The 52,680-nt window shown below is 39.7% G+C and overlaps 3 protein-coding genes across 4 annotated transcripts; 2 read left to right on the forward strand and 1 right to left on the reverse strand.

Annotated features, from left to right (window-relative positions):
* Positions 1 to 1,884: 1,884 nt before the first annotated feature.
* Positions 1,885 to 15,903, forward strand: ccl25b (chemokine (C-C motif) ligand 25b). Of its 2 annotated transcripts, none has more exons than XM_034179731.1 (5): positions 1,885 to 1,991; positions 2,306 to 2,404; positions 14,915 to 15,032; positions 15,245 to 15,349; positions 15,437 to 15,903. In XM_034179731.1, exons 2-5 carry the CDS (start codon positions 2,341 to 2,343, stop codon positions 15,456 to 15,458), a joined length of 309 nt encoding a protein of 102 aa, XP_034035622.1. In that variant the 5' UTR covers positions 1,885 to 1,991; positions 2,306 to 2,340; the 3' UTR covers positions 15,459 to 15,903. The 2 variants fall into 2 exon arrangements, with proteins under 2 accessions (XP_034035622.1, XP_034035621.1); XM_034179730.1 differs by having other exon boundaries at positions 1,886 to 1,991; positions 2,306 to 2,410.
* Positions 15,904 to 22,865: 6,962 nt separating this feature from the next.
* LOC117518571 (serine/threonine-protein kinase NIM1) lies at positions 22,866 to 31,988 on the reverse strand. Its single transcript, XM_034179732.1, has 4 exons — positions 31,926 to 31,988; positions 26,284 to 26,586; positions 24,318 to 24,586; positions 22,866 to 24,020 (listed from the first exon to the last, which is right to left on the reverse strand). The coding sequence occupies exons 1-4, from the start codon at positions 31,945 to 31,947 to the stop codon at positions 23,268 to 23,270; spliced, it is 1,347 nt and encodes a 448-aa protein (XP_034035623.1). The 5' UTR covers positions 31,948 to 31,988; the 3' UTR covers positions 22,866 to 23,267.
* Positions 31,989 to 35,691: 3,703 nt separating this feature from the next.
* pole4 (polymerase (DNA-directed), epsilon 4, accessory subunit) lies at positions 35,692 to 40,469 on the forward strand. Its single transcript, XM_034179733.1, has 4 exons — positions 35,692 to 36,054; positions 38,378 to 38,462; positions 38,648 to 38,689; positions 40,037 to 40,469. The coding sequence occupies exons 1-4, from the start codon at positions 35,809 to 35,811 to the stop codon at positions 40,048 to 40,050; spliced, it is 387 nt and encodes a 128-aa protein (XP_034035624.1). The 5' UTR covers positions 35,692 to 35,808; the 3' UTR covers positions 40,051 to 40,469.
* The last annotated feature ends 12,211 nt before the right edge of the window (positions 40,470 to 52,680 follow it).

The following is a 52,680-nucleotide window of genomic DNA, read 5'->3' on the forward strand; positions in this document are numbered from 1 at the left end:
TACGAGTACCCGCACTTGTACATGTGGACTGGGCCTTGGGTTCATATGATTTATTCTGATGGTTACTTTAACCTCCTGAGACCCGAGCTTTAATTTAGTCTGTGCTGTGGACTCAGGGTCTCTCAGGTCAGTGTTGACTAATCTAAAAAGCAGGAAACCAAAATAATAATAGTAAGATAAGAAACACTGAAGATGAAAAAATAACCAAAACCTGTGACTAAAGCATAATGCAATAAATGTGAAAAACAAAACCAAACTAAGACTGAACACAAAATGGGTTATAACAGAAAGTAAAACTGATGACTACCAGAACACAACCAGATAATAAGACACAGAGGATAAACAGCAAACAAAACCAGAGTATTACATAACATGAATCAATCAAAACAAATGGGCAAAAGGTGAGACAGGTGCGGACAAGGGATCACTACAAAAACACGACCCGGGCCGGGGAAAATCCTGACATACGGCAGAGATTTTTTTTGGTCCATGAAAAGGTGTGTGTGTGTGTGTGTGTGTGTGTGTGTGTGTGTGTGTGTGTGTGTGTGTGTGTGTGTGTGTGTGTGTGTGTGTGTGTGTGTGTGTGTGTGTGTGTGTGTGTGTGTGTGTGTGTGCTACCCACGAACTCCCCCACTCCGAGATCTGCCACCTGGCTGTGTAGATGTACAATAAAAATATTAAGCTCAAACATCCTATTCACAAATTGTGTTCATAATTACTCTCTCAGATGGTTGTCTTTGCTGAATGAAAGGATGTTCCAGGTCCTCACCTGCATGGACTACCTCAGGATTGGACCTGCGCACCTCCGTGCAGTGGATGACCGCTCAGCACCATCCTGGTGCTGGTGTGGTTTCTTCTTATTTTGAGATGAGGCTCCAGATGGCTTCCCCCCATCCCCTTCATAGTGCACACTACCTTCTGATGGAACACAGTGGTAGAGTTATTCCCACTGAGGGCAGAAATAAGAATCATTTTTTGTCTTGGAGCTGTGCCTGAAATACCAGTACCATTGCCAACCTACAAAGGGATTAACTGTGAGCTGGAGGATGCAGAACCACACCCAGGGTACACTCACTCACTCACTCACTCACTCATCTTCAACTGCGTACTCCAATTAAGGGTCGCAGGGGGCTGAAGCCTTTCCCAGCAATCATAGAATGTGAGTTGGGAATCAAACCCATGACCTTCTTGCTGTGAGGCAACAGTGCTAACCACTAAGCCACCATGCTGCCACCCAGGGTACACATACAATATAAATTAGTAGCACTGTTGTTTTAATTTTTGATTTTTATAAATTATTCCTTAGATTTTTGCGCAGTACTCTATGCAGTGCCACAGCGGGGAAATCACAATATTTTTAATAGTGATATTTTGTAAATTAGAAGTATAAAATTGAAATGTTCAACCAACATTGCCAGTAAACTATTCACTAATCTTTATGAGTTCCTTGGAAAGACCCTCGGTGTGGTTGCAGCTGTACTAATAGATTAGCAATAAATTACAAGCCATTGAAAAGACAGACACATGAGTCAAGTACTTCAGAAAAGTGTAAACCATCTGCACAGTGCAGAGTGACCAAATACACATCCAGGGTAACTGCACTTTAAGCTACTCTGACCTCTGACCTTTCAAAGGAAGAAGGCAGTCAACATCCCGGTATCAGTAAATGGCTGCGTTGCTTTTTTTCCTGTTGTCTTGTGCACCAGAAGTAGTTTATCTTCTTTGTGTTGTTATATGAAAAGGGGAGTTCAGTGACTGTCAGTCATCGCCAGAGTGTCAGCCAAGATATATACAAGCAGCCTCCAGGGATTCAGTGCTCAAATTACATTAATATCTAGTTCCTTCAACATTACTGAAAAAAGGGGGGAGTGGTGAAGTTTAGTGTTTTGTGAAGGGGAGGGCAAATATCAGGTTTACTCTATAAAAGAACCGTCACCGCCCGTCAAACTGGAAAACCACGGGGCGTCTGGCAACACGCTGATTGTGAGGAGGTATGTTTGTCTGCGTGCTTATAACTGTCCACTCGCATTTGTCCTGCAGCTTTTAGTAAACTTAATTTTGCAAACACAGTCTTATATGTGCCAAAGTGGGAAACAGTTATTGCAACTGTAGGAAACAGCTGCACACAGCTGGAAATGACGAGGCGCATTATTCATTTTTAATCAGGGGGTCACTCAGGTTACCTTTCATTTTCATAAAAACCCCACAGGGGGGGGAATATGTTTAAACAGAGGTTTATGAGGCAGAGGGGGAGACGGGCGGGTGCCTCCAGTTGTAAGTTTTGTCCTGATCTGTTTCTGCACAGAGGGGCCACGCATCGACACAACAGCAGCCGCAGCCATGAAACTCCACGTTCTTGTCTTCCTTCTGCTCTTCACATGCATGTGCCTGAGTCTGGCACAAGGTACGGGTGAGTGCCACATGAGCTTTGTTTGAACAATAATAAGTGATTGCAAATTGTTGTACTTCAGTATCACAGTGCCTCACAATGACCAACAACTTCTAATTTTTTAATGGTCCAAGATATTCCTCAAACATATTTTGATCAAATTGGATGACATTGCCAGTAATGTCTAAACACCAAAAGAACAGAAAAATGCATGTGAGTAATGTTTCGTGGAAGTGTTGCTGCATCTCTATTTTTCATTTCATAATGTACTAGTGTAGCAGATAACTCAAACAATCCTGCAAATGGTGATATAAGCACCAAAATCTGCACAAATACTCCTTAGACATTACTCTTTTGAAAAAAACTGATTGGCCACTTGAAATTTTCAATAGGCAGCCAGTTAGTTCAACTGAAAAATTACAAAGGGATCAAAAATAAAAGATCCTCCAGTCATATTGAAAGTCATACCACGTTATTTGTCTGATCATAAATATTCTTTCTTTCTTGTTTATTTGATGAGGACAATGCACATTAATGAACACTTTGTACATTTTCATGCCTTAGTGTAAATATGCCAGATTTAGCTAAAAGCTACTTTCCATCTGTAGTTCTCAGACACACAACAACAAACAATTACAATCAATAAATTAAAGCAAAACATGAGATTATGTACAGGGTTGGGTAGGATTACTTTGAAATGTAATCCAAAAGTAATCGGATTACAAGTAATCCAAATGTATGTACATACATACATGTAATCCACATGTATTCTTTCAAAGTAATCCTACCCAACCTTGATTATGTACAATACATCTCACCTGTGTTGACAGATTTGATTGTTTTTGAGCCATTTCTAAGATCATTTTTTAAAAGCACTCAGGGTGGGACTGTCTCATATCCTTGTTGGAATGCTGTTCCAGTTTGTACAACCCTTCACAGAGATGGTGTTTTGTCCTGTGGCAGTTCGTCTGAGGGGCACCTCACAGTCCCCTCTAGAAGCAGACCGAGTCCTGAGGTTAGGATCTCTATGTCTAATAAATTCATCCAGAGGAGGTGGGGCTAGGCCATGGAGAGTTTTGTAGATGAGACAAGCACACTTAAACATTATAAAGTTGTTAAAACTTAAAAGATGGTATTTCTCCAGAATTTCACAGTAATGAGTGGAATATGGCTTTTTTAGCAAACACTTTGATGGCTTTTTTTTTTTTTTTAAAGTTGCTCTAAAGGTTTTAGTACTGTCATACCAGCAAATGACCATATTGTGCAGCAATATTCAATATGAGACAGGATCATACAATGAAGGTACGATCTAGCAGCATCAGTCGAAATACAAAGCCTGATTTGTTTAAAGTTTTGAAGGTTAAATTTTACAGTGTTGACAACTTTTTTCACATGTTTTTTGAAGGAAAAGGCGAGGACGAGGCGGAGGATTAGCAACAATCTTCCACTCCAGCTTATTAATTAATCAAAAACCCAGACAGAGCTTTAATTCATTTGAAAGCTTGACTCTTAGTCTTGTCCATCCAAATTGGAAGTCCCAAAAAACAGTTTATTTGTTATTATCTATCGTCCACCTGGTCGTTACTGTGAGTTTCTCTGTGAATTTTCAGACCTTTTGTCTGACTTAGTGCTTAGCTCAGATAAGATAATTATAGTGGGCGATGTTAACATCCACACAGATGCTGAGAATGACAGCCTCAACACTGCATTTAATCTATTGTTAGACTCGACTGGCTTTGCTCAAAATGTAAATGAGTCCACCCACCACTTTAATCATACTTTAGATCATGTTCTGACTTATGGTATGGAAATTGAAGACTTAACAGTATTCCATGAAAACCCCCTTCTGTCTGATCATTTCTTAATAACATTTACATTTACTCTGATGGACTACCCAACAGTGGGGAATAAGTTTCATTACAGTAGAAGTCTTTCAGAAAGCGCTGTAACTAGGTTTAAGGATATGATTCCTTCTTTATGTTCTCCAATGCCATATACCAACACAGGGCAGAGTAGCTACCTAAACTCTGTGAGTGAGATAGATTATCTCGTCAATAGTTTTATATCCTCATTAAGGACAACTTTGGATGCTGTAGATCCTCTGAAAAAGAGAGCCTTAAATCAGAAGTGCCTGACTCCGTGGTATAACTCACAAACTCGCAGCTTAAAGCAGATAACCTGTAAGTTGGAGAGGAAATGGCGTCTCACTAATTTAGAAGATCTTCACTTAGCCTGGAAAAAGAGTCTGTTGCTCTATAAAAAGCCCTCCGTAAAGCTAGGACGTCTTACTACTCATCACTAATTGAAGAAAATAAGAACAACCCCAGGTTTCTTTTCAGCACTGTAGCCAGGCTGACAAAGAGTCAGAGCTCTATTGAGCCGAGTAGTCCTTTAACTTTAACTAGTAATGACTTCATGACTTTCTTTGCTAATAAAATTTTAACTATTAGAGAAAAAATTACTCATAACCATCCCAAAGACATATCGTTCTCTTTGGCTGCTTTCAGTGATGCCGGTATTTGGTTAGACTCTTTCTCTCCGATTGTTCTGTCTGAGTTATTTTCATTAGTTACTTCCTCCAAACCATCAACATGTCTATTAGACCCCTTTCCTACCAGGCTGCTCAAGGAAGCCCTACCATTAATTAATGCTTCGATCTTAAATATGATCAATCTATCTTTATTAGTTGGCTATGTACCACAGGCTTTTAAGGTGGCAGTAATTAAACCATTACTTAAAAAGCCATCACTTGACCCAGCTATCTTAGCTTAGGCCAATCTCCAACTTTCCTTTTCGCTCAAAAATTCTTGAAAGGGTAGTTGTCAAACAGCTAACTGATCATCTGCAGAGGAATGGTCTATTTGAAGAGTTTCAGTCAGGGTTTAGAATTCATCATAGTACAGAAATAGCATTAGTGAAGGTTACAAATTATCTTCTTATGGCCTCAGACAGTGGACTCATCTCTGTACTTGTTCTGTTAGACCTCAGTGCTGCTTTTGATACTGTTGACCATAAAATTTTATTACAGAGATTAGAGCATGCCATAAGTATTAAAGGCACTGCGCTGCGGTGGTTTAAATCATATTTATCTAATAGATTACAATTTGTTCATGTAAATGGGGAATCTTCTTCACAGACTAAGGTTAATTATGGAGTTCCACAAGGTTCTGTGCTAGGACCAATTTTATTCACTTTATACATGCTTCCCTTAGGCAGTATTATTAGACAGCATTGCTTAAATTTTCATTGTTACACAGATGATACCCAACTTTATCTATCCATAAAGCCAGAGGACACACACCAATTAGCTAAACTGCAGGATTATCTTACAGACATACAGACATGGATGACCTCTAATTTCCTGCTTTTAAACTCAGATAAAACTGAAGTTATTGTACTTGGCCCCACAAATCTTAGAAACATGGTGTCTAACCAGATCCTTATTCTGGATGGCATTATCCTGACCTCCATTAATACTGTGAGAAATCTTGAAGTCATTTTTGATCAGGATATGTCATTCAATGCACATATTAAACAAATATGTAGGACTGCTTTTTTGCATTTGCGCAATATCTCTAAAATTAGAAAGGTCTTGTCTCAGAGTGATGCTGAAAAACTAATTCATGCATTTATTTCCTCTAGGCTGGACTATTGTAATTCATTATTATCAGGTTGTCCTAAAAGTTCCCTGAAAAGCCTTCAGTTAATTCAAAATGCTGCAACTAGAGTACTGACAGGGACTAGAAGGAGAGAGCATATCTCACCCATATTGGCCTCTCTTCATTGGCTTCCTGTTAATTCTAGAATAGAATTTAAAATTCTTCTTCTTACTTATAAGGTTTTGAATAATCAGGTCCCATCTTATCATAGGGACCTCATAGTACCATATCACCCCAATAGAGCGCTTCGCTCTCAGACTGCAGGCTTACTTGTAGTTCCTAGGGTTTGTAATAGTAGAATGGGAGGCAGAGCCTTCAGCTTTCAGGCTCCTCTCCTCTGGAACCAGCTCCCAATTCGGATCAGGGAGACAGAGAGCTTATAGTTAGGGCTGGATCAGGTGACCCTGAACCATCCCTTAGTTATGCTGCTATAGACTTAGACTGCTGGGGGGTTCCCATGATGCACTGAGTGTTTCTTTCTCTTTTTGCTCTGTATGCACCACTCTGCATTTAATCATTAGTGATTGATCTCTGCTCCCCTCCACAGCATGTCTTTTTCCTGGTTCCCTCCCTCAGCCCCAACCAGTCCCAGCAGAAGACTGCCCCTCCCTGAGCCTGGTTCTGCTCGAGGTTTCTTCCTGTTAAAAGGGAGTTTTTCCTTCTCACTGTCGCCAAGTGCTTGCTCACAGGGGGTCGTTTTGACCGTTGGGGTTTTTCCGTAATTATTGTATGGCTTTGCCTTTCAATATAAAGCGCCTTGGGGCAACTGTTTGTTGTGATTTGGCGCTATATAAATAAAATTGATTTGATTTGATTTGATTTGAAAGATTAGAGTCCAAGATGATTCCAAGGTACTTGAAATGGGATACTGTTTCAAGTACCTCTCTACCCATCGTTACTTTGAGACTGTTCTGTACCGGTCTTTTTGAAAATGTCATACAAACTGTTTTAGTTGTGTTAAGCATCAGGCAATTGTCATCAAGCCAGTCTTGTACCTTGTTTAAAATATTGGTAAGTTTGTAAGATATTATATTAGTTGTAGAACCATAGGTGTAAATGACTGCATTGTCTGCATACATTTGAGTATTGAGATCACAGCATACCTCTGGAAGGTCATTTATGTATAATGAAAATAATAAGGGCCCGAGGACTGATCCCTGTGTGACACCTACAGGACAGCTACGAAAGGAGGATTTGACTCCGTCAACTGTAACACATTGAGTTCTATTTAAAAGATACGACTCAAACCACTGAACTGCACCAGGTGAGAAATTAAAGTATGTGAGTTTATTAAGTAAAAGTTTGTGATTGACGGTGTCAAATGCCTTCCTGAAGTCAAGAAACACTGCACCTACATAGGAATACTTATCTAATAATCACTTAACCTTTTCAGTTAACATGCAGTTGGCTGTTTCAGTTGAGTGGTGTGACCGAAACCCAAACTGCATTTGATGTAGTGGTGTGAAGCCTTTATCAAGGTGTTTGATCAGTTGATTTCCAATCCATTTTTCAGCTACCTTGGAGATAACTGGAAGAATACTGATTGGCCTGTAATTGGCTACTTGAGTTTTACAGCCCGATTTAAAAATGGGAGTCACTGAAGCAACTTTCCAGGCTGTTGGGACTGTTTTATGATGAAGTGACAAATTAACCAAATGAGTGATAGGTTGTACTAAGGCATTAGCATGTGTTTTTATAAAGTTGGTATCCATAGCATATACATCTTTAGCTTTGGAACATTTAAATCCTTTAATAATTTTTAATACTTCATCTTCAGTTATTTTGTCCAGTTGAAAAATGGGTTGGTCACAGTTTAGAACACAAGGTGCAATAGAGGTGGGGGAAAACTGATTTGTTATATTGAGCACACTATTTAAAAAGTAGTCATTCAAAGTATTCACTATTTTTTTAGGATCTTTCTCCAGAGCATTATCAATATCTAACTCAAGAGTACTATTGTCATATTTGCTATTTTTAAAGTAATTTATTTAGTCTGCCAAACTTTCTTCCCATTACCCTTTGAATCCTCAATAACTGAGATTAAAAAAAATTGGCTTTGGCTTTCTTTAAGGTTTGAGTAACTTTGTTACACAAATGAGTGAATTTTAACCTGTAAGCAATCAAGTTTTCTAGTTAGACAAAAATATGCAATTGTGATCTGAAATGCCAGTAAGAAAGTTATATGTCTTTGCATTTCTATCAGGCTGATTTGTAAGCAAAAGGTCTATTCTTGTTTGTGATTTAGGAGTCAGTCTGGTTGGTTTGTCTATCAACTGTTCAAGGCTAAAGTTTTCTGTTGTTCAAGTTTTTTCCTTTCTTGTTTGTCATCCCAGTTGATGTTAAAATCCAAAAAGGTATAGTATGAACTATCTATAACTGAATGTTATGGAGTTAAGGGGTAAAAAAAAAGAAGAGATTTGCTTTCAAACTGAAAGCAAATCTCCGCAACCTGATAGAAATTAATTAAAAATAAAAAAGCCAAGCTGATGGGTTACATAAGTAATGGAACACTTTGGTATAATACCTGTAAATAATCAGTTTTATCACCAGTTTTCTTCAGACAAGTCAGGGGATGGATACACAAACATTTCCAAGTCACTGAATATGTCTTGGACTTTATTTACATCAATTATGAAGAAATACGAACAGTTTGCCACTCTATGGTAAAACTGTGCAGAGTAGACAGTTCTCAAAAACTGAGTGACTGTGCAAGAAGGAGAAGAGTGAGGAAAGCCACCAAGACACCCAGACAGATTTTCTTTCACCAAAACATCAAATCTAGGCTTACATCTCCGACGTACCTTCTGGCCAATTTTAGCTGAACTCTCAGGTCTTCTCTTTAAGAAAACCCTCCTTGGCGCTTCTTCATCTGCATCAGAAACTCAAAGCACTTTGATATTTTGCCTCACATTCACCCATTCACACTCACACACTGATGTCAGGGTGCTACCATGCAATGAGCTCACTACACGCCGGGAGCAACTAGGGGATTAAGAACCTTGCCCAAGGGCCCTTAGTGATTTTCTGGTGAGGGTTTTGCACCAAGGATCCTCTAGTTTGAAGCCCAACGCTTAACCACTAGACCACCACCTCCTCAGTATATGTGCATTTAAAGACCAAATTAGACAATTGCATGTGTTTATTTTTATTTTTTCTAAAGACAACAATAAAACAAATTATAGACAGTAGAAACTATACAGCGGGTAAAATAAGCACTGAACACATCACCATTTTCTCAGTAAATAAAAAAGTCCTAGTGGCATGAAAGTTTCACCAGATGTCTGTAACAACCCAAATAATCCACACATGCAGAGAAACAAATATGTACAGAAATGAAAGTATGTGTAATCAAATAGAATGATAGGGAAAAGTATTGAACACGCTTACTGAAATTTATATTAATATTTCGTACAAAAGTTGTTGGTAATGACAGCTTCAAGACGCCTCCTGCATGGAGAAACTAGTTGCATGGATTGCTCAGGTGAGACAGACATTCTTCAAATCTTGAAGGTTCCTCTTTTATGAACTCTGATCTTTAGTTCTTTCCATAGATTATCTATTGGATTCAAGTCAGGTGATTGGCTGGGCCATTCTAGCAGCTTTATTACGCAAGGCCAAAATATGGTCATCGGGTATTGCGAAGGCATTGCATCCGCCCATCTGTCTGTGCTCAGCATAAGTCCAGTCCTATTACTGTCAGGGTCTTCAAATTCACAAGGAACATTCTTTGGAAACAGACCTTAGCCAAGTTCAAAGATGACTAACGTTGATCTATTTTATAAGGTCAAAGGCTCACATTCTGTTTCCTATTTTTTTGCTCATAAGGCCAAGGCTATTTTAGCATTGTGTTATAGTTTTTATTGAGAATTTCCTTGGCTCTGTGTTTGGGATCATTGTCTTGCTGAAATGTCCAGCCTCATTTCATCTTCAACATCCTGGTAGATGGCAGATTTTTATCACAAATGTATCGGTACATTGTTCCATTCATTATTCCTTCAATTATATGAAGTTGCCAGTGCTGTATTCTGAAAAGCAGCCCAACACCATGATGTTCCCACTTCCAAACTTCACTGTTGGTATGGTGTTTTTGGGGTGATGAGCCATTTATTGCCACACAACTGTGTTTACTCTTTTTAAAATCATAATGACAACAGAAACTACCCAAATGACCCTGATCAAAAGCTTACATACCCCTGTTCTTAATACTGCATTTTTCCCCCTTATTCAGCTTTATGAAAATTTAAGTAAGGTATATCTTATATACAGCAGTGTTCAGAATAATAGCAGTGCTATGTGACTAAAAAGATTAATCCAGGTTTTGAGTATATTTCTTATTGTTACATGGGAAACAAGGTGCCAGTAGATTCAGTAGATTCTCACAAATCCAACAAGACCAAGCATTCATGATATGCACACACTTAAGGCTATGAAATTGGGCTATTAGTAAAAAAAATAAAAAAAATAGAAAAGGGGGTGTTCACAATAATAGTAGCATCTGCTGCTGACGCTACAAACTAAAAACTATTATGTTCAAACTGCTTTTTCAGCAATCCTGTGAATCACTAAACTAATATTTTGTTGTATAACCACAGTTTTTCATGATTTCTTACATCTGCGAGGCATTAATTTTGTTGGTTTGGAACCAAGATTTTGCTCATTTACTAGTGTGCTTGGGGTCATTGTCTTGTTGAAACACCCATTTCAAGGGCATATCCTCTTCAGCATAAGGCAACATAACCTCTTCAAGTATTTTGACATATCCAAACTGATCCATGATATCTGGTATGTAATATATAGGCCCAACACCATAGTAGGAGAAACATGCCCATGTCATGATGCTTGCACCACAATGCTTCACTGTCTTCACTCTGAACTGTGGCTTGAATTCAGAGTTTGGGGGTCGTCTCACAAACTGTCTGCGGCCCTTGGACCCAAAAAGAACAGTTTTACGTCTCATCAGTCCACAAAATATTCCTCCATTTCTCTTTAGGCCAGTTGATGTGTTCTTTGGCAAATTGTAACCTCTTCTGCACACGTCTTTTATTTAACAGAGGGACTTTGCGGGGGATTCTTGCAAATAAATTAGCTTCACACAGGCGTCTTCTAACTGTCATAGCACTTACAGGTAACTCCAGACTGTCTTTGATCATCCTGGAGCTGATCAATGGGTGAGCCTTTGCCATTCTGGTTATTCTTCTATCCATTTTGATGGTTGTTTTCCGTTTTCTTCCACGCATCTCTGGTTTTTTTTGTCCATTTTAAAGCATTGGAGATCATTGTAGATGAACAGTCTATCATTTTTTGCACCTGCGTATAGGTTTTCCCCTCTCCAATCAACTTTTTAATCAAACTACGCTGTTCTTCTGAACAGTCTTGAACGTCCCATTTTCCTCAGGCTTTCAAAGAGAAAAGCATGTTCAACAGGTGCTGGCTTCATCCTTACATAGGCGACACCTGATTCACACCTGTTTGTTCTATAAAACTGACAAACTCACTGACTGAATGCCACACTACTATTATTATGAACACCCCCTTTTCTACTTTTTTTTTTTACTAATAGCCCAATTTCATAGCCTAAAGAGTGTGCATATCATGAATGCTTGGTCTTGTTGGATTTGTGAGAATCTACTGAATCTATTGGTACCTTGTTTCCCATGTAACAATAAGAAATTGTTATGTGTCGACGCGGGTTGAGGAGCGGACCTGCGTCTGACTGAACCCAGCGCTAAAATAACCAGAAAGCGGTTCCAATAACAAAACAATTTATTTTCCCCCTTTTGTGCAATACTCGGTGTACAAACATAAAACGCATCTGTCTGGCGGAGTGAAGGACGGCGCGCTCTCCAGCACCCAAAGGGATCGAAGCCCGGCGGCTCTGGACCCACGTTCACTGCCAAACACCCCCCAGGTGGACACGACAAACCGACTCTGTGAAGGATAGAAAAGGTGAGGTAAGTCAGCAGCTACAACTAATATCCTTCAAAGGTACACACTATCAGCAACACATTCAGGTCTGAATTTAAGCTTTATGTAAATGAGCAGCTTCTCACAACAGGTGGAGGATCATCAGTCCGCACGCCACGGCCGTGAGAAGCAAGCTGCACAACTCTCATCAATCTTCACATATACTGCGTAACAAAATACCAAATTACTGTTAACAATTATTCAGACAATCAAATCACCTGTGATGTGTGCTGACAGCATGTGTCCCTCACCCATCCTCCTTCACAGGCACGATGTGTCAAACCCAGGCGCGGTCCTCAGCGTCTCACAAACGAACATCACAAGGTCGAGTTCCCGGCAATTCTGCTTGAATCACAAATGGCTTAAATGCAGAACGCCATCTCATTATCTGCTTCAGCTGAAAGTCTTTAAGGTGGCACGTGAGCATCATCCACAGGTGCTGCATATCACGTTGATGAGGGTGAAGGGCTCTTCTGCCAGCACCTTCTCCACAGACAATAAATCAGTTTGCATACCACCTGGAGAGCAAAGAAAAGAAAAGAACACCAAAATGTCCAGCCAAACCCCCCCAACACACAACAAGAAATATACTCAAAATGTTGGGGAAGTGTCGTGACACGGACCCACAACAGGGGGCGTTAATGAAGGGACAATGGAATAGCCAAAAGTAACAATTTAATGTTGTGAAGGTGCACAACGTAATACAGACAGATACAAATATGCGTTATATCAATCCGACAAAAAAGGTGACGTGTGGCAGGCTCGAAGATAGGAGACGTCCGGCGAGAGAAAAGCCGGAACACACACAAGCCTCACCGCCACGGACCTGAAGAACACCGGAGCCGCCAAGCCCTGCGCCCCAGGTGGCCACTGTCTTCAGCAGTCAGACCCGGTACTGCTGGCAGAAAACAGAAACAGTTCTGGATGAGTGTGAGTTCGCACACTCAGTAATCCCACAGTCTGTGTTCAGTAAGGAGGGAGAACCTCCACCTCCAATCACACACTCGTGCAGCTCCTGTCTAACCACTTATCTGGTTGGAGTGTGAAGCGAAGCCGTCGCTGATCACACCAAACGCCAATCCCACAGATAAGGCAAACACCACAGGATAACGGCTGCAAAGAAGTTCAGATTATTACTCAATGTTTTAAGTCAGCAGAGAAAATTACCTGTAAGGTAGACGATTTCTCGGCGAGGAGGTGGAGTTGCAGTCCGGTCTTTATAGTGGTGGTGATGGGTGACAGCTGGTGTTGATAGATGACAGCTGTCACCTCCAGCGGCTCCAACGCCCTCTCGTGCTTGGAGCCTGCACTCCAAGCAGGGCGCCATCTGGTGGTGGTGGGCCAGCAGTACCTCCTCTTCAGCGGCCCACACAACACAAAACCTGGATTAATCTTTTTAGTCACATAGCACTACTACTATTCTGAACACTACTGTATTATATTCCAATTCTAAGGTGGAACTATGCCAGTATACAAAGGTATATCTTATACAGCTTCATGATGAAGTGGTGTAGAGGAGGATTTTCTTAAAAAGAAGACAAAGTTTAGCTATAAATTGTCAGAAGGTACATCTGAGCTGCAACCCTAGATTTGCTCTGTTTTAGTGAAAGAATATCCTTCTCCGCACTACTCCACTTAGAAACTAAGAGTGGTGATGCAAAATGCAAAATTTACACTGTGCACAATTTCTCCAATCACAGCCACATACGCCTATTAGTGCAGCAGATAACTGAAACAATCCTGCAAATGGTGATATAAGCATCAATTTCGGCACAAATACTTCTTAGACATTACTCTTTTGAAATGACCGATTAGCCACCTGAATTCTCAGTAGGCAGCCAGGTAGGGGTCAACTGAAGAATTACACATGGGTCAAAATTAAAAGATGCTCTAAGTCTAATCATACTGAAAATTATATCAGATGATTCGCTTGGGGGAGGTGATGGTCTAGTGGTTAAGGTGTTGGGCTTGAGTCCAGAAGATCATGGGTTCGAATCTCCGCCTGACTGGAAAATCACTAAGGGCCCTTGGGCAAGGCCTTGAATCCCCTATTGCTCCCAGTGTGTAGTGAGCGCCTTGTATGGCACTCACTTGAGCGTCTGATGCAGATGGAAAAGCGCTATATAAATGCAGTCCATTTACCATCCATTTATAACTTTAACTTTTGACCCCTGAACAAACTGAAACTGACCTTTGTTATCATTCTTGCTGAATTTACCCCATAGCTCCAAAACATTCAGTCATAAATAGTCCAAACTATGGAATCGTTATGATCAAGCAAATAATGTGATATAGTTTTCAATAAGATTAGAGCATCTTTTAATTTGGGCCCATGTGTAATTCTTCAATTGACCCCTACCTGGCTGCCTATTGCCAAATTGAAGTGGCCAGTCAGTTTTTTTTAAAGAGTAATGTCTAAGGAGTATTTGTGCCGAATTTGACGCTTGTATCATCATTTGCAGGATTCTGCTCTAAATATTGTCTTATCTACTGCACTATATAACTTTTTCTGGGTGTCTTGATGTCGTTCCTCACTCTTCTCCTTCTTGCACTCAGTTTTTGAGAACTGTCTACTCCACACAGATTTACCATAGAGTACCCACACTGTTTGTATTTCTTCATAATAACTAAAACCATTAGTGACTACATTTCTATAAAGATTCTAAAGGGTGTATAACACATTTAACTGCAGAGTTACACCATGTATATAAACTATACACGATTATCCAATAACAGTATACAGCAAATGAAATGAAGACAAAAGGAAGTCATTGTTTGCTCAGTTGCTAGTACAACGATTTGACAAAATAAAGTGGCTGCGTAGCTTTTTCCTCAAGAGAAATATTTAAAAGTGAGGCTGTTTGTTTTCTTAAGCCCTTTGTAACATCACCTCTCACCTCAGGCTCGTACGGTAACTGCTGCCTCGGCCATGTTCAACGCACAAATGGGCTTGTGAGGAAGAACATAGAGAGTTACAGGATCCAGGAAACAGATGGCGATTGCAACATCAGAGCTGTTGTGTAAGTATTCTTTACTTTTGGCCACTGGAACTGTTTGGCACAGACTAATGGAAAAACGAATGACCTGTTTATTGAGATTTTAGAAGTTATTCTCAGCATTAAGTGGCCAATCTTCTTCTCAGTCTTCTGCTTAGTGCAGCCTGTTTTTGATTAGTTATGTCATGTAGTACTTTTGCAGTATATCTGATTCATTATACTGCGGATATCCGTAGGTTTTCGATGAAGAAGAAGCGCGGAAACACAAAGAAAAGGACAATCTGTGCCAATCCCAATGACGACTGGGTGCAGCAGCTGTTGAAGACTCTTGATAACAAGAAGTAAAATGTGGCTTGCATACCTATGCACTAACACGCTCATTTAAAGAAAAATATAAATGCCTTATTGTAAAAACTTTGTCTTTATAGAAACATAAACGTACAACAATGAGGAGAAAAGAAGAGTGGGGATCCTCGATTTCACCATCATCGATTTCCATCATCACTTAGGAGATGGATCACATCACCTTTCTCGAGATGAGGAAATTCCTGTAGCTGAAAGTGAAAATAAATCATGTATACAGAGCACATGATTATGACATATATATCATATTGCATCCTCAGTGTCAGATAAAAGTAGCAGCTTTCATTTCTATGAGCCATCACGGTCACTGCTCAGTGACGTGGAAAACCTGCGATGAATGAGCCACATTTGGGCAACTTTGTAATGTGTATCTGCATGAGTGCGCATTTGTGTGTTCACTGTGTATGTAAGAAAATACTGACATTTCATTTGTGGTATAATACAGATTTCCATATTTTTGTCACCACTATATGTGTACTTTGCATTTTACTGTCTAAATTAATAAAACAAACAAGCAAACAAAAAAAAAAAACTACAATTAATACAGAAACTCTAGCTTCTGTCATATTAATTCACTGGCCAACAACAACAGCAACAACAACAACAACAAATTTTCTTGCATGAACTTTGAGAACTGATTTTGGGTCATTTTGGGGTGCTGAATCCGAATCTGAGCTCAGATTTCCTCTATCACATCACATTTTTTTGCAGTCTTCATGTTCCTTAATGATGGATTACGCAAAAGTTGCTCATTCACTCACAAGTTTGATGCCACTAATCATGCAGAAAAGCAGCTTCAAAACCATAGTTTTTATACCAAGTTTGCAAAATCTCAACAAAAGCCGTAATATCGTTTATGGCGCAGAAGAGGTGTGCGAGATTGCAGCATTTGCTTCATGCTTGATACGAGAAATGTGTTTTCATATCTCAGAAACATGATGTGATTGGCAAAAACTAACACCAGAGTCAGATTCGGTGCCTCCAAATTACCCAAAAGCTGTTGAAAAACTATGCAATAAAAATTGTGTTGAACATTGTTATCATCATGGTCTGTCTTAAAGAAACAAAGCAAGCTCGATGTGAGACAATAATCTTACAAAAATGATCCATGACACTGTAAAACTCAACTTCTGAATTTTTTCAGCGAAACTGGATTCAGTGATTATGGAGTAACAAGAATAGTAAAGACCTGATTTCCTAAAAGGTGTGTATGTTAAAACTTACTCAAGCACCAAAGCACTGATTTGCTAAGAGGATTGCACCTCTCAAATGTACAAAATAGTGCATGTTGTCCATTTAGTGTGTTTGCCCTGGTGAATATGCAATATGGGTTTGGTCCATTCACATGTACGCAAAACTTTGAGAGGAAGCATGCAAGTAGGTGAGGCATGCACACGCAAAACAATTGATTAAGGTCAAAAGGAAATTTAGTGGGTGTTACTAGCATCTGGATTTTGTGCATTTTAGACCCGGCAGTTAAGTTATTGTGTGTTACAGACTACTATTCCAGCTTCTTCCTCATACAATCAAAAAAAAAAAAGAAACCCTCCCCTAAAACTGTCCCCTGTAACTCCGCATATAATGCATGATCAATCATGATCAATCCAAAAAAAAGCTTCAGAATCAGAATCAAACTTTTGCCAAGTAATTTCTCACATACAAGGAATTTGATCTAGCGTTATCTGGTGTTTACTTTTACTTGTACTACCACTTGCGCAGCAGATAATAGAATCTTTACAAAGGAATCCTGCAAATGGTGAAACAAGCACCAAATTCGGCACAAATACCCCTTAGACATTACCTTTTTTTTAAAAAACCAACCGGTCACATGAATTTTGGAATAGGTAGCCAGGTAGGGGTCAGCTGAAGATTTACAAAGGGGTCAAAATTTAAAAAAGCTCCAGTCATATTGAAAACTACACCACATTATTTGTCTGATCATACAGATTTCAAAAAGGTATAGTTTGGACTATCTGTGCCTAAATGCTATAGAGTTATGGGGTAAAAACAACAAGAATGGTGAAAAAGATCAACTTCAGTTTGTACAGGGGTTAAAAGTTAAAGGTGTTCCAATTTTGGTAAAAATGTGATGCAAATGATTCAAGTGGCCAGTCGGTTTGTTTCAAAAGAGTAACGTCTAAGGAGTATTTGTGCCGAATTTGGTGCTTGTATCACCATTTGAAGGATTGTTTCATTTATCTGCTGCACTACACACTAGATATCAGAAACCGTGTGTATACGGTAATCTAAACACTGTAGCAGCCATTTCCCTTTCATAGTCTAACTTGCCTGAAAAGCAAAAGTAACTTGTCCATATCAGTCTAAGTGATCAGTCTTTCGCAACCACCTTGGCATAAGCGTGCTTTATGAGCTGATTATTGTGTGGATGTGTGACCTAAGGTTGTGTTCACACTGCCAAATGCAGTCAGAATGATCACTGACTTGATTAAACAAAGATAAACAAAAACCTCATTCCAAGGAAAGTGAAAGGATAAATGCATTATCGCCACGGTAAAGTCAGCTGACTCCTTTTATTATACGTTGTATTTAAAGTGTTGTGTCAAAATTCAAACTCTAAAGAAATTGAATGCCAAACGATTTATATGTAACAAACTTATTAACAGCTTCATTAAATGTATTTTATTCATATAAACAAAACACTGAAATTTCTAAATAGATTCTGATATACATTTAGTATTAATTTCAAGTTCTTCCCAAACATGGCGTTTGTCCGCCTTTGATCACGTCGAGGTGAATGATTTACTTTCTTCAAAAACAAGTTGCAGTACTTGTAGTGAAGAGTTTTGTAGCACTCAGGTCCATTTTGACATCTACGAGTGATTCTTAGACTATGGGCACTTATTATGTCCTTTGATCATATTGTATGAAAAACAGAAAAAAAAGGGGAAATTTCACACTTTTATAGTTATCTTTACAATGAAAGTGTGTTAAGAAATTTGTTCTAGTAGTCTATGATGACTTTTTCACCTTTTTTCAGCATCATTATATGCAAATATTGCCGTTCTGTGCTTGTCCCACACCCAGACTTTTGATCTTCAATGATAAAAATGAATGGTAAAAAAAAACGTTTTTTGTAATGTTTTAAAATATCTCTGAATAAAATATCAGTAAAATAATTAAAACATAATTGGGGTATTCAATGTCATACAACTGTTGTGATTTTTTTTAAACAAAATGTAGTTGTCCCACACTATTGCTGTAATTTCCACCACAACACTGTAATGTCCCTTTAAACAGTTTGTATGAAAGATTGTTTGGGTAGTTTCTATGGAGATAAACAGTGACATCAGAGCACATGTATATAGCGCCAAATCACAACAAACAGTTGCCCCAAGGCGTTTTATATTGTAAGGCAATGGTGTGGTGGAAATTACATTTACAAGGCCAATAGTGCCCGTAGTTAAAGAATCACCCTTACTCGGACAACAGAAGTTGCGCAAAACACGTTACCTTTTTTGGAGGGGGTTCTTTGTACTGTTACACAAAATGCTACAAATATGTTAACATGTTTCATATTACCACCAATTTTCAAAATGCAAAGCCAGTAGATTTTAAACCACTGACATTGTGCAACAACAGAATTTCTAAATAAACAGCAAGTCAAGACAAATTCCTTGGCACTCGGTAAATTTGATGAACTGCCGCTGTCCCACATAGTGTAAACATTCATGTTTGAACTGGGAGCAGTCAGCGACTTCTTCACATCATTGCAGAAGTTAAAATACCATTGTACCAATTACTGTGAAGTGGAACACAACATGTGGGAGCAGAACTGGAACAAAAACGGCGGGAAACGAGTGGAAGCAATAAGATTACAATGACTGTTTTGCCTCTGGGGTAAAATCAAATTGTGAGAAGACAGATTATGTTACATGTGTTTGGAGAATCACTTTTTGGTGAGAAAGTCTTTACACACCCAACCCAAAGAAATAGGTACAGAAATAAATAAATGAATAAAATAAAATAAAAATAAATGAGGCAGTTGTTTGCCTCAAAATAAGTTTATTTAACTGAAATAATTCAAATAATGATCCAAACTATTTCAGTAAAATGATCTTGGTTAATCGGATTTGGATCAACAAAAGGTCCTGAAGGTTTTAAGCATCCTGCACATCGATTTTGCAGTTTTGCTCCATCAACTGAGCCACAGTCACATTATAAAATGGGTTTCATCTGTCTTGCTTTCTTTCAAAGTCAAACTCTTTGACGTTTAAAGAGTTTCAAATCTCACAGAATGAACAAAATGTAGTCTCTACTGAAATCCAAGCATTATAATGTTGGTGTGGTTTTGTAATGTGTTTCAAAATTGCAACTCATTTTAATGAAGAGAACATATTTACCTGGGGGAATTCCATAATAAACAGAGTGCCCTCCAAAACTACTGGAACACTTGGAATTTCACACATTTTAATTTCTTTATGCTGTTTCAAATACAAAAATAAACATTTCTTTAGTTATCTTCCTTAAACTCAAATTTAAAGCAAATCTCAATAACCTGATATAAATGAATTAAAAATATAAAAGCCACGCTGAAAAAAGAGAATAACTGAACCAACTTAAATGAATTGTTTCAACTGTTAACATCTAAATGAATTAAGTTGTTTGAACTTAAGTTTGTAAGTTGGAGTTGATCTAACTTACTAACTTAAGTTCAAACAACTTAATTCATTTAGGTGTTACCAATTGAAAGAACTTTTTAAGGTGGTTCTTTTTTCATTGGAAGGCTTTGGTATAATAATAATCAGTTTTATCACCAGTTTTCTTCAGACAAGTCAGGGGATGAATACATGAACATTTCCAAGTCACTGACTATGTATTGGACTTTGTTTAAATAAATTATGAAGAAATACAAACAGTATGGCACTCTGTGTTAAATCTGTGTGAAGTAGATAGTTCTTAAAAACTGAGTGACTGTACAAGAAGAAGACTCAGGGAAGCCACCAAGACACCCAGACAAACTCAGAATAAGTTATAGACTTTTGTGGATGTGATTGGAGAAATTGTGCATAGTGCATGTTTTGCATTTTGTATACCCAGTTATATAGCTTTATGATGAAGGTGTATAGCGGAGGATTTTCTTTCACCAACACATCAACTCTAGGCTTGCATCTTAGATGTACCTTCTGGCAAATTGTAGCTGAACTTTCAGGGCTTCTCTTTAAGAAAATCCTCTATACAACATTACCTCTAACCTTGCTGACATGAAATATGGCATTCCACAGGGGTTCATCTTAGGCCCCCTGCTTTTCACTCTTTATATTGCCCCCTTGGGCACATATATGCTGATGACACTCAGATATACATGCCGATAACTAGGGGTAATCTCATACATCAAGACTTTAGAGGATTGCCTTGCGCCAGTGAAAAGCTGGATGTCCATCAGTTTTTTACTTTTAAACTTGGACAAGTTTAAACAGTATTTTCTCCAAGATTTTGGGCAAATTACACACAAACAAGGAAAGTGGACATGTGTTGCAGCTTGTTTATGATCCGGAGCGCAAACGTGTCGAGGCAGTTGTGTAGGCAAGAGAATGTAGCTACTTTGGTTAGCTGTGTAGGCTAACACTTACCGACAAGATATCTCCCATTTGCCTCGTCTTGCCTTCTCCACTGGGAACTGAAAAAAAGTGCACTTTTTGCAAATGCTTCGGTGATTGCAGCCGAAAATAAAACGGTACACCAGAGCGGCTGTCATCGTAAGTGGTCAAATCCCGCAATATCACACAAGCTTCAAACGAGACTGCGGTGCCCTATTCTGTTTTTAAAAATGGACATCTTGCTGGAATCATAGCCTGAGAAAAAGGTATTGTTGTGGGTTTTGAGAGATAACAGCTGAAAACAGTTTCAACATACTTTTACTTTGACTCATGAGTTGGGTCTCACACATTGCCATAATTACAGAGAGAGAAGTGAGATTCAAGTAAATATCCATGAATGTGTTAAACATGAGCAAACACAAGTACAATACTTGTCATAGATATTGACAAAATAAGATTAGAATTGTGCAAAACTTAATAATTTGTAAGCTTCCCATATCTTTCCAAGATAAAATGCACATCTGTTAACATCAAGATATTTTAGACCAATGTTTTCATGTTGAAATATATATATATATATATATATATATATATATATATATATATATATATATATATATATATATATATCATATTTTCTGGAGTATAAGTGACACCTTTTTCTGTATTATCAGCTAATTAAGTTGGGATTTTTTTTCATTGTTGTAGTGTACTTATTAGTGTCATTTTTTATTATTGCAGTTTATTTTCTTTAATGCTTTGATTCCCGTGAAAGTATATAAATAGTTATTATAATTATTATTATGAATAGCAAATGCATGATTTTTTTTTTTGGTATACAAGTGGCACGTGACTATAAGTCGCAGGACGTCCAAAAGTCGAAGAAAAAACAAAAAACCCCATCATGACTTATAGTCCGGAAAGTACAAGTTTAATTTCTGTTGGACCCAGCATGTTCTGTCTGTCTCTCTTATAGGATTACACGTGAACTGGGATTACTGTAGAACATTCACGACTAAGAAGGATTGAAAGATGCTGATAGTCATGCAGTTGCAGTACTTGCTGAATGATTTGCATCACCCAGTGTATGTACTGAGCATAGAGTAGCTGCTGACGTCATCAGCACAGAAGTCTTCAACATTTATGTCTCTGAAGCTGCAGCCTAATATTGAACACCACAACAGCAGTGCTCTCTTTTTAAAATGAGCGCCCTGCTAAGGGGAAGAAAACAGTGAAAGATGGTTAAGGCATGAGCAGCAGTCATATAAGAGCACATGAATCAGCACTGAAAGTGCTAAAAAAATTTATTTCTACATCGGACGTTCCTCACATCTCTTGCATTCACGTTCACTGTCTTTCAGCAAAATGTGGAAGTCTGGAGCTCGAAACACTTCCCAGTAGCTGGTTTTAATTCATCCTCCTCTTCGTCATCCTCTTCCTCACATCCACCATCATCAAATAATCCAAGAAGGTGCTTCTTCAAATTTGCAAACAGGTTAACTCGGGTAAATAGGATGCACTAGAACAAATTTCTGTCTTAATTCACAGTACACTATAGTCTTTTACTTATTTTTTGCTGAACTAATCCAGTTACCGTAATTTAACAATGGGACAGCAATGTCATCTTTGTAGAGGCACAAACTATTGTTTGTTACAGTACACACGCTGTAGAATCACAAGACCCTACTGACAACTCTCTATCTGCCAGTACGGTACTGTAAATTAAAATGGAAAATTGTCACAAGTGTGAGTGAGGACATGATATACGCCACACTCCTGTTTAGACATCAGGGAAATTTGACTGATGTGGGTGTGATAGACTGCTGCAGGCAATGACAAAGGTTGACACAATAATCATAATTTATTGCAGCACTACACGGTAGGTATTCAGTATGAATAAAATCTTGTCTATCACAAAAGAAAGTGGACATATTGCTTTTGGTGGACACCTTGAGCCGGGGCATTTCTGATCTCTAGTTTACAATGATTCCTGAAACCGAAGAGAAAATCATTAGAATTGATTAAACCTGCAACACAGTAGTAGAAAGGTTTTGATTTCCTTTGTTTTTCTTCCTTTCTTCCTTTGAATCAATCTTGGACAAATGTTGGACATGTGCACATGATGATGGAGGTCACGCCTAGGATTGTTTGTTGGTGCCTTGAGTCCTGGATGGCAACCATCCAGGCAAAAAAACAGTCCATCCCCACTTTATGAATGCAGCCGTCTGTCTGTCCATGTCTGCAGAAATGTATGACAGTAATCTTATCAACGCATTATTTTAGATTGCCGTGTAGATCTTTTGACACCTCCTCCTCTTGTAATTTCAGATCTGGCATATTACAGTATGCCACAGACAGCTGAGGGAGTGTGTTTATCCACAGGTGCTGCAGGCCATTTCCTCAGCCTCCTGTACTCATCAGGGTGTACAGCTGAGTAAACCACTGCCTCCACTGCCCTCCTCTTCTGGACCCGATGGAGGAGAATTCTGTAGGTTCCTGTCAGTGGGCTCCGACAGTCTAAGCAGGAATTGTTCTGGAAATGTGCTGTTACAATACCTAGATCAGACAGCAAGCCCTTCACCTCCTCTTCCTCCACACACAGAGCCTGACTGGTCTGAGCGAACTGGGCCGGGGTCAGGGGCAGCAGGGCGTACGGCTGAGGGTACTCAATGCCCTTCAGCCAGCCACTGTTTGTAATCTGAGTGAGAGAGGCACGATCAGCAGGGACGCGGCACAGCAAGCTCTTAATTACAAGCTGGCACTCATCGGGCACATAGTCCGGGATAGTGTATCCCCCCTGCAGAATGCAGCGCTTCAGCTTGCCCATGGTGTCCCCGTAAAAGGGCATCGTTGCCGTCACCATGAAGTACAATAGGATGCCCAAGGCCCAAATATCTGAGTAACGCCCACTGTAGCCATTCTCCCGAAACAGTTCCGGGGCAGCGTATGGCGGCGAACCACAAAAATCGGTGAAAAGCTCGTTGGGGCCACTGTCTCTGCTGAAGCCAAAATCACCCACCTTAATGCAATAACTTGTGGTGTAGAAGATATTCTCTGCCTTAAGGTCTCTGTGGACGATGTTGTTGTCATGCTAAAAGGTTACACACAACAATAGTGTAAATCGCTTTCAGGAATTCGCTTTATGTACACTGAATTTTGTGGAATTAAAAACATAAAATAAATTGAGGGGGTTTATTACTTATTATACATTTTAAACAATAATGCCAATTTTTGGTAACATTGTTTAATATCAGTAAGTTATCATTTTACCTTGATGATTTTAAGTAAATACATATCCCTTCAAATGTTTAAAAAATAAGTTTTAAATTAAAAAAAACTGAACTATATGATTTATGAAGTCCAGATTGTGAGTAGATTTAACACTCACCATGTGTGTAAGAGCAGAGATGATTTGTGTGTAGATCAGCTTTGTATCCAAGTCTTTTAGCTTCCCTCTGGTGGTGATTTGATGGAACAGGTCTCCACCACTGCCATATTCCATCACCAGATACAACTTCCTGTTGGTTTCGATGACCTCGTAGAGACGCACAATGTTGGGGTGGCACAACTTCTCCATGCAGCTGATCTCTGAGGAAGACAACGGCTGGTTCTTCTTATCCAGGCGCACCTTGTCCACGATCTTAACAGCTACTCTCTCTGAGACAAAAAAAGAGGTCAGATGCCACTGATGGTTTGAAAACAGGCCTGACAAGGTCAAAATACAGGTACTTGGAGGATATAAACACATTAGAAAAAAAAAAAGAAAAGGAATATACCATTACGAAAGTGACAAATGAAGATTAAATTAGATGGGGGTATTTGGAGAGCACATCCCTTTGCTAAGGCTTTGGTTTTTAAAGTTTAACAATATTATTGTTACATGTACACACTCTATTATTTACATTGCACATATTAATATAGGTGTGTGTTCCTGAACATAAATAATATTTTACTGATAATAACATATGACTCTGTGACATTATGTGCTTTGGTTACTGACAGATTACATGTTGTCTAATTTTTCTTTTCTACATCAGTGTATTGTACTTGATTTGCTATGAAAACATAGGTTTGGTGTGATACATGCGTCAGGTGTACACACTGTTAACACACATTCTTCCTTTATAAATTCCAATTCATGAGTGGGAAAGACCCATGGCTTTTCTACTGACATACCATGTTTTCCAGAGTATAAATTGAAGTGGTGTTGTCGAGTCCACTTCCCCCAAGGCCAAGGTAAAGTCTGAGTTCTGGGTATCCAAGGCCAAGACTGTCACAACAACTCGAGGCAGAGGCCGAGTATTATACGAAGTCTATGGTAGCTGCTGTGGACCATTCCCACAAATTCATGCATAATTTCAAGCCACAGCCAAGTGAGCTAGACGTGGCCTTTAGCGTACGTTCGTGATGCAATGTGCATTTAGGGGGAGGAATATGTAACGTTATCACGACAGGCACTTTTTTGTTTAGTGAGAAGTAAACAGTGCGAAACATAGGTTAAAACAAGCGGCCTTGAACTGGCGTCGCCGACCGAACAGTCCCCCTAAAAATCGTTCTCCCTGATGATGCGGTTCAGAGATTAATACCTCATTTCTGTTTCAAACTTCACTCCAGTCATCATCTATCTCAGTAACAGATATCTGAAGCTTTTGTACAATGATCATTTCCACATAAATTCAGCATTATTTCATCATAAAAGGCAGCGGAAGCGATCAGAGTGCTGCGGCTAAACAAGCTGCTAGCTGATGCGTTCACTGCGCGTTGGACATTTAAAAGCATCACGGAATTTCGCCTCGTTTCTGCTTAAAACTGCCTCATTTCTGCTTAAAACTGACTTTAGAATTATTTAAGAGGTTTTACCTTTATCATCTGATGGTTTAATCCATTTGATTGCTCTCAGACATGCTGCTGTGGTCTGAAATAATGCATGTGCAGATGCAAAAGGCAGACCGATTTTTAGGGGCGGACCGTTCGGTCTGCGACACTGGCTTTGGCTTATTCTTCTCGGCTGGCCAAGATTGTCGTTACATTGTGAAGCCAAGGCTGGCCTCAAGATCTCCAACACTGATAAATTCCAGGCGTTTTTTTTTTTTTCCCTAGTTTTTGAGGTCCTGCAATTTATACTCTGTGCGATTTATAATCCAGAAAGTATGGTAGATGTTCATTACCTAGGAAGTAATCATGACCTCAACCACAGAAGGCCCTGACAGGTTTTTTAAATGTAACACCAAATGTTATGAGCAAATTTTAATTACCATGGATTTAGTGGAGAGGCATGTCTTGGGTCAAGGAAGTGCACTGAAGTGAATCTAAGACCATTCAAAGCATTCACATAATAATTTGTGGTTCCTGACCTTTAGTCAAAGCATGGACACCCAGTTTGACGTTAGAGAAATTGCCCTGACCGATCTCTCCACGGAGTTCATAGAAGCCAACCCTTCGCCCGAGCATCAGGTCGTTGATAATCCTGTCGTTGTGTGCCATGTCATAGATGACCTTGTCAAACGGTGACAGTCTCATCCTCTCTGCATCACTCAGTGGTGGTTTGGCACTTGTGGTTGCTAAGGATGGAGCCTTGAGCTTCTTTTCCATCTGTACAACCACATGTTTGGATTTTTTGTTTGCTTTCTGCATTGGCCATAGACCTGCTTTGCAACCTAAGACAAATAAATTAAAGAAATTAAAACTGAAGTTAGCATTTGGAAGTAGTCTGGCCAGAACAGACACAAAAGGCTTTTTGAAGGAGCCTGTAGAAACTTGATAGTAACAACATTGCGTAACATTACTGCGTAAACACTAAGCATCATGTTCCAGATAACAAAATGCAAATTACATTTTATAAACTCCAACCAGAGATGCTAATCCATCAAAGTCTTATTGAAAAAAAAAAAAAATTTAAAACTCTATTCATTTTTTTTTTTTTTCATACTGAACTGTTGTCTTCTTAAAAAAAACATCTGTGAGCCACAACAAGATATACTCGTAAATGTTCCAATTCCAATGAAGTTGGGACGTTGTGTAAAATGTAAATAAAAACAGAATACAATGATTTTCAAATCCTCTTCAACCTATATTCAGTTAAATACACCACAAAGACAAGATATATAATGTTCAAACTGATCAACTTTATTGTTTTTGTGCAAATATTTGCTCATTTTCAAATGGATGCCTGCAACACGTTTCAAAATGTTTCTCAACATTCAATGGCAAGGAATTTAGGGGTTCCATCATCTACATTTTACACAATGTCCCAACTGCATTGGAATTGGGGTTTGTGGGACACTGCTAAGAAGACTGACCTCCATTACCTTCATCCTGAATGTGGTTCTTGAACTTTATTGCTCTTAATGTGTTTATTTTTAGATTAGCCTTAAAGTGAAAGCTGTGTGTTATATTTATCCTGAAAGTTATATTGTTGATATGAATTTTTGTTACATTTTTCATATTTTTCTTTCATATATGTAAGGTAAAGTTCTGTTAAGACTACCCCCTTGGCCTTATCCATCCACTGTGGTCCTCACCACTCAGATGCCTGCGTGCTGGATCATGCATAGAGAAAGGTGCCACATGGCCAAAATGTCGAAGCTGACACTCCCTTCCAATGCAAGTGATACTCCTCATTTTAGTCTCCCTGTAAGTAACTACTTCTTTGACACAAAGTCACTCCAGTGGTACCCAACAATTCTCTGAAAACACCTGGTACCAAAGAAATCCAATTGTTGCCTTTGATGAGTGGCTAGCATCCAAGTCTCACATCGCCAAACATCTTTCATCCATTGACCTCATGATTCCATAAGCTCTTCCCAGGCATCTCTCAGTCTTAAAGGCTGAGGACCTGGAGACATGAATGTCACTGCCAAGATAAGAGAATGTTTCTACAAGTTCAACACTTTCACCAAATACAGATACATTTGTGATGGCTGAGTCCAGGAAGTCATTAAAAGCCTGGATCTCAGTCTTGATCCAGGACAAGTGCAAACCAACACTCTGATTCTCAAGTGTTGCAATCAGGCTAAAGATCACAGCATCGTCCATGAAATCAAGGTCAATAATCCTTTCTTTGCCAACAAATGTACCCAGGTCACTGGTTTCCACAAACCGACCCAACACCCAGTCTGTGCAAGCACTGAAGTGTCATTTTTACCCAGGTAAAGCACATAATTAGATTATGATTTGTGGACAGAATTTTTAACATGAAAAGGCTAATATGATAGCCATGGTTTATATTTAAGTTGCTTATGTTAGGCCTGACTAGGACTCTTTATTAACTGCACAACCAGAAGTGTAGGCTCTTGTGAATGCCTTGAACTCTGTGTACTACTTATTTATCAGTTGGTGTACGAGGTCTATTAGAAAAGTATCCAACCTTATTTTTTTTTTTCAAAAACCATATGGATTTGAATCACGTGTGATTGCGTCAGACAAGCTTGAACCCTCGTGCGCATGCGTGAGTTTTTCCACACCTGTCGGTTGCGTCATTCGCCTGTGAGCAGGCTTTGAGTGAGGAGTGGTCCAGCCCCTCGGCGGATTTTCATTGTCAGGAAATGGCGGAATGATTTGGGCTTTTTTTCCATCTGAATTTTTTCAGAAACTGTTAGAGACTGGCAGCTGGAAACCATTAGAAAAATTTATCTGGCTTTCAGTGAAAATTTTACGGGCTTCACAGAGAATAAGGACTGTTACTACAGCTTTAAGGACGCTCGGCGTGCCGCGTTCTGTGCCGCCATCGAGAGCCACAAACCACCGGATCATTTCTAAACAGATGGCTCTGTGGATCCAAGACCGTTGTGTGCACTTTCTCTGGTTATCACAAGAGCTGGACATCAGCCATTTTCCGGCAGATTTCACTTTTAACAAGAGATTTTGTCATGGAAAGCCGAGCGGAGGCTTCGCGCATCACGACCGATTTGCTGATGGAGTGAGACAAAGGAACACCTCCGTTTTGGTCTCACAGGACGGCTTTGAGATGGTGTTCAGACAGCTGTTAGTGGTTTTTCCATCGAGTGATTATCCGAGAAATTGTGGATGTGCCTGGACATGCCAGAGCATGTCCCGTGAGGCTTCATCACGGCGTTGCTTTGTGCCATGCGGCACCGCCGCAATGCACAGAATTCCTCCGCACGTCTGTCTCAATGTGCCGAAAAAGTGCTGATGTCCACGTCTTTTCACAATTCCTGTGCTAGTCAGACAACGTCCCGGATAAAACACAGCGTCCAGTTTGGAAATGAACGGCACATTCCACTGTTACAGGAGTTTTTGTCATGGAAAGAGGAGCGGAGGCTTCGCTCATCGCGGCGGTGCCGCATGGCACACAGCAACGCCGTGATGAAGCCTTGCGGGACATTATCTGGCATGTCCAGGCACATCCACAATTTCTCGGATAATCACTCGATGGAAAAACCACCGACATCTGTCTGAACGCCATCTCAAAGCCATACTGTGAGACCAAAACAGAGGTGTTCCTTTGTCTCGCTCCATCAGCAAATCGGTCGTGACGTGCGAAGCCTCCGCTCGGCTTTCCATGACAAAATCTCTTGTTAAAAGTGAAATCTGCCGGAAAATGGCTGATGTCCAGCTCTTGTGATAACCAGAGAAAGTGCACACGACGGTCTCGGATCCACAGAGCCATCCGTTTAGAAATGATCCGGTGGCTTGTGGCTCTCGATGGCGGCATGGAGCGTGGCGCGCCAAGTGTCCTTAAAGCCATCCTTAAAGCTGTCCTTAAAGCTGTAGTAACAGTCCTTATTCTCTGTGAAGCCCGTAAAATTTTCACCGAAAGCCAGATAAATTTTTCGAATGGTTTCCAGCTGCCAGTCTCTAACAGTTTCTGAAAAAATTCTGATGGAAAAAAAGCCCAAATCATTCCGCCATTTCCTGACAATGAAAATCTGCCGAGGGGCTGGACCACTCCTCACTCAAAGCCTGCTCACAGGCGAATGACGCAACCTACAGGCGTGGAAAAACTCACGCATGCGCACGAGGCTTCAAGCTTGTCTGACGCAATCACACGTGATTCAAATCCATATGGTTTTTGAAAAAAATGATAAGGTCGGATACTTTTCTAATAGACCTCGTATATCATATCAGTGCAACAAAAGTTTTTTATTGTGAGAAACAATACAGGCAGATGTTAGACCACTTATCCTTTAAGTCATATCGGTTTGACTCTGTTGAAAGAAAACTGCACATAACTACTTGCAGTGTCGGGAAAGTTCCTTTTGAAATGTAATAGGCTACAGATGACCAGTTCCTATGTTAAAAATCTAATAAGTGATGTAACTGTTTTAATTACTTTAGCACAGTAATGTAACATTACTTTGATTACTTTTCCAACAAATGTTTTAAACTGGACAATAAAGCTGAAAAAAATCTTAAAAATATAAACGTAAGCCTAGAAGTGTACTGTAGAATTCCTAACAGATCCTCCAGGAATTTGCAATGCTAGGATATCAACAAATAATACAACAAAGAATTCAACCAACACAGTACATGTACATATACAGAGAGATAGATGGATATATTGTTGAATAACTGAGATATAAATTTCTGGAGGGACTGCCGTATCAGTGATTATATATATATATATATATATATATATATATATATATATATATATATAAATGTAAAGCAACATAGTCCTAAAAACATTTTTACACATTACATTTTCTTTTTTTATTTTATCCAAATGTAATGCTTTCATAATCACCAATATTTTAACTAATAATGGAATGTAATTATATAATTTTCCCAGTAACTCACTGATTTAATTTATTTTGTAATTTAATTAGGTAACTCCATTGCATGTAGGTACTCCCCAACACTGACTACATGACTGAATAGGAGATGTGTAGAGATGGACAATGACTAAGATAAAGCAGCTCATCATCAAGAATGGACTCTTGCAGTCCTGCAGACTAATGATAAGCTTCTCATGCACATTACCAATGATGGTTTAATTTTAGCCTGTATTCAGGTCAGTGCCAAAAGTTGTCAGGATTAGATCCTTTAAGATAAAGCATTAACAGGTCATTTTTAGCTGGAGGGAGGATATTTATACTATACTGTGGGAAACTAAATGGAGGACTAGCAGCTTTCAAAGTATTTTATTTTTGTGAAAGTTTTGTGTCATACAAATCTATTTATATGAAGTATATTAATGGCAACTAACCAATAAATGAGGCATCAGATGTTTAAAATAAACTGTATAATGTATATTCCTGAACAAATAAATACAGTGGTGCTCATGTCTTACAATGTTGTAGCCTGTAGTTGTTCTTCACAGATATCAGCCAATTCAACAATAAGCATATAAGATTTATACCTAAAATGTAAAGAAAATTGATTTACAGTGCACCGGCAATGTATTCACAGCGCTTCACTTTTTCCATATTTTGTTATATTACAGCTGATTTGAATTTCTTCCATTTACAGATGATGGAGGTCACTGTGATCATTGGCACCGTCAAAGCAGCAGAAATATTTCTGTACACTTCCCCAGATTTGTGCCTTGAGACAATCCTGTCTCAGAGGTCTACAGACAATTCCCTTAACTTCATGCTTGGTTTGTGCTCTGACATGCACTGTCAACTGTGGGACCTTATATGGAGACAGGTGTGTGCCTTTCCAAATCACATCCAATCAACTGAATTTACCCCAGATGGGCAAGGTGTAGAAACATCTCAAGGATGATCAGTGGAAACAGGATACCTCTAAGGTTAACTTTGAGCTTCATGGCAAAAACTGCAAATTCTTATATACATGTGATTTGATCTTTTTTCACATCATTATGTGAAAATCATTATTATTAATGATTATTATTATTATTATTATTATCATTATTATTATTGTCATTATGAATTTCATCCATTTTGGAATAAGGCTGTAACATAACAAAATGTGGAAAAAGTGAAGCACTGTGAATAATTTTCAGATGAACTGTCCCATGATCCTTGCTACAAAAATGACAGAAAATGATCTATGACGGAGATAAACTCACCTGGGAGCTGTGGATCTTTCATGGTCTCTCTCCAGACTCCTAACACCTGACTGTCACTGCACATGTGAATGGAACTTCAGACGGCTAAAGCAGATGACATAATCCTATTAACTCAGAGTATTAGTGTCCTGCACCTTTGGTTCTCTCACATGGGCAAAAACTGTGGAAATGCCGCATACACACTTCTGAAGAATATATTATTCTATATATTAAAAGCCAGGTGACCTCTGTGTATGGGGATATGGCTTTGATCACGGACAAACTGGGGAGAGCTGACATTTGCCGTTTGGTATGCTTATGCATTTTTGGGTCAAGGATGAATGCCACCAAAACGGAACGCTGGCAGGACTAATATTTTTGGAGAAATTATGGATATTAGCTAACAACAGTGAACAATGGACACTGATAATTACATTCTGGACTCACATGCCATTCCAGCAGGGGCCAGCAAATAATCTATATATTAAAAGCGAAGTGGCCTCTATATGTGTATGCATGCATGCGTGGGTGTACCGTCGAACATGGACATACTGGGGAGAGCTGACATTTGCTTTTTGATAGACTTATGTATTTTGGGTCAAGGATGAATGCTGCCAAAACAGAACATTCATAAGACTAATATTTTGGGGGAAATTACGGATATTACGTAACAACAATGAGCAGTGGACATTGATAATTACATTTTGGGCTCACACGCCATTCTAAATCATTATAGAAACTTTGCATAATTTATCACTTGAAAAATGTCAACTACCTATTTTATAAACACAAGCCAATCTCACCCTGTCTCATGCTCTATGGCTGCTGGGATAGGCTCCTCACAACCCTTAATTGGAGTGAGCAGTTTAAGATGAATGTGAGTGTATAAAAATACATGGATGACAGAAGAAACTGGAAACACTTATTTCCATTGTGGTCCATTTAAAAATCAAATGACAAAATAGAAGTAAAATAAATAAATAAATAATTAATATTAATATTAATAGTTTGTATATCATAACAAAAACCTAAACAATTTATAAATACATTAAGACAGTAAATTAACATTAACAACTACATAATTAACAGGAAATAAAAGGGTTGCGTTCCTCTTCTTAAAATTGTTGAGGTTTAAGGTTTTAAGAACATTGTGGAATCACACACCATTCCAACTCATACAAGCTTTGTTTAATTTATTACCCCCCTTGAAAAATGTCAGCTATGTATTTTATAAACACTGTCAAATCTAGAGCCCATGGATTCCCACAAGCAATGCACTCGTTATTATTGTTATTATTATCATTATTAGTAGTAGTAGTATAGAAAAGAGTAATTTATTTTAAAGAATAGAAAAATGTTTTCTTGCAAATAACATTTAGAACAATAATAATAATAATAATAATAATAACAATGCAATTATGTTCATTTGGCCAATTACATTGGCCTCTGAAATTTGGAGAAAGGAATTCCTAAATAGACAATGCCATATTTTTGTAAACCCCACCTTGAATTAAAGCTGAAAGTCTACGCAACAAGCACATCTTGATCACTGCATTTCAAATCCACTGTCTCACTGTGACAGCCATAGCATACAAAATGATAAAATAAAATACTGAAAATACTTGTGTATCTGACTATAGGGGTGTAAAAATGTAGTCCATAAAAGTATGACCCTTCATCTTTCAACTGCTCCCATTAGGGGTCGCCACAGCAGATCAATTGTTTCTGTCTCACCCTGTCTTCTGTATCTTCCTCTGTCATGTTAACCATCTGCATGTCCTCCCTCAGCACATCCAAAAACGTCCTCTTTGGCCTCCCACTCCTCCTCCTGCCTGGTGACTCCATCTTCAGCATCCTTCTCCCTATATACCCTGTGTCCCTCCTCTGCACATGTCCAAACCATCTCAGTCTCACCTCTCTGGCTTTGTCTCCAAACTGTCCCACCTCTACGGCCTCTCTGATGTGTTAATTCCTAATCCTGTTCATCCTCATCTCTCCCAAAGAACATCACAACATCTTCACCTCTGCCACCTCCAGCTCTGCCTCCTGTCTTTGTTAGTGCTATAGTCTCTGAGATATACAACACAGGTGGTTTCACTACTGTCTTGTAAACTTTCCCTTTCACTCTTGCAGATATCCTTCTGTCACAAATCACTCCTGCCACCTTTCTTCACCCACTTGACCCTGCCTCCTCTCTTTTTCATCTCTCTACCACACTTTCCATTACGTTGGATAATTGACTGACTTCAAGTATTTAAGCACATCTACCTTAACCACCTCTGTTACTTGAAACCACACTATTTCAAAGGGCTCCCTTTCATTCACACACATGTACATACGCAATCTTGCTCCAAATGACTTTCATTCCCCTTCTCTCCAGAGCGTATCGCCACATCTCCAGTCTAGTCTCAACCTGCTCTCTACTCTCATTACAGTTCACAATGTCATGCTAATACTAAATGTGATTGTACATCCACAAGCTGTATATGTGCACATTACTGTAAAGCTGTCCAATCATACGTTTACACAATAATTAGTGAATTTCATTGATACTGTATGATGATTACTTTTTGTGGAATATTATTTAGCCATACACCAAAACAGCTGGTTACTGTTGCTCATTATTAATATAACTCAAATTATATTAGTTTGAAGAACCAGACACAAAAAAACCTCATAGCTACTTACCATCACAAGATGGCGATCACAGCAAATAATGTGAAGTCTCGTGTACTATTTTTGTGACAACTTTATTGAACGAACACAGACACAAACATGAACACAGAAGAGAGACATGCCAGGGAACTACACTAAAACAATAATAAATTAACTATTTGCATACAAATGAGAACCCAAATAAAAACACTGAATTATATTAAAATAAATTGTAAAAGCAAAAACCTCTAGGTAATAAATTAAATAGTTTACAAACATGAATGTTTACTTTTGCAGTTTCGCTGCTACAAAGAATTTAAAAGCGGGATTCTGATTGCTAAAATTTTACAGCAAAACTTTGATTGGCGTTCATTTTCAACGAATTGTAAATTACTCTTTGGAGTCTGTCCAATCACCAGCGAGGATTAGATAGCACGTATAGAAAAAAGAGACTGGAATCTGATTGACAAATCGGTAGGGATTGACGGAAATGAGGACATTGACATCCTGGCTAAACAATCTTTAAGAATGGACAGAAATGATTGGGACATTCCCTTGAGTAAGTTCGAAGGAAAGACTCTTATTAAAGGAAAGGTTATGGAGTTATGGCAGGAATTTTGGGACATGCATGAAACAGGAAGGCACTTACATCAAATCAATAAAGATATTTTAGGTAGAATGGATGTGGCTGGAAGCAGGAAAGAGGAAGTAATCTTGGCCCGTCTCAGGATAGGCCACACAGGTCTTAATAACACTCTTCTACGGATCCATAAACACACAACAGGAGTCTGCCCCAACTGTGACCAACTGGAAACTGTTCATCATGCTCTTATACAGTGGAAGGTGTATATTGAGCAATGGAGGAGACTGTCCACGGTACTGTGCAGAGAGAGTAAGAACACGTCCCGTGGACATCTGCAAAACCCATCACACATCGTGCAAAAACAATTATTTAAATATCTAAAGGACACTGGATTACTTCATCGCATCTAAACAAACGCTTATGGCTGCCAGGAGCTAAGGATTTGTAAATCTCAGCGATCACCCACCAGCCCGGTAGGTGGCGGTAGATGCACCTTAAGATGGTGCCGTCCGCCTTTGGATTTGAAGGAAGAAGATGAAGATTGACAAATTAGCGCTGGCTCCTCCTTTGGAGACCCGGAAGTGCGTGGTGGCGCGCCGCTGTTGTTATGTGTGAAATATGAGCGGCTTTTATTCGTGTCTACATTATTTGTAGGATAATAACAGAATGGCAACTGCAGTGGCAGCAGCACCTGTCACACTCACGGAGCACGACAGTGAGCGGAGCGTGAGCGAGGAGGGGAGCCGCGAGAAGGAGGCGGAGGAGGAGAAAAGCCCGCCGCCGGAGCCCGCCGCCGTTAGCCACAGCCGGCTGTCCAAACTACCGCTGACCCGCATCAGGGCGCTCATGAAAACAGACCCAGACGTGTGTCTCGCCAGCCAGGAGTCTGTCTTTATCATCGCCAAAGCCACGGTGAGGTCAACATCCAACTTCTAAAGGAGTCCCTGGTGTTAGATTTGGATCATTCTGCGCCAACTCTCTTACATGTCAGGACCTTCTCCAGGCCAGATCCTCAGTTTGCTGGAAACAACTATGCAAAATACTAGCTTTCAGTTCCTCACAGTTCAGGAAACAAAGACCTTTTAAAATTTGGCCTCAAACAGCCACATGTGGCAAACACCCCCCCAACGTGCGCGTACACGCATACACTTTTCAAGGGCTTAAAATTTTAGGAGGAATCATCAAAATTTTTAAATTATGGCACCAGTTAGTCTCTAGGATGGATATTTTTTCCATGCTGTAGAAAGCCAAAAATAGATTTTTGTCCAAAATGAACTAAAATAAGGTGAAACTAATATTTTTATACATATATATATATATATATATATTATATATATATATATATATATATAAGTCACAGTGACAGCCACCTCAGATCTTGCGAGATTTTGTGGGATTTGAAACCTCAATAGGGTGAATTGATCGCCAGCTACAGAGAGTGTTGCTTTCCATAGCTGTTAAATGGCTACAGTCTCAGCCTAGAATTTAAGCCTCTTTCAGCAGTAGGTACAGTCGGACATCTGGGTCCCTCATGCCCGCGCACATAGCAACGCACATAGTAACCAGCGAGCCACTGAAAACAAACCACTGTCACGCTCATTTCCTACTTGACGTCCATCGTGCTCACATCTTTCTGCCACGGTTTTTCTACTTAATATACACCAGTTTTCACAGAGAATGCCACGATCATGTGTTGCAGTTGACTGCACCAACCATAAGTTAAAAGATCAATAAGTGCGCTTTTTTTTTCGAGCTCCCGAAGCGCCACATTCTCTTCATTCCGCTCGGCTCGCAGGAACACATTCTGTCTTCAGCTGTGAATTCTCCGCTTTCAGTCTTCCCAACTCTTCCATTTTAGGACCCCTGTTCCATGTCAACGTAATCATGTGACGTTGGTCGAGGCAAGTCCTCATGGTCACTCAGGTCAGCTGGAGGCAGGAACTCTCTGGGTGAGGTTACTGCTGTAGCAGGTTCACCAAGAGAGGCAGCTGCAGGAGGTGAGCTGAGATAAAGCTTCAACTTTGTCCTCATTGACCTGGGGCGCGGCTGGTCGAGATGTTTCACATTTCTGCTTTGGCTGCGGCTATAGCGTTCCACACACGATCATGGCATTTGCTGTGAAAACTGGTGTATATTAAGTAGAAAAAATGTGGCAGAGCAATGACAGTGCAATGGACGTCAAGTAGGAAATGAATGCGACAGCGGTTGTTTTCAGCAGCTCGCTCGTTACTATGTGTGTTGCTATGTGCGCGCACATCAGGACCCAGATATCTGACTGCCTACGCCATTTGGCATGACCAAATCACAGGCTGTAAACAGCTGTAAAGACGACTACATCAACAATGGTTGTGAGTGCGCCTACAGTTTGTTTTCAGCGGCGACCCAAAATGACGGCCGTAACTACGCGGAAGTGACGTAGGCCCGACCGCACCTATAAGTAAAAGTAAGTAAGACTTGTTTATAGAGCACTTATCGCAGGTAAAAATCACAAAGTGCCCCTGAACCCCCGTAGCCTTAGGGGACCTTGTGTCTTCGGCGCTTGGCCGTCCACTCACAGAAAATATTCAGTGAAAAACTTTTCAGTTGCTTGCACCCATGTGTAGCTATGAGTTTATTATTTATTTAAACTTTATATAATAACCAAATTAAATGATCTAACACCCATTTCATATAAATTAAATTTGTGTTCATATTGATGAGGGGCTCAGTCTTCTACTTACAACAGCAACAGGAAGGGTGACTCAGTTTAAGTCACTCAGAGAGTGATGTTGTCTTACTGTTTACTGTACTGTTTAAGTTGTGACTGTGTGATGAAACAGGTTCCAAATATAATGGAACCGATTCCTGTTCCTTAATGTTGAATCTGGTAAATTTGCTGCTTATAAGGAGTAAAACAAATCCTCTGCCTCTAGTAGAATCATAAGCATGCCATAGTACCATACTGAATTGCAGCTTTGGTATAATTTCTTTGCATCATGTAGAATCGCATCGTATTGCACCAAATTGTATCACACTGTGAGGAACTGAATCACTATCAAATACATATCAAATCGCATCGCATCAGGAACAGGGGTGAATCGTATCGCTATATGTATCATATGGCTGGTAGTGTATCGAAGTGCATATCGAATCGTTGTCAGTGATGAGATTCACATGCCTAGAAGGAGCCCCTCTTCGTAAGTACATCATGTTCGCAAAAAGCTTGCCTGCATTTTCTTCTCACTCTCCTTTGCAGGAGCTTTTTGTTGAGATGATTGCCAAAGATGCCTTGGTATACGCCCAGCAAGGGAAGAGAAAAACCTTGCAAAGGAAAGATTTGGGTAAGTATCATGAATGTATTATTTCATATTTTCCTGTCTGCTAGCATGTTGCAAATTGTTTATTTACTTATTATTATTTTTTTTTTTTTTTTGCTTGATGCAATTTCCAGCCTAGATTAGTTAGACACCTGTAAGCTGCTTTGTATGTTCAGTTGTTTGTCTTGTCTTTACTTCCTAATCCACAGATAATGCAATAGAGGCCATAGATGAGTTTGCATTTCTTGAAGGTAAGCTTTTCTGAGAAATAAAATAAATTCATTCATTTTCTGAACCTGCTGATTCCAGTTCAGGGTCATAAGGATGGCTGGAGGTTATTCCAGTGGTCTTTGGGTGGAAGGCAGGGTATGCAATGGGCAGGTTTTTATCTATTTACTTTTTAAAATGGTCATCCCTGAACCTTTAGGCCAGTGTAGTGACTCTAGACCAGGAGTCTGCAACCTCTACTGTCAAACAGCCGTTTTTGTTCCATGTCCCACAAACAAAATTCTTCTGGCTCTGCAAAACACTTGACCCTTGAAGTGAATGGATAAGTGCAATAAAGCTTATAACATTTATATATATGTGTATGTATAAATTTACAACTATAGTTTGTCTTTTTTTTACAACCCCAAATCAGAAAACTATTGGACAGTATGGGGAGGGGGGGCATAATGAGCCTTATATTTCTTTGACTTCTACGTTATTGCTGATAATATGAACCCAAGGTGAATAACTAATAACTTTGAAAAGTAAACAGAAAAACTGAGTAGAGTTCATTTTAGTGTGATGGGTGTCACTCTGATTCCTCCCACCACCACCACCACCCACCCCCTCAGTCTCGTATTGTGCTTAAACATAAAACACAACTACGGTGCATCCAGAAAGCATTCACAGCACTGAACTTTTCCCACATTTTCTTTTTTTATGTTACAGCCATATTCCAAAATAACAGGCCTCAACATTAAGAGTTTTGCCTTTCAGATTTTAGTGGTCACCCTTTGAATGGTGGATGGAAAATCTTCACTGCTACACTTTAAATGCTTTCAAATAGACTAGGGCCAAAAACCTTAACTTTTATCAGACTCTACTGTTGAATTAAAAATAATAATGATAATAGTAATACTGAATGGTGACCATTTTGGATAGAACTGAATAGACTCTTTATTGGTTACACCACACCATCTTACCACACCAACCAGCTTACTTTTTAAAAGTGAAGAAGCCACTTTGATGAGTGGAGAAATGTCTTTAAGACCAACAAGAACTCCAGATGCTGGAAACTTTACATAATAATCCATCTTATCGTACATGATGTCAGTGAAGCCAAAATTAATTTTCAGATGGAACCTGGCACCACCCCTGTGGCTGTTAAAATATATCAGAGTCAATAATGTGACTCTTTTTTGTTGAAGCATTTTTGTACCACAGTAACAGGAAAAAGGATCCAGATCATCTCACAACCGAATATAGTTTGCCAGATAAAATACATTTGATGTTTAGGTTGTAGTGATCTACAATTTGGATTAATATTGTTCTTGTTCTTCTCCTCCTCCTCTTTCTTGTTCTTTTTGTTTTGTTTTTTCTTTTCTCTATAGGCACTCTAGATTAAAGTCTGCTTCAAGTACACTTTAAAAACAGAAAATCTGAAACAAGTTTCTCCTTCTGGAAGATGGTTTACCGTGCAAGCATCTTTGATACTTTTGGAATTTACATTCTCAAATTGGATATTTTCACTTGTTTTTTTAATGCTATTAACATGTTTCCATACATTTTAAATGTAACTTGCAATTTTTTTTTTCCATCTGGGGTGGCCACAGCAGATCCAATGTGGATATGCATATTGATTTGGTACAAGTTCTACTCCAGATACCTTTCCTGACACGGCTCCATGTTACTGTGCTTGGAGAATGGGCACAAGGTGGCCTGTTTTGAAAGTAACTGCAGTAACCACCTGGCCACTGTGCATCTTTTTTTTGTAAATATGTTAACTATTACTGTATAATGTTAATAAATATTGCCCTTCAACTTCAAATGAAATTCAGCAATACTCTATAATGTATCTTTTCATCATTCTGCTACATAATGCAGCAGATAACAGAATATTTGCAGAATAGTCCTTCAAATGGTAATAAAAGCACCAAATTTGGCACAAACACTCCTTAGACATTACTTTTTGAAAAAATGGATTGGCCACTCGAATTTTCAATAGGCAGCCAGGTAGGGGTCGATTGAAGAATTATACAGAGGTCAAAATTTAAAATGCTCTAATATTGAAAACTAGACCACATTGTTTGTCTGAACATAAAGATTCCAAAAAAGGTATAGTTTGGGCTATCTATGACTAAATCTTATGGAATTATGGGGTTAAAAACAGCAAGAATGGTGACAAAGGTCAGTTAACTCTATTGAGTTAGTAGGGTTTTAAAAATGATTAGTTTGCACCATGTGTTATGCTTAGTTATCACGTTACAGGGTAATCCAGTGGATGTTGACATTGTTTGATGTTTACTTTGGAGACCAAGCTTTTAAGAGTCAAAAATACTATTCAATTTATTAATCCTATTAGTTCAACCAATAATTTGCATCACTTTTTACCAAAATTGGAGTAACTAACTGTAACCACCCCTGTACAAACTGAAATTGACCTTTGTCACCATTCTTGCCATTTTTACCCCATAACATTCAGTCATAGATAGTCCAAACTGTACCTTTTTGGAATCTTTTTTTTTTTCCAAAAGAGTAATGTCTAGGGAGTATTTGTCGAATTTGGTGCTTGTATCACCATTTGAAGGATTGTTTCAGTTATCCTCTGCACTAACGCCCTGAAATAAGAGTGGTGGGTGATTAAAAACATGTTTCTTCTGTCTTAGAAGAGAAATGATCTGTGTCAGGTTGATCATTGTTGCCAGAGTACATATTTCACAAAGGTTTTCTGTCTTGCATAACTTCAGAAATGATGGATGGTCTACATTCATTACACTGAAATGCTCCAATCTCATTGTAGGATTCTTTTCCATCAAAGCACTAATCTACAATGTGATCTGATTATATTGTGCAAGAGATGTTTAATAAGTAAAAATGATACTTAGATTGAGAGTTCTCCAAATCATTTTCTATATTTGTGACTTTAGCTCTGTGGTGGCTCAGGAATGTGAACCGTCTTTCCACACCCTTACACACCTACATATAGAATTTCATATCAGGGGCTAAAGTGCACATTTTATTTGATTATCATTGGTAATATTTATTGCATCAGCCTCACTAAGGAAAGCCACGAGTATCATGAGGGTTTTATTACATGCAGTGGCAGGCCTGTACAGACGGACTAACTGCAGTTCTCTTCGACACTGATAATCTGTTTTTGTAACGTATTGTTTAGTTTTGTAAGTATTTTTATTGCTACAAAAATAAAATAATTGGATGGAAACAATGCGATATGTACCTGTACTGAAATAATTTATTTTAAATTGTTGGACTCTTCTGTGACAGGAAAATTGCAGAAAGCTTCAGATGTGTTTTGGGAATCCTCTCCGGGATGTGTATTGTTCTTTCTGGCAGCATTTGTTAAACATTTCCAAAGTGTTGATTTTCCCAGTCTAGTCATTGAATTTTTGCAGTGGGAACTTTTTTTTTTAAAAAATAAATTCCTCAGTGTGTTCCTCAGTGTTCAACTGATTTTTTGGGGGCAGTTTAGTATTTCAGAGTAATGAAACAGAACTGTGGGAAACAGATGTTTAGTTGCAGAAGAGCACCAGTGAACTCCCTGCAGAGGAATGCCTGGCATCTGGAAGGGGAGAACTGTTTCCTCATAAAACACAATCACATAATGTAGAACTGAACGTAACATCTTTTCAATTTGACAGTCAATAAAGACATTCCATTAAGGAAATTTCATGTAAATGGAGAATATGAAGAGCAAGTCATACTGATTTGAATGATGTCACTCTGCTCCTGATTGCTGATTACAGAATTGTGGCTTTTGTTAAAATCATTTATTCTTCAGAATTAAGCAAATAGTCAGGAATCTGTTTAGGTTTAATTGTTCCAAGACTAATGTTTTGCTGTGTAAATGGAATTAGTATTTCTATGTCACGTTGATAGATTTTTTTTTTTTTTTAGATTAATATTAAAAGTTATCACATATGTACAGTAGTGTTCAGAATAATAGTAGTGCTATGTGACTAAAAAGATTAATCCAGGTTTTGAGTATATTTCTTATTGTTACATGGGAAACAAGGTACCAGTAGATTCTCACAAATCCAACAAGACCAAGCATTCATGATATGTACACTCTTAAGGCTATGAAATTGGGCTATTAGTAAAAAAAAAAAAGTAGAAAAGGAGGTGTTCACAATAATAGTAGTGTGGCATTCAGTCAGTGAGTTCATCAGTTTTGTGGAACAAACGGGTGTGAATCAGGTGTCCCCTATTTAAGGATGAAGCCAGCACCTGTTGAACATGCTTTTCTCTTTGAAAGCCTGAGGAAAATGGGACGTTCAAGACATTGTTCAGAAGAACAGCGCAGTTTGACTAAAAAGTTGATTGGAGAGGGGAAAACCTATATGCAGGTGCAAAAAATTATAGGCTGTTCATCTACAATGATCTCCAATGCTTTAAAATGGACAAAAAAAAAAAACAGACGTGTGGAAGAAAACGGAAAACAACCATCAAAATGGATAGAAGAATAACCAGAATGGCAAAGGCTCACCCATTGATCAGCTCCAGGATGATCAAAGACAGTCTGGAGTTACCTGTAAGTGCTGTGACAGTTAGAAGACGCCAGTGTGAAGCTAATTTATTTGCAAGAATCCTCCGCAAAGTCCCTCTGTTAAATAAAAGACGTGCAGAAGAGGTTACAATTTGCCAAAAAACACATCAACTGGCCTAAAGAGAAATGGAGGAATATCTTGTGGACTGATGAGAGTAAAACTGTTCTTTTTGGGTCCAAGGGCCGCAGACAGTTTGTGAGACGACCCCCAAACTCTGAATTCAAGCCACAGTGAAGACAGTGAAGCATGGTGGTGCAAGCATCATGATATGGGCATGTTTCTCCTACTATGGTGTTGGGCCTATATATCGCATACCAAGTATCATGGATCAGTTTGGATATGTCAAAATACTTGAAGAGGTCATGTTGCCTTATGCTGAAGAGGACATGCCCTTGAAATGGGTGTTTCAACAAGACAATGACCCCAAGCACACTAGTAAACGAGCAAAATCTTGGTTCCAAACCAACAAAATTAATGCCTCACAGATGTGAAGAAATCATGAAAAACTGGTTATACAACTAAATACTAGTTTAGTGATTCACAGGATTGCAAAAAAAAAGCAGTTTGAACATAATAGTTTTGAGTTTGTAGCGTCAACAGCAGATGCTACTATTATTGTGAACACCCCCTTTTCTACTTTTTTTTTTACTAATAGCCCAATTTCATAGCCTTAAGACTGTGCATATCATGAATGCTTGGTCTTGTTGGATTTGTGAGAATCTACTGAATCTACTGGTACCTTGTTTCCCATGTAACAATAAGAAATACAGTGGTCCCTCGTTTATCGCAGGAGTTACGTTCTAAAAAATAACCTGCGATAAGCAAAATCTGCTAAGTAGTCAGCGCTATTTTTTTGCAATTATTATAGATGTTTTAAGGCTGTAAAACCCCTCACTACACACTTTATACACTTTTCTCAAACAGGCATTAACATTTTCTCACTTTTCTCTCTTGTGTAAACACTCTCTTTTTCTTCTGTGCGAGAAGATTATGAACAGACACACGCAGAACTCTCCCTTCGCTCACTGCCTCCGGAGGTACGGATGCGGGACCCGCAAAGAATCCAAGTCCTCTCTCAGTGGCCACGAAGCTCTGCGGCTGCGGTCAACATCCACATCAAAACAGCGAGCGTGGTCACTGGACCTGTTGCCAGATTTGGCGCAGCTCTGCCCAGCAGACAGCAGGGCGGTGTGAGTGGCCTGCTGCTGTGTTTACCGAGCCCGCAGAAAGCGCATCGGAGGCAGTGAGAGCAATCACGGTGATGTCAACCGGTGCCGCGACCAGTGTTGCCACAGTTACTTTGAAAAAGTAATCCAATTACTGATTACTCCTTGAAAAAGTAACTTGGTTACTTTACTGATTACTCAATTGTAAAAGTAACTAAGTTAGATTACTAATTACTTTTTTAGTTACTTTTCCCAGCTGCTGACAACAACCCTCTGCCACCTCAATATGACAATATCTGTTTTGCCAAAACTCACTTTATAGTCACCCTTTCTTGACTTCAATGAAAATACTTGTTTTATAAAAAGTAAAATAAAGACCTCTTTCTTGACCTCATATTTAACTGTTGACAGCACTGTAACAGTAAAACTTGCAATTTCGAACCTACATTGTTTATAAATGTAACTATTACATTCTAACATTTTTCGAACATTTAAATTCTCTCTAAACATTTTACTTGTCGAAATTATTATTATTTTAAGAAATATTAGTAGCTGTAGTAAAAAACGGCTTCAAAACTGGACCTTTAATCTAGGGGTGTTGTGGGGGGGCACATCCCTGCCCCACGCCCCCCATTCCATCTGGATTCGCCCCTGCTTTGGCGTTTGAGCACAAAGAATGGATAACATTTATTTATGCAGACAACATGACCAGATTTACAGGTAAGAAAGTTTTATTGTGTTTTCACATCATGTGGTCCTCAGAAAGAGAGTTTGGGTGCATTTTAGTGGAAAATCGTGTTAGTTGTTGACGTGTCGCGGAGGATCAGTTGTTTTACGACCAGATAGAGCGGCTCAGCTCAGAATTCTAAATAAAGGAGGAAAAAAAGTATAAAAATGTCTTTGTAAAGCTCAGTGCAGGTGTGCTGATCACCGCGCTTTAAGAGGTGAGGACGAGTCGAGCAGCTGCAAAAAAAACCGTGGATGAAAAGCTCACAGCTCGCTGAAAGTGGGCAGTTCAGTCGAACCCCGACCTCCTGCCCACAGACCAAGTTTAATGCTGCTATCGATCCACAATGAAAAATAATAGTAGCGTACAGTGACTTGGAGAAGTAACTTTAATCTGATTACTGATTTGGAAAGATTAACGCGTTAGATTACTCGTTACTAAAAAAAAGTGGTCAGATTAGAGGCATCACTGGCCGCGATTGATAAGGACGCAGAACACAATGCGCTGTTAAAAAAAAGCATGCAAAATTGCACCAAAAAAAAATCTGCGAGGCCGCGAAAGGTGAACCGCGTTATAGCGAGGGGCCACTGTATGGTCAAAACCTGGATTAATCTTTTTAGTCACATAGCACTACTATTATTCTGAACACTACTGTACACACAATGCTGGCAAGTTCTTTGCTACGATCATCTTGAACCAGTTACGATGTCTGTAGCCATTTTGCTAAATTCCATCCATGTCATGGCCCAGCAGACCTGATCTTCACAGTGAGCTTGGTCCAAGAAGAATGCAAATCACTGGATTTCAATCTCGATGCTGTGTTTATTGATGTGGCCAGTGCTTTCAACACTAAGTAAGGAGGCCCTCTGGTCCATACTGGTAAAATATGAGGCCCCACCTAAGATTATCTCAATCACCAGGATGTTGCACAAGGGCATGCAGGGACAAGTACCCATATGGCAGAATCAGAAACCAACCTATTGCCTTATTTTTGCTGAGATTTGCAGTCAGATGTACTTCTGTTCAGTTGCTGTCCAACTTGTGCAGTGTTCTGAGCATGAAAACTACGTTAAATGAATGTAAACTGGATTAGACAAACTAATACATACAACACATTCGCATGCTGCTGCTTTTTCCTTTTCCGAAGTAGTGTGCAGCAGACACATAGAACATCTCCGTGTCTTGACACGGTTCGGGCTTAACAAGGCTTCATATGCTGTGTAGGCTTTGATACTTACAAGTTCTACTTCAAGGTCATTAAAAATCCAATAATTTATCTCGATTCTTTTCATTTGTCCACTCAGTCAATAAGCAGGTAACCATAGTCATCACTTAGAGGAAGCAGTGGTAACTTTTGAAGTTGTGTTTCCACACCACAGCTCTCCAGCCATTTGCCATCTGCTGTAATCACCTGTCGCTGCTTCCTCTCCAACTGTTGATGGGCGCACACTTCCAAAATTGGCTGAATGTGTGGCTTTCTTCTGGAAACAGAAATAAAGTGTAGTTGCCAGGTGCTGCAAAGCAAAAGTGTTCAATGCATAAAAGTAACCGGACTTTTGGCTGATTGCAAAAAAATCCCTGATTTTGAAGATGATGGTGAGTTCTGAGCTGGTTGTTCCGATAAGTGATATAGACAATTCTGTTCCAATGGCAACCAAAATCTGGTATTAAACAGGCCCAGGAGCTCAGTTATTAAAATCCCAGAGTAAGCTCTGCCCCTTAATGATATTACTTCGGTGCTGGAGACATTACAGAAATTCATTTACGAGGTCTATTAGAAAAGTATCCGACCTTATTATTTTTTTCAAAAACCATATGGATTTGAATCACGTGTGATTACATCAGACATGCTTGAACCCTTGTGGGCATGCGAGAGTTTTTTCACGCCTGTCGGTTACGTCATTCGCCTGTGGGCAGTCTTTGAGTGAGGAGTCGCCCACCCTCTCGTCGATTTTTCATTGTTTAGGAATGGCTCAGAGACTGCTGCTTTGTTTAATCAAAATTTTTTCAAAACTGTAAGGCACAACTGAGTGGACACCATTCGATAAATTCAGCTGGTTTTCGGTAAAAATTTTAACGGCTGATGAGAGATTTTGGTCTGGTAGTGTCGCCGTAAGGACGGCCCACGACACCTGACGGCGATCTGCGCTTCGAGGTGGCAGCGTCCCGCCGTTTCAAGTTGAAAACTTCCACATTTCAGGCTCTGTTGACCCAGTAAGTCGTCAGAGAACAGAGAACTTTCAGAAGAAGTCAGCATGAGGAGTTTATTCGGACATTCCATTGTTAACGGACATATTGTAATGAAAGAACGTGCGGGCAGAGTCGCATGTCGGGCCGGACCCGACCGCGGGGGGTCGCGACAGGAAAAACACCTCCGTTGGAAACCTTAACGGGCAAGTTGGAACATGCCCAAGCTGTTAAACAATTTCTCAGTTACTCACTTGTTGAAAGCCATCAAAAGCCGCCTGAATTTTACAAATGGTTTCAACACAGAGGTGTTTTTCCTGTCGCGGCGCACACAGATTCACTGAGTCCTCACGGAAACAACTCGGCGAATTTGCATGCACGTCTTTCATTACAAAATGTCCTTAAACAGTGGAAGGTCCGCATAAACTCCTCATGCCGGCCGCTTCTGAATCTTCTCTGTTCTCGTCCTGGGTCAACAGAGCCTTAAATTAGGATGATTTCAGCATGAAACAGGCCGACAACGGCGCCTGGAAGTGCTGCAGGACGTCCCGCTCCGTGGGAAGTCCTTACAGCGTAATCGCATGTCAATCAAATCCATATAGTTTTTTTTTTTTTATAAAACTGCCGGTTAGTTTTATAAGATACCTCGTAGAGCTCTCACTGGAAACCTGTGTGTGTGTGTGTGTGTGTGTGTGTGTGTGTGTGTGTGTGTGTGTGTGTGTGCTTGCTGGCAATGTTCTCACGTGTACACACACAGTACCGATGATGGCAGAGAGAAGTAGACACTCAAGGTGTGGTTGCTCTTGTTAAGTGGCATATACAAAATAAAGCATTGTTCATTCTGTTTTTAATTTCATTCTTTTTTTCTCCAAAAAGTACTAATAAAAATACCATTAAAGTACCAGACTTTGCAGTACCACTATGAGTAGTAGTACAGTTAAAATCCCAACGATACCCATCCCCAGGCAGATCCTTTAAAGATGTCCAGTGGTGTGAAGCAGGGATGCATCCTGACATCTGTTCTCTTGTGTTTGTCACCTGTGTTCTCAAGCATGCCGTGCAGGATCCAGATGAAGGGCTGTATGTATCAGCTACTGCACTAGTGGCTTCTTGTTTTATTTACTACGGCTTTCAGTGAAGACAAAGTCAGATTTCATACAAGAAGGCAGACCGTTATGTCCTGCAGATCATGCTCAGCATTCTGCGAGATCCTTAAGCAGTTTGGACTGACAATCAGCAGAGAAAACAGGTTCTTCACTAGTCTGCTACAAACTCTACGGCCAGCTGCTACGATTGATGGTATACTATTGAAGACTGGTGAGCTTCATATAACTTGAGTGTCCACGCGCATACATTGAATGTGCACTGACCAGGAGCATTAAACATAAATCCACTTCTGTCCTCAGAATAATAATAATAAAAAAAACACAATAAATCTGATTTGTGCAGGTCGTCCATGGCCAGACAGGATGTATCCAGCCCATTCCCTTGCATGCACGCACGGCAGGTGTGCACTGACAGGAGCATTAAACTTAAATCCACCTCTGTCCTCAGAATAATAAATAAATAAAACTATAAATCTGATTTGTGCAGGTCAACCATGGTCAGACAGGATGTGTCCAGCCCGTTGACTTGTGTGCACGGTGAGTTTGCACTGACAGGAGCATTAAACATAAATCCACCTCTGTCCTCAGAATAATAAATAAAAAAAAGAACACAATAAATCTTCCATGGTCAGACAGGATGTGTCCAACCCGTTCCCTCGCGTGCAGGGCAGGTGTGCACTGACAGGAGCATTAAACGTAAATCCACATCTGTCCTCAGAATAATAAATAAAAAAAAGAACACAATAAATCTTCCATGGTCAGACAGGATGTGTCCAATCCGTTCCCTCGCGTGCAGGGCAGGTGTGCACTGACAGGAGCATTAAACGTAAATCCACATCTGTCCTCAGAATAATAAATAAATAAATAAATAAAACATAAATCTGATTTGCGCAGGTCGTCCATGGCCGGACAGGATGTGTCCAGCCCATTCCCTCGCATGCACTGCAGGTGTGCACTGACAGGAGCATTAAACTTAAATCCACCTGTGTCCTCGGAATAATAAAGAAATAATTAAAACAATAAATGTGATTTATGCAGCTCGTGCGTCCAGCCCAGGGCGTGTGCACATCGAGTGGCTGTTGTAGCCCAGTGAGATACTACCCTTAGAAAAGTTCCACGAGAGTCCTTCACTGCGTTCTTGGTATCACTGGCAATATAAAGTTACCAACACTGAAGTGCTGTTTAGAGCCAAAACAGTATAGTTGGAAGTGACAGAACCGGCCCAAGGCATACGCCAACTACGCGGTCGGTTAGGGCCTCCACGCCACCAGGGGGCCCCGAGAGCACCGAGACGTTGTGATAAAAAAAGTAAATATATACATGAAATTAAAATAATATTGAATAATTTAAACGAAATTGTATTACACCCGAAAAAAAATTCATTTTGACAAAATACCAATACTAGGTTAATTGATGCCTCCTGTTGGCTGCTACCACCGTTGGGCAAATTTAGATGCACCGCTTGGTTCAGGTGGTCGATGACTAATTGTGAGGAATGAAGTGAGTGCAAGTCATGTCTCAGAAAAGAAATTATCCCTCTGGAGCGGAGAAAAGAAAAAATAAGTTGGAAGACGAGAAAAAACAACAAGACAAAGGTAGGTTTGCATGTCCGATATTACAATTTTTGTTGTCATTATTTGCGAAATGCTCCGTTCGTTTAGTGTAAAGTGCTTTAGGTGTCTTAAAGTCAGAGGCGATTGCTCTAAGACTGCAAGGGAAGATCAGCTTCCCCTAAAATGTCAAAAAATAAGTGATCAAATATATACTGTTGTGTGTACATGTCATTGATTAAATATGCGGTACAACACGCTCAGCTTTTGTTCAGAATCAGCTTCTTATCACTGGTAACGACGCGGCTTTCCTCTCATTCAAACCCGCAGCTTCACAGTGCTTTAAACAGTGTGACGGACTTCAATAGCGATACAAAGCATGCAGCGAAACGAGACGAGTCATTGGATAAATGCTGGGCTTTGTCCCGCCCATCGCATGCTCAGCGTCTCTGGGGGTCTATGGGGCAGTGGGCTGGCCTCGGCTGGCCCGGACGCTCAGCTTCTGCATGATGATTGGATTATCTGTCTGAGGCTGAATCCCTTTTTGATTGACAGCGAAATAAGCGAATCAGCGATCTTTTGGTGTAAACATCCGTGGGAGCATTTTCATTTTGTTCTGAGTTGAACCGGAGATTTTCTTAATCCTCTTAGCGGCATTTTCTTTGTTAAAAACAACTAGCGACAAATCGAGCTTCTATTTCTGGTGGGTTTTTTGTAGCTGCTTGTGTTTGGAGACTGACTTCTATCACTCTTTCTGACTTCTATCGCAGTTTCTGTCCCTACCGAGCAGCGGGTGCTGCTGAGCTCCTCCACCGTCACAAAGCACTCACAGGCGGACAAACTTCACACTAGCCTCGCGCCAGTTCCAGCTAGCGACCTAGCTAGGTAGCAAACTGCACATAATGGCAGACAATTTGAAGGTTGTGGACCGGATTTTGGTGAAGCCATTTGATAGTCTTCCTTACGAAGAAAAAATTGAGTTAAACAGCAGGGCAGATCAACTCTTCAGATTAATTTGGTGCAAAAGGTGGGGAAAGTAGCTCAGCTTTCAATGTTTTGCAGGCCAAAGTTAAAGCAATAGCCCCCAGTGCAATGTGTGTGCATTGCTATGCACACACATTGCTGTTATGTTGTGGATTTCTGTGTTCATTTTGGAGATTTATTGTATTATTTAAGTATTTAATTTTGATTACTTAATTTTTCTGTAATAATGTGAATGTCATTTGATTCTATTTTGTATTTGGATATTGAACATTTTGCACACCATTGCACATCTGAAAGAAATTAAACTATTTAAACGTGTTTACTATAAATGCAGTCTCCTGCCTGCTGATGTTACTTTCAAATAGTTAAATTAATGAGCCATACTTATACATCACTCTGTATGTAGAAGTTAATTAAAACATATTTATGAGTTTGCTACCCCTTTAAGGTTAAAAACAAGAATGACACCTGTATGATGTAAGATAATTACAAATAATGTTAATGATTGTGGGTACGTTACACACATAACAGTGTAGCCTATGGAATAATGAGGCATCTGGTTCTGAGGTGATGGTAGGGGGGCCCCCAAATGAAATTCTGCTTAAGGCCCCATAAAGGTTTGGGCCTGCCCTGGGAAGTGACACCAGTGAATGTCTCTGGTGTGGCCACATCATCAGGATGTAGGACAACCATACTCCAAAGCACTTGCTTTTTGGGTAACTTGTACAGGGAAGGAGGAATTGGGGTCAGCCACTGAAGCGCTACAAAGACAACTTGAAGGACATCCTCAGGTAGTGTGGTGTCAAGCCAGGTGATCTTGTTGAAGCTGCTCAAGCTAACAAGCAAAAAGAAAGCCATTAGCTGCCCTGGATGAGGAGCACAGAAGACAGTCAGTGGCTGCTAGAGAATGTTGGCACAATGCAGTGTCAGCCAGTGATGTTGGAGTTTCACTGACCTATTTATTCTTGACTCTGGAAGTCCAGACTGAGTCCACCTCCATGCCTGTTGGTAGACTCTGTTGTCCCTTAGATTCAAGGATAATATTGCCTTCAGTGTCTTCTGTATCAGTCCATCAAACCGGTATAACAACCACAGACTACATATAACCACGCCAGCCCAGGGCCACCACATACGGCTTCTTCTTCTATAATTATACAGTATTTTTTTTGTCTTTTTGATGCCTGATTCTGTTTTTTCTCTCTGTTTAAGGTGCAGCTCCATCCAGAGATGGGAGTTGTATTTGTGTTGGCGATCCTCCTGTCCTGTGCACCAATAGCATTTCTTGTATATTCGTCCGTGAATTGTTCTGTAATTTATGTTTGTAGCATGGCCCAAGCAGAGGGTCACACCTTTGAGTCTGGTCTGGTCTGCTTGAGGTTTCTTCCTCAGAGGGAGTTTTTCCTTACCACTGTTGCTCTGGGGGTTGGTAAGGTTACCAGGGGTGGGCAATCGTGCCATAAAGGGCCGAGACACTGCAGGTTTTCCGTGCAACCAGTCACCTCAGCAGGTGATTTCATTAATGATCAGGTGTCTCAGCAGGTGATTTCATTGACAACCAGGTGTTTATGTTCAGAGGAGAAGCTCATCAGCAACCCACCTGCTGAGGTGAATGGTTGCATGGAAAACCTGCAGTGTCTCGGCCCTCGATGCCCACCCCTGGGTTAGACCTTACCTGTGTGAAGCGCTTTGAGGCAACTCTGTTGTGATTTGGCACTATATAAATGAAAATAAATTGAAATTGAATTGAAAT

Source organism: Thalassophryne amazonica, chromosome 10 (assembly GCF_902500255.1).
Source record: "Thalassophryne amazonica chromosome 10, fThaAma1.1, whole genome shotgun sequence".
Lineage (NCBI taxonomy): Eukaryota > Metazoa > Chordata > Actinopteri > Batrachoidiformes > Batrachoididae > Thalassophryne > Thalassophryne amazonica.

Bases quoted from the DNA above. Each gene is read 5' to 3' on its own strand.
- pole4 (XM_034179733.1), top strand. From the start codon at position 35,809: ATGGCAACTGCAGTGGCAGCAGCACCTGTCACACTCACGGAGCACGAC. The intron at 36,055-38,377 runs GTGAGGTCAACA...TCTCCTTTGCAG, and splicing joins TTATCATCGCCAAAGCCACG to GAGCTTTTTGTTGAGATGAT. The intron at 38,463-38,647 runs GTAAGTATCATG...CCTAATCCACAG, and splicing joins CTTGCAAAGGAAAGATTTGG to ATAATGCAATAGAGGCCATA.
- LOC117518571 (XM_034179732.1), bottom strand. From the start codon at position 31,947: ATGAAAGATCCACAGCTCCCAG. The intron at 24,587-26,283 runs GTCAGGAACCAC...TTTTTGTCTCAG, and splicing joins TGTCCATGCTTTGACTAAAG to AGAGAGTAGCTGTTAAGATC. The intron at 24,021-24,317 runs GTGAGTGTTAAA...GTAACCTTTTAG, and splicing joins TCTCTGCTCTTACACACATG to CATGACAACAACATCGTCCA.
- ccl25b (XM_034179730.1), top strand. From the start codon at position 2,341: ATGAAACTCCACGTTCTTGTCTTCCTTCTGCTCTTCACATGCATGTGC. The intron at 2,411-14,914 runs GTGAGTGCCACA...CTCTCACCTCAG, and splicing joins GAGTCTGGCACAAGGTACGG to GCTCGTACGGTAACTGCTGC. The intron at 15,350-15,436 runs GTAAAATGTGGC...TTGTCTTTATAG, and splicing joins AAGACTCTTGATAACAAGAA to AAACATAAACGTACAACAAT.